The sequence below is a fragment of the Hydractinia symbiolongicarpus genome, chromosome 5 (assembly GCF_029227915.1).
Source record: "Hydractinia symbiolongicarpus strain clone_291-10 chromosome 5, HSymV2.1, whole genome shotgun sequence".
Taxonomy (NCBI): Eukaryota; Metazoa; Cnidaria; class Hydrozoa; order Anthoathecata; family Hydractiniidae; genus Hydractinia; species Hydractinia symbiolongicarpus.
The window spans coordinates 4,111,311-4,173,102 of NC_079879.1; the positions used below are offsets into that span (position 1 = coordinate 4,111,311).

The 61,792-nt window shown below is 33.2% G+C and overlaps 2 protein-coding genes across 2 annotated transcripts; both read right to left on the reverse strand.

The window, feature by feature from the left end:
* Positions 1-508: 508 nt before the first annotated feature.
* LOC130645909 (astacin-like metalloendopeptidase) lies at positions 509-2,278 on the reverse strand. The gene is made up of 3 exons (XM_057452033.1): positions 1,523-2,278; positions 1,175-1,265; positions 509-947 (listed from the first exon to the last, which is right to left on the reverse strand). The coding sequence occupies exons 1-3, from the start codon at positions 1,790-1,792 to the stop codon at positions 652-654; spliced, it is 657 nt and encodes a 218-aa protein (XP_057308016.1). The 5' UTR covers positions 1,793-2,278; the 3' UTR covers positions 509-651.
* A 35,252-nt stretch (positions 2,279-37,530) lies between these two features.
* LOC130645910 (astacin-like metalloendopeptidase) lies at positions 37,531-42,323 on the reverse strand. Its single transcript, XM_057452034.1, has 5 exons — positions 42,289-42,323; positions 42,018-42,091; positions 41,747-41,962; positions 37,760-37,857; positions 37,531-37,587 (listed from the first exon to the last, which is right to left on the reverse strand). The coding sequence occupies exons 1-5, from the start codon at positions 42,321-42,323 to the stop codon at positions 37,531-37,533; spliced, it is 480 nt and encodes a 159-aa protein (XP_057308017.1).
* Positions 42,324-61,792: the final 19,469 nt, after the last annotated feature.

Consider the following 61,792-nt stretch of genomic DNA (forward strand, 5'->3'; position numbering starts at 1 on the left):
CTACCACCTTTGTTTTCTTGCACATTTAAGCGAATATCGAAACAAATTTGTGTATTCATTATATCCTTCTTGTATAAAATTTTACAGAATTGCACACTAGTTGCCATTATTAATTGTACGTTATCGCTTGCAATATCTGCCAGCAGTGAGAACTACATTAACGCTTATTCACGCAGTAGAAGTTATGAGCAAATAGAGTGACGTGTGTTTTAAAGAATTATACCGACCTCGAACTGTTCCATCTGTTCGACAGGGTCTTGATTGCCTACTAGAACCCCAGCACCTCTTTTTTTTTGGACAATTACGTGTTCTATGTTGGGAGATGAATATTCTTTCAGGCAATGCGTCGCACTTAGACCAGGTTGACCATCTATTCCAGGTTGCTAGATCTTCAGTCTTTTGATCACAACTCTTTCTTTCTGTTTCAACCCTCTTCCAAATATGTTCCCAGCATTCACTGACATCTTCATGTGAACAAAATCGCTGACGTATTCGATGATAAGTGTGATCTGCGTATTCCAGACATGGGCCCCATTTTGTCCATGCGCTAATTGGAGTGTTGTTGCTTTCTGTAAGACGTATGATATTTAGAAAAATTCGTAACATATTAGTGCAATGATAAAAAATTGTTGAATTATGGAGTTTCTTTTATTAAGTAGCATTTTCCTTTTTATTTATTATTTTGAATAACAAGTATGACACGTAATAAGATGCAAATAAAAAACTCATACTGCAGTCATATAAGAGATTCAACTTGAAATAATCCATCTCTGTAGGTTTATCTCCGTAACCAATCGATGTGTATGACATTGTAGGATCGGTTGGGAGAATTGTCGGCTTGTCGCTGCTATTTGAAAATGCATACGCAGAATAATGCATCAGAGAATTGTATTCGTATGCAACATCAAATGTTTCAGCATTATTTAACGATATTCTTTCAAATTGTTCTAAAAGAAACACAGTTTATGAAACTTGGTTCTTATCTGTCGATAAAGAAGGAAGTCATCGAAATACAAAGAAGTTGTAGGGTAGAAGCTATCATTCATTTCAAACTCTAGATCAAACATTTTGAGTTTTTATTAATAGGTTTTTTATGTTTTTGTTGGGTATGAAGAAACATACCTTAAAGTAACTAAATTTGGAGAAAGTTAATTTTACGTTTAGTTTATTTTACGCGAAATGCAAAAGTTTTGTGATTCCTGATTCTTTACCCGATTTTTCAACCGATTCTTCAGAGCCAAAAATTTAATAGTGCAACTTCTCAACTTTGTAAATATGTTTGTGTAAAGTCCTCTCGGGCAAGTGTTTTATTATGTAAACATTGGCAAGTAAATTCTTTTCATGTTGCATTTTCAACTACCATGCAAAAAATAGTGTATTGTTCAATACTTTAGGAGTTAATTGCTTTCTAAGGGGTGTTATATACTTATTTGGAAAGGATAAGATAAAATTAAGTATGGATATTGACCTTTTCTTAAAATTGGTTTTATGTGGGTGAGGTAACAGTTTATTATCCAAAAACGAAGTAATGATATCGGTAGTAAATCGATAACGTACCTTCCTTTTCTTTATCACTAATATTCTCCCATATAATATTCACGTATCTGTCACGATCCGGTCTGACGAATTCATGTTCGAATCCCAATACATGAAACAACTCATGTGCAATGGTACCCGGATACAAACATGCATCTCTTTGTAAGGAAACCTTCTGAAACATGCTATGAAATGGCGATCCTCGACCGACATGGTCTGAGGAGCAACTAAAAAGTGTTTTTATTGTTAATAACATCCAGCCAAATGAGATAGTGCATGCAGTTATTTGATAAAATTAGAGGACCACATCGAAACTTAAAAATAAAGCATTTAATAAAAAGTAGCTACGATTGTAAAGCTTTAAGCTTCGATTAAGCGCCTCCCTAAAAAAAACGCCCACTCGAACAAGAGCCCACCCTAGACCTGAAATTATGAAGTAAGCCCCCTCGAATAAGCGCTCACTCCTTGATCTTCATAAATGGGCGCTTATTCGAATTTTTGACAAAATAGACCGGAAGGCTCGTTTAGGGATTAAAAGAAACTTTTTTTAGTTTTCTTTACATCTATTTCTTCTTGAATTTCATGATGAATGATGACAAGAAGGATGACGAGGAAGTAGATTTAGAAATAGGTATTCTTTAAAAGAAAAAGAAGTCTTTCAACTATTGTAATTTTTGGTTTTATGTTTTCCCAAATCCTCTTTTTTTGTAATAAGCGACCCCCTCAATTAAGCGCCCCCTTGAGTGAGCGCCCACCCTAGAGGCTCAAAAATTTTATAAGCGTCCGAGCGCTTAATCGAAGCTTTACGGTAACTATTAATTTTATGTCACGATTGGTAATTCAACCCAAACAAGACCGAGATTTTCTGGTCAAGTGTAACAGTGCAGGTGAAGAAAAAAGTGGTCGCAGCCATAGAGTCGGAACTACTTGTTGCTCAGGTAATAAAATTCTGCATACTATGAAGAAATCCAATACACGCATTTAAAAAAAATTATTTGAAGAGTTCATTATGATCAAAAATGACGACACACATGCCTAAGGCTGATCTAACAAATTATAAATATCTTTGCATTTATTAACGCTACGGTCTTAAATCTTGGTACACTTAAACGGAATAAAAAAACTGATTTAATACAATTAAATGTATTGTATTTTTGTGAAATCATAAGGACTGAAACGATAATGGTAGCACGATCCGTTTTTCCCGAAATATTGAAATATATCACTAGGCAAGCGAGGCTTCAGTTTTTTAATGGCTTTGTTTAAACATTGATTTCACAGCTTATAGCTGTGCAGCTATCTTGCTGTTGTTTGTTATCGTGTTTTTCTTGACAAATAAGAAATATTTTGGTTAAAAAGCATTACCATTTTGTACTTGGGTTTCATTAAAGCGCTCATAATTTTACCTTCAAAAAATTCCTCTTGGATTTTGTTGTTATGGCGGCAGCAGCCGGGAAAACTCTAGCAAATACTTGAATCGCAGTTATTTTGGTTTGTATTTATAAAATATAAGTTAAAACGAATCTAATCGGGTAACCCTTACAAAAGTAGCTCAATGTCTTCTTGGGAGTTCGAACCTCTTGCTGCGGTTTGTCGAGTGCTGCACTTTGCAACATCATTTTTGTTACCAGATCAAGTCTTTACTAGGCTTGTTAAAAATGGCATATTGCTAGCCACGTGATTACTTTTATTTAAATTAAAACACACGTAACTAAGGTGCACTGTTTTTGAAATATAACACCTATTTTTAACAATATACCAAAAAATATTTTTTGTGTTTAGTTCCCCTTTAATATTCTTTCATTATCTCCAACATTTTCGTTATGCAAAACGGATTTGTCCGTTTTAGCGGGAGGGAATTTAGGCTAATCCGTTTAGTGTTGTCCAGTATGAAAAAGACCGTCTAACAAATAACACGTGCACGTTCAGGAAAGAATATTTTGTCAAAATTATTTTTTTTAAACATCTGCAAAATTAAATTAATGGCAAAATTGTCTTTTTTTGTTGTCCAAAAAATTATAATTCTGCCAAAAGTACTTATTTTTGCTCTTTGCTATACTCAATTTCTTAAATTTTACTTTCCACAAACTTCTGCCAAAAATTTTATGATGATTTGTTACAGTATATTTATATATAGAGAATATTTTCTATAAGCAAAATTGTAAAATTGAGTGTTATTCATTCTTAACATATCCATGATGATCATGTAATCTTAAAATTTTAAAAAAATTACACCTTGCTGATTCCTACGAAAATAATTCTTACAAAAAAATTCATGCTAACGTGTGCCCACCTTATTTCTCTCTATCTCCTTAACCAAGGTAAACCGATCGACATTGTATTTTGATGATAAATGTCAGATCTAGGGTTGGACAGCCTGGGCATTTGCCTAAGCCTAATTTTGTGACCTAGAAAAAATAGAAAAATTTCATAGATAGAAAAATCTAGAAAAAACAGAAATATTTATGGAAACTGGTTTTGGCATCCGCCGATTTCGACTGCATGAAAATGCGACGTTTTATTATTTTTTTCAATAATATTTTTCTTAAATAGCAAGCGAACCCGTGTGATCTTAGGCAAAATGTCGATTCGGCTAAAACATCCGCTAGTTTGAAAGTTCCGATTGAATGAAAGTCACAGATCGAAGGAAAATCGTCTAAAATGTCCGCGCGTTTTCAAGTTTTCATAAATGAAATTCTGAAATGAGAAGCAAAAACGGCGAATACGTCCGTGGGATTTTAAGTTAAACGCCTAAATCGACCATGGGTATAGTTACATGGACGACATTGATATTGATATTGGGACCTCTGCTATTTGTCCTTCTTATAAACGACCTTCCGATCCAGCTAAATTACTGCAACGTATTAATGTATGCTGATGACACAGTGATTTATTTTTCGCACAAATCGCTAACTGAGATCGAAAAATGTATAAACTCAGATGCTGAAAAAGTGTTCAGATGGATGCAAGATAACTGTCTTATCCTAAACCCAAAAAAAGGAAAAACAGAATTTGTAACATTTACATCTCGATCACGTAACACCCAGATCAATATAACAATCAATAACAATGAAATCCACCAGCCTGCGTTCTACGAATATCTTGGTGTAATCATGGATAGCCATCTAAACATGAGCTCTCACCTTCAACGAATGTACAGGCGGGTTAGTTCAAGGCTCAAAATGCTCAAGAAAGTAAGACATAACATTTCACCAATTGTTGCTGAGAAGATATTCACGTCAATGATTCAACCTCTAATTTTCTACTGCTACCCTGTTTATGGTGGCATGAGCGATACATGGCGATTTAAATTCGAATCGTTATTTCTGAAAGCAAAATTCATTGTCAAAAATCGTAAAAAATGGCCAACTTTCACAATACGACTGAAAAGAAAAATTGTTATTGACGTCTTCAAATCGTTACATTTCGAAACTGATGGGAAATATGTTATGATCAACCACTCGATAAACACTCGAGGAAAGAACTGTTCACTTCGGCTCCCATCAATTAAATCTGAAGCTGGGAGGAAATTATCATATTATCAGGGAGCAGTTATTTTTAACTCCCTACCTGTTAGTATTAGGAAAGAAACTAATTTTAATTTATTTAAAAAACTAGTAAACAATTATGATTTTTAAACTTTTCTGGTTCATCCACGATGTAGGAAGGAACGGTTGACGCCAACGACACAAACAACACAATTTCCACGTCCTCTCACTGCCTATGTATGGATTGTGTGATGACGTCATCCGTCGTTTCTTACATCGTGTTTCTTGATATACTTGAAAATTTTCCGCAAAAGTCTTTCAGAATATTTTTAATTTTCTCATATATGGTTCGCAATGTTCATTCTCTTAAATTTTTCAATATCCGCGAATTTTTTATTTCTCTCCGTTCAAATCTTACTTCGAAAATTTTATATTTTGTTATTTTTTGTTTTACACAGGTCTCTCATTGATAACAGTAACATTTACATATATCTTGTATATATTATACTGACGTAGATAAACCTGTATAAAGATGAATAGTAATAATAATAATAATAATAATAATAAATGAGTGGTTTTTTTTTCAACATCGTTTACCAGGGTCAGATCCAAGTTGGCAAACCTTCCAGATATTGAAAGATTTGGAAATGCTGGAGGGCAGTATTATCGCCATACATGTGTGTCATGCTGTTGTCTCAAATGAAACCTTTATTCTGACTCTGCAAGAGAGAATAAATTTTCCTTTTAAAGTAGCTACGTAATACGATTTTATAAGTTTTGTTTACATGCCCATAAACAGCATATCCTCAAATAAATAGATTAAACAGCTTCATAACGTACTGTATTGCAATAAAACAAGACTGAGAAAATGCATTATGGAAAGTGGGATCTTATCAATTTTACGTTAAAGAAAATGGAGAGAGCATTTCGTACTTATGTATTCATTATATTGGAAAACAATGGTAAGCCATATAGTTTTTTTAAATCTTATACATATTAATCTTATTCATATCAGCAACTCTTTTTATTGAAACTGGTGTAACATCAATAGAATTTGTCGGGAACAAAGCTGCTTTTCAATTGTATTAGCCGGATTTAGTTTAGCTTGTTTTGTATGTTTACTTTGTTTATGGTAACGCAATTTCGGGGAGCGCGATCAGTATTATGTATCAGTATTATTAGTATTGTTTGCCAACTAGCGTATTTTTTTCCACACTTACTTTCCCTGCGCTGCGGCAATGTCGCACGCATGCACAGAAGTAATTTTTACATTGGCGTAAGATTTTTACCAAAATGGATGATAAGGAATCTGTGATTTTTTTTACTTAAAAAAAGGAGAGGCGAACTGCTCTGCGGCACGGCTGCTGAATAGAAGTTCATGATAAGCGTTGATTTTAAAAACCAGACTGACTGGCTTGGTCGTGTGCTCCAAAACAAAGTCCCCACAATAAATCAATTTTGTTTACGTCTTTGTGAGTGCTGAATTATTTATAATTGATTTTTTTACACATTTGCCAAACGTGTAATTAAATAAAAAAACAATAGAATATATTTCTCTTTATTGTACTGATCACGGTCCAATGTACACAAAGAAATTAGATGAAGTTCAAGAGTAAAATAGCAGGAATGTTGTGAAGAACATGTGAAACACATTATTTTCATCATTTTATACTACTGAACTTACTATAAAAAATTGGTAGAGATAAAGAAAGTAAACATTCAAGGAATAAAGATGAAATCACAATATTGAGCGTTGGATTTGATTCTTCCTAAGTTTTATTTACCTTTATTTTCCAAAAAAATTGTTTGGAATAAGTGTCGCCATGGCAACACCTTTTTAAGCTTTACTAAAAAACGTTTTTGTATGTTTATACAGTTTTATGTGACTTCTTAGTCTATATTACATTATTTTGTGTTTCTATTATTATTGTTACTAAATTCATCGATAACTGGACAACACTTGTGGTAAATATCAAGTGCCACAGACAACAATTGTAGAAGTTAGATATGGGTCAAATCAGCCCCCAGCATTGAAGAGCCCCTGAATGCCTAGCAGGAATAGGGTTAAAGGTATATAAAAACTGTGAAGTCCCGTTCGTTGTTGGATCTTTTTTTCTCTTTGAATACGTCGCCTACAAGTACATCTAGAGTAGCGTACAAGGTCAAAAGATCCGTCGCCTTGTTATGTAATAAGATATGAAAAAAGACAAGCGCATATCGTCACTAAGGAGAACGCCAAAAAACATAGTAAAGTCTGCTATACTCCAAAACACTTTCAGCTTGGACCAAAAAACATCACATTACTAGCTGCGGAAACAAAGTTGTCTACTCCGGCTTCGACACGTTCGTGGTCAAATGAGGATAGATTATCTTCATTTTACCTGACAAGAAAGATCAACTCGTTATTCCGACAACGACAGAGTTTTTTTAGCCATTTACAAGTTTTAAACGCATGAATTTTCGGATTCTGACAACGAACGATGAGTTTTAGGGAGCATTATAAAATAAATGTCATATCGTGCAAAAGAAAATTATGGATTGATTTTTTTAGCTGCACAGGGTAAATACGGGCTATTCGCTGTGTTCTCATTTAAATCGAAGTTGCAATAAATTCTGTTTGGAAAAGAGTATTCCCCCCTATACTGTCTCTTAAGTTGGTATCTTACTCGAATTGAAACATACTGCATACCTATACTTAATGCCTGTCACAGTTTGCGGAATATGTGTCATATTAAGGCTCTACAGGGCGTTCCATGGCAAATCACACGGTTAATTGTGGCTTAATCGGCGATTGATAAGCCGGGTGGCCCGGCTAGTATATAATATTCCAACATCACGCATATCTTTTATGCATCATATATGTTATCAAATAATCGCATATATATAAGTCGTTGAATATTGCAACATATACGTGATGATATATTAAAACTTTGGATTTTTAAGATTTGAAAAAGATGCAGTAAATCCTTATCAGAGCGCTATTGTTAAAGCTTAGTATTTTTGTTGAACATATTAGGACAACTAATAATTATAACTACCTGTCATTACACGATATATGGTACAATATTGTAATACGAAAAAAAACGTACCCGTTATCTGAGACAATTCGAACATGATAAGTAGAATCATCGTCTCTTTGTAGTTCCTGAAATTTCACGCAAGAGTTCTTTGAAATAGAATTCATTATGTCTTTAACCATCACTTTTTCTTTTTCCTCTAAAATAAATTTATTTTATTCACGCTATTGTGCGATGCTTGTAATTTTACGACCTTCGACTGTTTATTTTCGACAATATTTTTTTCTAATTGAGGTATACGCGAGACATTTCATGACATTTCCTATGCAGGTGAAGTGGAAAATTTTATTTCCACTAGTTAATCAAAATTTGGATATAAACTGGTTGTAACAACTTTGAAACATTTGAAAAAAAACTAAATTTTTATAATCCATAATCTTGTGGGAACGAAATTTACCACCGCTCTCAGTAAAACAGTGCTGTAAACTCTTTTTTAGTGCTTTATCACCTTTGGTAAAGGAAATTAATATATATCCATCAAGTTCCCGTAAAATCAAGTCAGAGAAAACACATTTAGACAATTCTAACAATTGCAACGCATTAGTATACTTTTACAACTAGCTGTGAACTTACAATCATAAAGCCTCTTGTTTTTTCTTTGTAACTGAAATATGGTTAATATTTTCTTCAAAAATAATACGCCGTATATACAATCGCTGAAAGAGGCAATGCTGGTAAAAACATAATTGTCCATAATACATTTTATTATATCTCTATGTTAAAGCTCATTTATATTTTGCTAAAGGGACCGTGTAGTAACCTCAATATAAAGATTATGCTCATATTTTAACATTTTTAACATTTTTTTGTATTTCTACTTTCATATTGTTTTAATAAACTATTTAATCTTTCATATCTTGCAGTGCTTTCTCAATGTTGACTTTTATCATTTAAGTAACATAAACTAGCACTTATCCGGCTTTTTTTGAAATTTTTTTGAGGTCTTTATTTTATTGTAAAAACTGAAGGATATAGATAAAAAAATTTCTATCCTGAAAATTTTGTTGAAAAATAAAAATCGGAATATGTTTAATCGTTTTTTCTGAATAGAGTGGAATAAGAAGGAAGTGATCTCAAATTGAAAACAAAATTGACAAGTAAGTTTATACAGATCAAGGGAAACAATGAGGGAAACATTGAGGGAGACCAGCAGAATGCAAAAATGTTTAGCTGTCTTTTTATTGTAATGCTTTTTTTTTAAACCTATCAACAAAGCTCAGACTATAAAAAAATCGACCAAAATTTCTGGGCTTTTCTATGTGAATTAAGCGATTAAGCTAACCTTATAAATAGTAAAATAAATAAAACTTACTCAAATCAGGCTTCTTTGCAACACTCATCGACCTCGATGGGTTTTATCGACTTATCGATAAATATTGAATGATATAGATATTTATATTTTAGGGTACGTTTCGACAGCTACAGTTGTCATCGACGGAAAATGATCGTAATCATCTTTCGCTGTTTATTAGTTGATATTTGTCACACGAACTCAAGTTGGTGTGACAAATATTTATTTGAAAAAACAGACGATGTTATAGAGACTGTGTGAAACATAATCTTCTTTGCATGTCGCAGACAGGCAGATGGAGACATGCTAGTTTTAGTCGCAAAGGTACCGCCATAAATGCGGGCATGGCTGCTGATTGAAAATTAAATGATACCTGAATTAACCTGAAAGACCGGATACGCTGGTCTGAACTGCTCCGTATAATCTTGAAAATTGTTTGTTTCTCTAATATTTAGTAAGCATGAGATCAAACAAGTGCTTCAATTGGATAAACACACTTCAACTAAGGCAAGATGTTATTAAGGTGTGTCTATATAAATATTCTCAATCTTTCAATTGAATCTAGCGTTGTTACAACTGCCTGGAAAACAACACAGATAACTCAAGTTTATAAATCCGACTTTCGTTCATCATTTGATAATTATCGACTAATTTCAATTTTATTAACAGTGTAAAAGTTTGGAAGAATCTTTGATACTAAACTGACTGTATTTCGCGAGGATAACAAGTCACTGTACAGATGTGAAATTGGTTTCCGGAAATATTTATCTTTGGAACAAGCTGTTACTTTGTCCCTTGACAATATTCGATTTGATGACGCAAAAAGGACTAATGGTTAGCTCTTGTTTCATAGACTTACCGCAAGCCTTCGCCATGAATAGTCATTTCTAACTACTATCCAAGTTATCCAGCTATAATTTGTGGTCGGAAATTTGACTTATGTACAGATTATACACAGCCAGACACATTCAACATACTTTCAGAATATAACAAGGATCGATTTCAGGTTCTCTGTTGCTCCTACTAATATTTAACGACCTTGCGAAAGTAATAGTTATGAACCTCAAGTAATGGAAAACAGATTATACACAGCCAGATACATTCAACATACTTTCAGATTTTAACAAGGATCGATTTCAGGTTTCTTTGTTGCTCCTACTAATATTTAACGACCTTGTGGAAGTAATAGTTATGAACCTCAAGTAATGAAAAACTGAAGCACTTCTTTTTGGAACAGGTAACGCAGAAGGTGACGACGTTTTGCAACCTTCTTAACGTTTTTAGATAGTGAAAGATTTTAGAAAGTGGGTGATGTGAAAAATAGAGAGATAAACGTCATTGACAGCTACAGGTACCACGGTGTTATTCTAGATAGCTCTTAAAAACCTTAATTCCTAATTCGACAAGTATTATAGACAAGCATTGTCAAGATTGAGCCTCCTCTATAAACTGAAAACGGATTTAAAGTCTGTACTGTTATTTCTTTCTAAATATTTGGCATCAACGTCTTTCAGAAGAATATATCTTTATTTTCTGCCGTAGCATTGCTTAACATATGTCAAAGTTTTCAGTTAAAATCACATTTTTAATACGACGAGCTTACCGGGGATCGATACAGTGACAAATTAAAAAGCTTTTAGCGGCTTTGATTATAACTTCTAGCCAAATATACTCAATTTTGTCACTTTCTTGATCGTATGTCCAAAGCATATTGTGTCCGAAACATACCTGCTAACGTCTTTATCCTGTACTATGAAGGGGACTCAAAAATGTATAACCTGGGATATTAAAAATTCGGTTTGCATACCTTCTGTTAAGTGCGTGTCCGTGATTGCATACACGTCAATGTTAGGATAAATGTTCAGTAAACTTGTTACGTGTAATAAATTTGTAAACAGATTTATACATTCTGATATAGTAATTTAGTACCAGGTAGACTCAAAAGTTCGCTTAGTGATTGAAGCCAAGAGCTTGATTTGATGTTGCCACAAACCAATAAAATAACACAAGTACTACTTGGTTTTCTCGATCGAATAAGAAATTCATTTTTTCTTGATCTTTTTTAACCCATAAACTTGAGATTGTGAAACTTTTTTTCCAGTTCCAGCTTCTCCCGCAGTGCTGAGATATTAGTAACAAATGATGTAAATTATAACCCTTGCAAAACGTGACTGCTCTGTACGACTCCATACTAACATCTGGTTTTATGATTTTAGACATATATTAAAGGGGTGATTAAAGCCATTTATTTAAAAAAAGGCGAATTTTGCGTAACAATTTTTTAAAACAACCGAACGCAAATTATACAACATGTGTTTATAGGAGTTTGTTTCAAAATACCATTTTTTCTTTCAACCATGAATGCTGAGTTGTTTTATAGCTTAGCATTTTAACGCATTTGAAAAACTGATGGTTATATTCAAAAACAATATTAGATCTTTCTCGGCGTAATGATAGTCACGCGCTGGTGATCACACTGTTTTATCACAAAATAATAAACAAGACAAAAGTTGAAGATCAAAATAGCGAAAATGCTATCAGTTGAATAACACGACCAAAATATTTTTATTTTATTACTCAACTAATTCATGAATAAGTATAAAGAAAATAGAGATTTGTAAACAAAGCTGAGACCGTTGCAGATTTGATCTGTTGTTGGAATTTTCCGGTCTTTTAATTATTGCATTTGGCTCCATCTTGTCACAACAAACTTCATCGTTCGAAGCTGGAAGTATGTTATGGAAAAACAAACCATAATTCAAAAAAATATTACTATTAGCGGTAACAGATGTTTAAAAAGTTCTAAGAGGTATTAACGAGGTTATAAAATGCTGGAAATACGATTGTATGTATAATATTGTGGATAATTGGCAGTTCGAGATATAAACTTTGCATAATGCTTAATGATAATATAATTCTTAATTTTATGTTTATTGGTAAGTACATCTTGAAGTTACTTTTTTTTTGCCACATTAAAACTTGGTAAAATATTGCTTGTAAGGAATATTGATATTTAAAAATGAAATATAGTTATTCGCGTGCCTGTCCAATAAGATATACAATAGATTTTCTCACACTATGCTTATCGGTTTACAAATGACACAGTTAAATAAGTGTTGAATTTCCCTGTTCCTTTTAAAATTTTTGGAAAGTGAATATGTAAAAAAAACGTACTGAACACAGGATCAAATGTGTAGGGAATTGTTTTGGTATGCCATATAAAGTCTACAAGTCCTCCTCTTGACCTTATTGCCAGTCTCTTTTGCAACCCGCTTTCTTCGATGTTTGTCGTCGTATCTACAAAAATGATAAAATTAATACACATTTTAAGAGTTGAATTTAAAATTGTGCAGGAGGTAAGTTTTTAAAGTCAACCGAGAGTACTGTTGGCGCACGTTGGAAAATATTTTTTTCTCATTGTTTGAGAAGGTATGCGACATAATAAGTACAGTGGCCTATCAAATAACCAACAGTATAGGTGTAAGAAGTGGCTGTTGTTTCGAAAGTTGATACATTTAAGCTTTATCTCCGGACAATATAAAATTTGTGTCGGCTAAGACTTGTTGATTATTTTTCAACGCCATCCAGAAATGCCCCTTTGGGCAATTCGAGAACAAATATAACAATACTAGTTGTTGTCAAAATAAAGCATTTAATAGCATGGAATTAAATATGAACCTTTCTATTTCAGGTAAACAATATCTTCTTTAAAAAATCATGTAATTGAAATAAAAAGTTATTCAGAAAAATAACATAGAAATTTAAGGGCTATTTTTTCAGACCTATTAATTTTGATTTTGAATAAGTAGCTTCAGTAGCCATACTTCTCAAACGAAATGAAGCATTAGTGGCGGTGGTCCTAATTATTCCACTGAGAAATATTAATTCTTTTTAGAAAACTATATATAATTATATGCAACCTAGCTAGCTGGATATAGCTTCAAGTATGCATTCTAGTTGTGGGGGTAGAACTAACTACTAAATGCATACAACTGCTTAAAAACAATAATATTTAGTTAATTTTCTCCTATTTTTTAAAGGATGAGGGTATACACCTTAATTAACACAAACTAATGTCATGATTGGCTCGAAATAGGAGTTTTTTATGATTTTGTGCCTTTATCAATTTAACATCGGTTCCTCAGCTTGAAAACGTGAGAGACAGTGAATTTTAACCTTACTTGCATTGAACTGCAACTTGATTACACGAACACGAACACAACATTGATCAAGAAAAGTAGTTTGTCTATAGAGTACGTGTTTTCATACTCATCAGTATATAGCAGAATGTCCTTGATAATATACAATGTGTTCTTTATCGGCAAATTTGCGTACAGTGAAGTAATATTAAATGATATCATACACTTTCGTCCTCAATCCGTACGTTCCTGAAAACTTTTTTGAGTTTTTACAATGTTCACTCTTTCAAACAGCACATCTAGGCGCATTTCATGAACATATTAATAATTTACACCAAAAAATCAAATTACAATTGAATACGAGGAGAACAGTACGCTTCCTTTCTAAGACACTCTAGTGTCCCGCTACGGCGATGATATATCCGTATCACTATACCGCAAAGTAACTCAAACTGAACTACACAACTAATCACAAAAGGTCCTGCAAAAAAATATAGTTTCGTTATTACTTGGTAAAGCAATCAATGTAGTCGGTGAAGAAAATAACCGAAAGAAACCACTAGTTGCTTAAAAACAGGCACTCGAGACAAACCAATAAACAAGTTGAAAGGAAAATCAGGGACAGAACAGTAAAGAACAATGATGGGAGAATTTAGATAATGAACCAGTAGATAAAATGTGCATGCCAAAGAAGCCAGAGACAAATAACATACTTCGTATTATTAAAAAGATCACAAGACAAACCCATTATTTCGATCCAAAAAACGTTATGTAGATATTATACTGTTGCATCCGAAAGATAAAATAAAGTAAAGAATCAATGTAATTTGACTAAAAAATCCCGTATAAGAATGCTGTGATGCTGTTTATATCGGTGAAACAAAACGATTGTTCAAAAACAGGTGCAGGAGCACAAAAAACCATGCGTAACCCAGATGAGACAAAAATGAGATCGCGGGCCATAGCTGAAAGAATTTTCATATTATTGATTGGAACAATTAGACAATTTATTTTGTTCTTATATCAAAAAAATAATTTTGTAAAAAAAATGGCCTATGAGAAATAATGAATATGGAGAATATGTGTCTGAACCATTACAATACCCTTAATTCCTTTTTGTTATCAAATATTCTCAGACTTGAAGGGGTGGATGTACCAACAAATTATTTTTTTTTATTAGCGTCATCATTTTTTATGAGAGCATAAGTTTTACGTGCTAAATGATTCCTATGTTATTACTCTTTATAATATAACCTTCAAAACAATGTATTCCTGAGTACAAGTGAGTAAAGAAGATGAATTACAAATCAACTGTTGGCAAAAAATTCTTTCGTAAAATGTTTCCAATATTGGAATAATAATAAAAAGCATCAGCTGCGAGCTCTATTGAATCAGTATTTCATTAGGATTGAGTTTGTTAATGTCTTTATTTGTTTTTTACTTTGCCTAAAACTCAATTATGAATTGTATATTTCTCAGCGAAAACTAACATTCAGGACTTTTTGGGCTTGTTCAAAGATTTTGGCTACCAGGATTTGCACTAATATTTGCATAAGAACATATAGCATTTGTAAATCGGTATATTGTCATTGAAAATGTTGCGTGCGCTTTTATTTGTTAGCCATTATTTGAAAATTACCATAATCAGGATTTGCAATGAGACTTCAAGAGAATTAAGATCATCCCGTGTTCATCTTTTTTAAAAAAGTAAAACATTCAAGACATTTTTATTTAAAATGTTTTAACCCGTTAGAAAAAGCAAAACTCTCCGATGTGGTCGTGTCTCAAGATTCGATTGGCTGAATACTTTCAAAATAGAAATTATGCGTGACGTCAAAATAATTTAAAGTTGTGGGTGCTCTATTGAAAGAAACTATTTTTCTGGAATGGGACAGACCATATGTTTTTAACGTTAACTTTATTGATCAGCAAAGCAACACTTGTAACAATGATGTAACGACTTTGTTGTGTATACCTTTTAGACGGAAAAAGAAATACTTCTAAGCAAGTGTACTTCAAATACATCACCTGAGTGCAGAATTTTCCTCTTGCCTCCATTCTGGGAAAAGTCAAGTCGAGTTTAACTTTTCATTTGTTTTCTTTGTGGAAGCAACAGGTAGAAATATAGTTAGCTAAACAAATTATTTTATTTTGCGTGAGAATTGCGCAGTCTTTGCTTTCTGTATTGAATTTTATGCAACAATATAAAGTGAAAATTGCCCGCAGAAAAATTTATTTAAGGTGAAAACAACCTTTAAGTGTAATTATGTTCATATACTACGGAATTGATTCGACATAATGTGTTGAAAAAGAAACATGGCAATATTAAACACGTGATCAGACATAAGAAATGAGGGTTCCGATTTTCCCTAGTTTTTAATGGTTGTTTTATCTGTTAACTAAGTTTCTTTTGCTTTCTAAATAGATTCTTTCCAACTTTCAGGTTTCTTGAATTTTTTGCGTGATAAGTTTCTATTTTATCTTACGTTGTTAATTTCTAACACATTTGAGCTTGAGGCAATGCTATTTTTGTGACATTTTTACAGAAAAACGCTTTATAATTTTTAATTTCTGTAAAGTATTTCAACAATTATTTATGTTCTGACAAATATTTTTTTAGAAAGCTGTGGCACACCAATGAACGAAAATTAAAAAGTGCTTATTGAGTTAACGCTTAAAGATGCAATGGCATTAAGGTTGAAAGTTGAACATCATAGAAGTTCGATTTTTATATGTCTTGTTTTGAAAGTCGATATGCTGGTTCTGTTATTTAACCTTGTTTGCGTATGAATTCATTGTATTCTTTTTTATTGCAGTCACAATCTTTATAAATTTGAAAGGTTTCAACAAAGCTAAGAACTTACATTTTTCTGTAGCAGGAAAAGACAGCCCAAACTGGAAGAAACAAGCCATATAATACAAGCAAACGATATATGAATACATCTTGCTCATAATTATCGCCTTTTTAATCAAAAACACTATAGATATGATTTACTTTCCGGAAGCAAAAGACACTCCACATACCGTGTAAGCACTGAAAGTTACATTGCGTTCATGCGCAAAGTTTACTTTGAGCTACAACCGCTTTACACACTTTTGCTTCTGCATTTCTGTTTAAAGGGCGTTCACCAAGTTTAATATAAGAAATTGTTTAGCTTTGTACTGTTCTTTCAGATAATCTAATGATAACAGCAAGATACCCACTGTTTGACTAAGCATTTTTGAGCAATTATCCCATACTTTAACCCACAATAAATAGGTGCCAGTTGTTGAACTATACATTACACCGTCACTATATATAACTGAATAAGCAGTACTATTTCTTCACCTTTTATGCTTGAGTGTAACAAGATATTTTTAAGATATAGTTCATAAAAAAATTAACTAAATTGATAAAAATGTGTTTGGGGTAGCACTTTACGCGAAGATAAACGATCGATTTAAACGAATCAGTGCAAACTGACAGTTTTTTTCTTCCATCTAAAGGAATGGACGTTTTCTTTAAGCAATCGTTTAAACTATCAGCCACGTCACCAGGGTTTTTTGCCTTTTCGACATCGAGGCGGACGGCGAGTTTTTTAATGTGATTAGCTTACATACGACATAGATAATTTATTCGTGCGTCATAATATATGCAACAATTTACTTTAAAGATCACGGATTTTGTTACAAAAACATTGAAATTATGAGGAAAAAGAGTGACTACAAAAGGGTGAGCCAAACAGTAAATATTTATATGAAAGAAGTTATTTTGGCAGATTTCCATTGTTCACGTTTTGAGTGATAATAAGGTTCTTCTTTAAGCTTAGTGAAATATTGGACTTTGGCAATTTAACTGGATGAGAAATGGAGCTAGCTAGCTAATCTTGCTAATATGTACATAGGCAGGCATAATAAGCCATTACTAAATAATGAAAAATATTATTTTTTATTCATTCATTTATAAAAAAAAGCAAGTGCTCTTCCAAACGTATAGCTTTAGTCAGACTAGCTAAATGCGTCTTCCAATTGTTATAAACAACTGATGCGACTGCTTAAAAAGTTTAAAATTTTGTTAGTCTGTCGTGTATAGCTAGCTAGCAGAAACGTCAAACCAGTCATAGGTAGAAAATGTCACGTTTCGAAACAAAATTTGTTTCTAAACACACCAAAAAAAGGATTTACAGCTGAAAACACCCGAACCAATGAAAAAAATTATAAAGCTAGAGGTGTCATTCAATAATTATTTAATCGCTGAGGGGTGGGGGTATGATCATATTTGTTACGCACTGTTACGAAAATTTAGTTTTTAATGTATGTCAGATATTTTTAGATATTTTAGTGTACGATCTACATCTTGACTTTTTTTTTTTGCCTCTTAACTTCACCATAGTGCCGAAACTTATGTGCTTAATATATTGCCCTTTCATAAGAGTACTAGTTTGCCTTATGAGATAAATATGAGAATGAATAGACAAGGTCTTAAAATTTAAAATATTACCTAAAAAGAGGGATGTGTGGTACTAGATTTGTTACGATGGGTTACTAGAGGTCGAGAGTCGTAAAAAAGCACTAATTTTGGTGCTACGTAATTATTAAATGGCTAATGCTATACAATATATAACAAATTTAAGTGATAGGATATTAAGCATTAAATTGCTAAGGCCTTTCTGTAAGTTTCTTAGTTAATTGTTTTTGGCACCTAGCACCTTTATTTGCACCACAGTTCGGGAATTGTGAACCAGACCTTGAACTTTAACGCGGTATATATTGCTTCTAGGAAACCATAGTTCAACTGACAAGGTTGATAGCTGAGGGAAGGGAAGGGTTCAAATTGAAGCATAGATAAAAGAACTAAAGGTAGTTAAGCATTATGTTAATTTTGATCCCAATTTAAGCCTAATATTTTCAACTGGGTTGCTTATAAAAAAATTATTCAGCTAACATTTATAAGACATTGAAAACATATTTTATATTTAGCTAGCCAGCTATCTAAGCTAGCTTTAGTTTCGTTTCTTATTGAACATAAGGACTTTTACTAGCGGAAGAAACTGTAACAGCGAGACAAATAATTTTTTAATTTTAGTAACCAACATACTGTTGGTTCGTTCTTGTTTAGCCGTCAAGTAAGCGCTAGCGGCTTTGACATGAGGATGTTCAAACTATTAGAAAACCATGAGTTTGCATTTATTTTTAACATGGATAACATTGTTTAATTAGAATAGAAAGAAACAGAAAAGAAAATTTATCTGCGTAAAATGACGTAAAAAATTATGTTGTACAATCACATATTGTTAAGTCTACACAAAGAAGAAGATTCTTTCAAGTGCGATCGGTTGTTTGGAATGCATTTGATAAACTACTGTGTCTGATAACGCATTCGATGACAAAAACAGCAGTATTTCGAGATTTTTTGCATGCTAGAGTAAAATCAGCCTTGTCATTTCTTTCCTTAGATAATAAGGCTTTAACTTCTTACGAAGCCATTTTAAAATTGGCACGAACTGCTTTCTTTACTTTTTTGGTAAATAAATTTCTTTTCGTGTAAAATTGCTTGGGAACTTATACGCAAGTGTAAAAGCAAAGAAATATAACATTTCAATCTATATTTTAATTTGCTTAAACTCGTTTAAATTGATACTGAGCTGGTGACGTCAGCTGTTTTTTACTGCACAGTTAACTAGTGATCGCCGGGGTCCAAGTATTAGTCTAATTTCTAAAAGCCTATTACAAGTAACATATTTTTTATTAACTTTGATGCGACGGGCGACTTCCTGTTGGAATTTCCACAGACTAAGAACTAGCTTTGAATTTTGATAACTTCTATTACGATTAAGACACTTGCTTAGCCATTACTCCTGTTTTGTGTAGGTCTTGTTGAATTTCTCTACATAAAGCTTATGATTATGTACATTTGACCAACCTTTAAAAAGATGTTGCCAATTAGATGGGTTTTGAATATGTCGCTGCTAACATCTACAAATTCCCTTTCATGGGTTTCCCCAATCGTGATTCCAGGTGGTAGCTTGTAACCAAAGCTGGTTATTTCCATCTATTTCCAAGTTTTTAACCTTGAACTTGTAGCTGCAGTGCACATTGCGTAGACATCTTTTATTGATTAAAGCATTGTTATTTAAAAAATTTTCGTCCGATCGCAAAAAAACCACCTTGATGTAGTCGTGTTCCAGGATTCAAAAGGGCTAGAAACATTTGAAATAAAAGTTATGCGTGGCGTTAGAATAATTAAAAGTGTTGTGCCAATTGAAAGAAACTCTTTCTTCTAAAGTAAACAAGCTAATGAAAGTAGAAATAATCTCGACTTAAATACGACAGTTCTGAATGTTGCCCTTTCAAAATATAAAATAATAAGTATTTAAAACCCCAAAATTGTTGCAATTTATCCCTCTTTATAAACGTTGATTATTCGCTTGCTATTTTATTTACAAAAATAACAACATTCGAATTCGAAATCATTCTACGAACAGAGGTGCTGATATTAGACAGGAATTTTATTATCTTGATTTTATGAAATAAAGTGTAATAAAGCTACTTAATCGCTAATAATAGTACATCAATCATTGCACCGACCTTGGACGATAAGTTGCAGTACAACCCGGGGTAATTGGTTATTATATATTTTAGGCAAATACTCAAACTTGAGTGCATATTTGGAAAGGCCAATTTTTGTCCCGTAAAAAATGGCACCTGGTACAGTAGGTATGCGGTATTATAGAAAACATTCTTGCCAAGCAAATTTATTTTAATTCGAAAAACATCAAAACAAGGAGATTCCAAATATGTTATTTTGTACCAAATATTCAGTTGCAAAACAGGCCGTTTAATTACACGCGACGAATGACTTTGTTGCTTTTAAAAATGCTATTAACATCAGACCGTTTAGTTGTATTGATAGGCAAGCAATACGACGAGTTTGTATTGTTTTTATATAATATTTCTATGATATTTCTATGACCAACGGTCATAGAAATATTGAGATTATACGAGTTTTTGAAGAAATCCTCCTGTATTATTTGGGATTAGCAGGCTACTCAGCCCGGTGTAACAATTAATTATGTTACTTTACACGTGAACTTATTCTGCACAAAAAATATTGCCTGAAAACCTTTTCTATGATGGGTTAACAACATAATTCGCAAGAAAGATTTTTTGTGTAAAAATATGTTATACCTAACACACTATAATGCCGTGTGCGCTTCACTCGAGTTATGACTAACTGTTATACCTGGATGCAACTTTTACATAAAAATAAACCAAAAAAAATTATACGATGCAAGCTTGTTGTGCTAACTTTTTATGACATAATACAAACTATTTTTACGCATAATCCAAGTTTGTGATGAAGAATTTTTATATTGAAATAAAGTATTGATCGAAATATCCCCTCATTAGGATTTTTTTTACCCCTTTTGAATGCTTTGATATGCTATAAGCTTTACTTAGTTGTTTCACCCCAACACGTACAAATCGGTGCTATTTAAATCTTATACGAATAAATTCTATCAACTATTTTAACTTAATAGACGCTATGTCACAATAGAACCGAGAGTAACTATCGGGCGCTGCAGTTTCTTAAAGACACGGTCCTACATTGGTCAGGGTAAAGGAAAAGAGTATACCGTGCTCTATTTCCGTACAAACATGATTTATGCATACATTTCTTTTTAAAAAAACTACTCCCGATTGTAAAACTTCTTTGCTAATTGTTGGGAAAATGCTCCAATAAAAACCCTAAGGTTAAACTTTTAACAGAAACTATGAAACAGTTGAGGCTAGATCTAAGTCTAACAGAAAAGTCTATTAACATTAAACTCGTATTCTCACTACAATAACACAAGTAAAAGAGTATGAGAAGAAAGCCTGATTAACTTTGGTGATTTTTTAACAGTGAAGATGAACAGTCAAGTAGATTTAACAGGTTATTCTTTTGACGTATCCTTTTGCCTTTGCATCATTCATTAATGTTAGATTAAGGACCTTCAGTTTTTATCGATACAGCGAATATCCCGAAAATCCATCTTTTCATCCGTTTGGTCTTGAAGTCGAAAATCAAAATCTAAAAAATGCTTTGCTCTTTTTATGTAACAGTTTCACGCTCATCTTATGTAAACAAAACGAAAAAATATCAATTTGGTAATTTTGGTAATTTTGGTAATTTTTTTCACAGAGAGCGGAATAAAATCGACAACAGTAAATAAAAGAAAAAAGAGCCCAATTCTCTCCTACTGAAAATATCTTGTCTGTTTTTCAATTTTTTAAATTTTAATAAAAAAACGTGTTCATTATCAATACATTCAATTTTTTTTAACATAAAATCGAATGTTAAATTGAAGTAATAGTCGTTAGTTATATTTACACAAGCCGTGTTCCACTCACATAAATGGAAAGTTTAATTACAAACGATGCTTATAAGATTGAGGTATTTCCGGCAGCTTTTCTACTCTCTACGCAATGGTCTGTTTCTTGAATATTTTGCACGATAACCATCCAAGAAGAAAATATCGTCTACTGCAATGTTCGAAAATTTATCTCCGCCATTACTTGCGATGAAGGACACCTAAATAAGAATTTTTTAGTTAGCCTTTGTAACTAATTTTACATTTTTACCAAAAATAACAAACAATGAAGAAATTTCGAGTAAAAAATAATAACAGGGATAAACTCAACAGGAAAATGCAAAAGTATACTTTTGGACTTGTTTCCGAGTGTCGACAAAGAAATGATATAGCTTTTAGTAAGTATTGCATTCGGAAAGTTTATCTAAGAAAATATAGTTGGTGAGTTTGCATGTTTATATTTTTGGTGAAGAAATTTAAAGAATTTGCTTATCTTCATATTTTAATAAGATATGAGACCACACTGGACTTCATTTGGAGACTTGTGCAGTAAAGGCTGGACAGAAAATACTTACGATAGATTGGAAGAGGTGCAAAAATGGCTAGTATGTTTCGTGCGTATTTGAACACAATAACAAGGGAACACATTAAAGTCCTAGGCTTTTAGGTACTGATACGAAATTCTTCTCGCTGTTTCCCTTATCAACTTTTTTCAACATTTGCTACTGCCTTATAAAAAATTTATTCCTAAGCTTTTTATGACCTACCCACATTGCTGGATTTATTCTGTGTGGTCTTACTGTGCTCGATATATGAACATTGATGCGTCCAAAAAATATTTAAAGTATTTCAATCATTCCTTCGGAAATTTTCGGAAATTTAATCCTTTTCGGTCCGGAGGGGGTTGCCATCCATCCTCGTGGTTTTTTTTAATGACTCCTTAAAATGACTCTATTATACACCTGTATAACTACTTAGGTCCAATACCTTTCAGAGGTCTGATATTGGCTTTTACTTGAAACTATCCTTAAAAATCCCTGTGAAGAACTTATAATAGTGAAAATATAATAACTTTTGTTAGAATTGTCCTTAAAACCTTGAAACTTACAGCGCAACTTTATTTTATTAAAAGGAATTATTTTACATGTTTTCGACATGTGATTATTCCTAAAAACGGATTTTCAGGTAATTTTTCGCAACTTTTTATACGACCTTTGTAAAAACTAGAAAATATGTTAAATAAATTGTATTTAGCTTTTGGAAATATGAAACAGAATGTTAAAATTCGCTCTAGAACTAAAGTAATTGAATTTTAAGCAGTTGGTGGCATTTTGAACAAATTTCAAGCTTTTGATAACGTCACGGAAAATGTGCTAACGCAAGCACAAATTTATTGCTGCCATTTTGCTCTTTTTGTGACGTACTGGAGGTGTGCCAAGTTTGATTTAATTTGGACAAATCTATGAAGAGTTATTGAGGGGAGGGGGCGGAATCCGCCCTCCCCGGTGAAAGTATGTTTTAAAACCCCGGACCTCTCGCTCTTATTGTTCTAGTATAAAGTTTTGTTAACACAAGATGAAAAAGTTTTTTTGTGCAATGTTTTGTATACCAGCTTCAATGTACTGAAATCATTGCGTCCACGTATGAGTAGCCATTTTAGATTTTTTATTAGGACAACAAGTTTGCAGTATTTAGATAATACAAATGAGGCTGTTGGTTCCGTATTATTTGTAATCGTGTTCACTAATACACAGGTGCGTTTTGAAAAAGCGTGTTGCAGTAGTTTAGTTCGCTTAGAGCTTCAGTTATATAAAAACTTGATTTCACGAACGCCTAAAAAGATATAAGAGTTTTAAAAATTTGCGGACATCGGCAAAGACCGGCAGAAATACAAAAATTTCAGAAATTTGTATACCTGCTACCTGTATCGTATAGATCATAAAAAGCTGATACAAATTGTATAGAATCATGTACTTTTGACGACGTCATTAACCTATCCACTTCGAAACGGGCTCGAGAACCAAACTTTAAGAAACTTGGTCCCTAGGGACCCAAGCAGTGAAGAAAAACTGACGTCTCAAGTTATTTGGCCCCAAAGCTTTAAGCGCATTGTGATGGCTTTATTAATTTAAATCAAGTTATTGACGTTTAATTGGCTACGTTTATTTTGCCGCTCGGCATTTAAGACATGCATTTTTCAGCGACATCATAGAAAGATTAACACAGCCACTTCGCCTTTTACAGACAGACACACTCAATCTCCGTATTATTATATAGACTATTCGATAAAGCCCGTAAAATGAAAAAGAAGTGACATTAGAATTTTGATGACGTCAGCAACACATCCAAAAAAAATAAAAACCTTTTTTTACATTGCCTCTATTGTGTAGAGCTCAACCCTATTCGTGCTCTTAAACTTTTTTTAATAACATTCTATGTGTTTTTGTGACTTCTTAAGTTTTATTTAGCTTCCTTTTCCAAAAAAGATTTTGGAATTATGCCGAAGTGTTGCCATGAAAATGTTTTGACATGTTTTTAAAAGCTTTATGTGACTTCGTAGTTTATATTGTTATGTTATTTTGTGTTTCTATTACTATTAGTAACTAGTCGATAACGCCCGTGGGAAAATCCACTAAAGGTAGGATAAAAAAGAGAAAAAAGTGTCATTTGAATTTTGATAATGTCAGCAACCTATCCACACACAAAAACGAAACCTCTTGTTTTCACGTTGCCTCTATTGTGTAGAGCTTACACTGCTGATCAAGAAAATGTTTATAATTATGTGCTTTTGATGAACGGTTAATGCGATATAAGGGTTAAAAAATTTTGCTGACATCAGCAATGACACTTCAAAACTCAAAAATAAATTATAATTTACCTGTTGCCTTAATCGTATAGATCTTGAAACGGTGATAAAGAAAAAGTATAGGATCGTGTATTTTTGACAAACGGTTACGGAGATATTGTGTTTTAAAGGTTTTTTGATGATCGTGCATTCCGAAACGGATTCGGGAACTCAAGTTTGGGAAACTCACCCAAATTGGTTACCCACGATACTTGGTTACCCACGCAGTAACCATTTGACCACCATTTGAGTTATTTGACATCAAAATATAAAGTGCACTGTAATGGATTTATTAATTTAATATAAGATATTGACCCTAAAGTAGTGTTATTGACGTCGTGCCGTAACGTCAGAAAATTTAACATTTAAGACATAACTTTTTCGGCAATTTTAAAGAAAAGGAAGACCTTGTTTTCAAGTAATTAGGCCTCAAAGTTTAAGTGCACTGTGATGCCTGCATTATTTTGTGCAATTTTTTTTATCTTTCGTTGTTTTTTTGTGTGTCGAGGGTAACCATTTTCTATAAGTTAGTTGTTAAATTTGTTTCAGCAAATCAAATTGAGTCGTTTTTATCAAGTGACGTAAACAAAGTAAGCCCATTGACAAAATAGACATACTTTTTTCGGCGACTTCAAAAAAAATTTCCCCACGATCACAGGAAAATGAGCGCATCCACTTTGCCTGTTAGAGACACACAGAGTCTCCGTATTTTATGGAGATGTTACGTTCCAACAATGAAGCTGATATTTATTTGCTTATCTAGTATGTTATGTGTTCTTCTAAAAATTTAGGTAAAATGGCTAAAGAAATTTAAAACAACAATGCCATACTTAGTTAATGATATTTCATCCTTTTATACACTCAGCACCGCGCCCATGATAAACACTAATCGTGTTTACATCCCACAGGGGTGAAATAACAACACCATTTAGACAAAACTTAACTTTGAACAAGATTACATGAGTTAGTTAGGCAGTTGCAACTAGCTTGGTTTAGCATAGTTTTTATGTCAGAGTTATATTAAATTAGCATTTTTGTTCATAATTTTAAAAATTAATTTATCACAGATTACTTTGGCACACTCGGGCAACTTACGGACAGTCTCCAATTATTTCGGGTAAAACACGGGTATACCGCGTTTTATCATAATCGTCTACCGCGTTTTGCTATCTGACGTGCTTTTTGTCGTTTCAAGTTTGTGAAGAAGACAAGAAGGTGCCGCCATTTTTGTGTTTTTGTGTTGACAGAAATGGTTGGTTGTGATCCGACCCGTGTTATCCGTTGCCCCAAATTGACCGAGGTTTTGAATAATCGAGAATGGTCAAAACGGGTCGGCTTCTACCACCGCGGGTCGGGTCAGGCACTTCTTTTCGTCCTGCTTTTCTGCGAAAGCAGTTATCGCTAGCCAGCCATGCCACGATGCAAGTAGTATCCGTTAGTTTTGTGTTGTCTTGTTATTTGTGCAGTTTTTTTTAAGGTAGTTTTTTCAGCAGCGATTTATTGTTCCACCTATCTGATTGGCTAACGTTGTATTTTTGTCTGTAGCTAGCTAGCTAGCTTAGCTCTAGCTAGTGACTTATTTTACTAGAGTACTTATAAGCTTGCTACAGACAGATTTCTTTGTTTACATTTTAACTAAGGGCTCTTCTAACATGTGTCTGGCATGTAAAAAAGATGCTAGTGAGCTAAAACTTTCAAATGCCCTTTCCCATGGATTTCTTCAAACAATAGTCAGTGAGGTTTTAAACTTATCGAGAGTGTGGCTGGATTGCAACAATGGTTATCAAATGGATCTTGAATTCACTCATAATGTCACATGGTCCAACTTTCAGTTGAGGAAATACACGGACGTTTAACGGTCAAACTCTCACAGAAGAAGCTTTTATCAAACAAGAAACTACAAGTATCTGAATTAAAGTAAGGCTAAATTAGCAAAAACTCACCTAAAACTACACAGTATGACAGGTTTGAAGTTAAAAAACAAAGATTCTACGAAAAATTCAGCCCCTATTTGTAAAAAAGTGACTGCGTAAACAGCGTGTTTTCCCTCAAATCATAATGGCTACCCTGAAAAATACGGACATGTAATTGGTTAAAAAGTATCACGTCATATTTTCTGACCAGGAGAATAGATTTTTGCTTATTAAAGCTATAGTTTAAGCTTTTTTAAATCATTTCTAGCCCAAAACAATCTGCCCAGGGTAAAATCAGAAATATATAAGACATAATCCTAAATATTTTGAGCCTTAAATGTTTTTTAACTTTCCTTGGTTAAGTTTAACAGGTATATTTATATAAAAATTTCTAAAATGGTTGCAACAGAACTTGTCCATATGTCAAGATGTATTAGCTCTATGTACCTAAAGACAGAAAAACTCCTGTTACTTTAGTACCCATCTGGTTTGTACACAATAAAAATTATTTTTGATGTACATATAGAAAGAACTTCACTGTCATGAATTATCGAAAACCAGCTAAAATAATAATAATAATAATGTATATTTATAGTGGCAGTACCCAGAATAATCTTTCAGCGTTTAGACAGCTTTCAGATTTTTTCCACTGGGGGCCACTTTTGAGAATTATTATATATCAGAATTATTTAATTGTGTTAAAAGAAAAGAAAAAGGTTAAAATATTTTATTGAGAATGTAAGCTTACATTACATTCATTCTTTTAGACAACATAAGGTTAAAAGAATATTTTAAAAAAAGTCTTTTATTCATCTTTTACTTATACTTTACTTATGTTGTTAGTATATATAAATAATAAGAAAGAAATTGTTCATTTGCATGTGCAATGATGTAGTGACTCAGCTAGACAAACTTGCTTCAGAACTAGCAGAGCAAATAATGCCTCAGCTATTATCTCATTGCCCAGAAATGGGCATGTTTGCATGCACAGGAGTTTTCACATGCTTCTTATGGATAGGCCTGTTTTAATGCATAAGGCTGGAATACTATTCAGTGCTGGTGTTTTGTTTTCTTGAAGAGCTCAGAACTTTATAAAGTGTTTATGATCCAGCTTTTAGTTGGTATTCTGTTAATTCGAAGACACGAATATACAGGTGCAAATCCTGTCTGGATCTTCTATTTAGTTTTATCACACCAGTGTTTATTTAAGAATACCAAGGGCAATAACATGTTTTTAATTGTAGTTACTTTTATATGTTAAAAGACGCAGCGACAAAGTTTTGCCATGTTTCTCTATAGGGCAACCTTTATTGCTGACCCAAATTGACCAAATCCTTTCTGGTCACTATGGGGCAACTTCTGTTGTTGACCCAAGTTGACCAAATCCTTTCTAGTCACTATGGGGCAACTTTGTTGTTGACCCAAGTTGACCAAATCCTTTCTAGTCACTGGGGCAACTTCTGTTGTTGACCCAAGTTGACCAAATCCTTTCTAGTCACTGGGGCAACTTCTGTTGTTGATCCAAGTTGACCAAATCCTTTCTAGTCACTATGGGGCAACTTCTGTTGTTGACCCAAGTTGACCAAATCCTTTCTAGTCACTATGGGGCAACTTTGTTGTTGACCCAAGTTGACCAAATCCTTTCTAGTCACTGGGGCAACTTCTGTTGTTGACCCAAGTTGACCAAATCCTTTCTAGTCACTATGGGGCAACTTTTGTTGTTGACCCAAGTTGACCAAATCCTTTCTAGTCACTGGGGCAACTTCTGTTGTTGACCCAAGTTGACCAAATCCTTTCTAGTCACTGGGGCAACTTCTGTTGTTGACCCAAGTTGACCAAATCCTTTCTAGTCACTATGGGGCAACTTTTGTTGTTGACCCAAGTTGACCAAATCCTTTCTAGTCACTGGGGCAACTTCTGTTGTTGACCCAAGTTGACCAAATCCTTTCTAGTCACTGGGGCAACTTCTGTTGTTGATCCAAGTTGACCAAATCCTTTCTAGTCACTATGGGGCAACTTTTGTTGTTGACCCAAGTTGACCGAACACCCTTTAGTCAACTTGGTCAGCAATAAAAGTTTCTATACAGTGTTTGGTCAACTTGGGTCAGCAATAAATGTTGTCCCATAGTGACTAGAGGGTGTTTGGTCAACTTGGGTCAACAATAAATGTTGCCCCATAGTGACTAGAGGGTGTTTGGTCAACTTGGGTCAGCAATAAATGTTGCCCCATAGTGACTAGAGGGTGTTTGGTCAACTTGGGTCTTTATTTACTGCTGATATTTTATGCTATTATATTTGCAACTTGAAAAATACAGAGGAATGTAGTTTATTTGCACTTTGAAGTTGGTTTTTTAATGTGCTTTGTAAAGCGTCTGCAGAAAAATATTAGTTTGCTAACTCTGTCAATACGGGTCAACTTCCGTCAAAACGGGTCGGGTCCAAAATTCGGTCAATACGGGGCAAGAGGTCAATACGGGTCGGAACAGGTTGTACCATACATTTGGCTGTTAAGGTATTTGTGATCACGCAGTAAAAACAAGGTTTGTAATATTATTTATTCTATATATTTGAAATTTTCTATATTCTATTTGCCTATAGCTACCTGTCAAAATTATATATATAGTAGCTATAGCAAAAGCTAGCTATATATTTCTGGAAGTGTTTACCTAAACTTTGTAACTGTCAGAGCTATACATAGCCTTTCTGGCTGTTATATACATAGATATATACATAGATAGATATATACAATATAAAAACAGTTAGTCAAGAAATTAAACTGTTTATGTAGTTCTTAGATCACTGCAGATTACTTAGCTAAATAGTTGTGGGTGCAAATCCTACCTCTGTACGAAAGAGTAGCTTAATTAGAAAAGCAGTTTAGCTAGTATTCTCTTGATTTAGGGTGCAGATATATAACCCACATAATGGATTGTAAAAATGGACCTTTTTAAGACTGTTAGCTAGCTAGCTATTTCTTCTAAGTTTTGCACAATACAAGATTATTGCGTATTAAGCCCGTCAAAGCAACAACAAATACTTTGATATCTTTTTAAAGGTATTAATTTCCTTCTCGTGTTGTTCTTGTTTTTTCGTTTGTGCAAAATGATGATCCACAATAATATAAAAATACATTTCCCATACGAAACGTATCAGAAAAAAAGTTTTGTATATATATATATATCAAATGTTTTTATTTTAGCTAGCTCTGGCTAATTTGTTGAAAAATATGCTTCTTAAAATTTAAAAGCGCATATTGATCCTTTTGCTGAAAAACTAAATATTTGTCCATTGTTCAAGAATTTTTTTGGCGTGGTAATTTAATTTATATTTCTCCATGTAAATTTTATTTGATTTAAGCTCTTCTGTATTCGGCATCTTAAAATTTTTTGCTATGAAGTCTTTTTCCCAATCTTTCGTAGCTTTTTCTGCTTCATGCTGAACAGCCATCACTTTTTCACGAAAATGAATGATAAATGCTCTACATTTATTTTTTCAAATGTAGGGGGCATAGGAACCGACACTCCACTTCCATCTGTAAAAAATGAAATGTTCTCAATATCTCTCTTTCTGAACAAGGAATGTTAAGTTGATTGTACAAACGCTACGATATATACATCCTCTTTTTGTATAATACATATTTCTAAAAGTATTGTGAAGATGCAATGTGTTTTAGGTAAACATTGTTCTACACACAGAAATCTACTGTAACACTTGAAAGAATTTAAGAATCTTTTGCTATAAATTATACAGATTTGATGACAAGACACAATGTTGGAAGCGTACATTATATATCAATTCTTCTTTTTTTTAGGTACTCACCTGGAAACTTTTCATATTTTCGACGATATTTGCATGGGTTAACAAAATTGTTTGCAAATTTTGATAAATCAACACCGTTATCTTCGAGAAATTCCTTAACAACTGTATTTCCAGTAGTTCCAGGTATATGATATTTTCGGGCCAAGTCAGAGTAATTTATCTGCAAGAGGAAATAAATCGATGTGTCACACAAGTTATTTTTTTGTTCAAAATTGGACAATGATATAAATGGCAATGTGTTCAACACAAATGTTAACAGATACATGAAGATATACCTTACTACCAACATCCATTCCTAACACTTCTTCAAGTAGAGCATGACGATCGAAATTTAATTTGTTTGGATCTGGACTATGTCGTTTTTTCTTGATTGGTGTGTCATCTACGTCTTGATTTTGTTGTAATTTTGTCCGCCCTATGGTTAGAAACAACTCCTTAATATATTTTGTTTAAAATAATTTTTACAGTTTTTAGTTTAGTCAATAATGATTTGCGAGACTGAATTCTACGAACCTAAGGTTTTATTTATTTTTGCTATTTTTTTTGCATTTATTCACACAGCAACTTATTTTCATAACATAGTTTTAATTATTTCTGCGTGTTAATTTCGTGGGGTTATATACTTCATCATGATATATGTTGATTGCTTATTTTTTCATTTTAATATTTGTTTATATATATATATATGCGTGTATATAATTATTTATAAATTTATATTCAAAAAATGCAACAATAAAATAATACCATTCAAGAAAAACCAGTGCCTGTAGGTGAATGGAGATACAGTACAGGTGAAAGATTAAAATTAAAAAATATATATAGCTATACCTATCATTCTTTTAATTGAATTTTCTTTACTTTCAAAGTATTGAATCGATCTTGATTTTTTGTAGGAAGCTTTTGATTGTCTGATGCCAAAGATTGTGTCTGTTGCTTTATTTTCACCAAAACATTTTTTTTCCAAGGATTTTTTTATTATTTTATTCCGTTCTCTAAGCTCTTTCTTTTTATCAGACTTGGACTTCACTTGAGCAATATTAGCTGATTTGACCTTTGTGAGAACCTTTGTGAATGGAGTGTCATATATACTGTCCCATTTTGAGTTGATACTATTAAGTACAGATTCTGCCGTTGTTTTCATATATGACATGTCAGTCTTTGTTTGAGGAATTGTCAAATTTATGGTGATTGGATGAACTGGTGTTGTGTTGATACTGTTTGGAGTAGTAATCGTTGATATGTTGTTATATGTTACATTTACAGGTGTGGACGTATTATTTGTTGTAGTTGGAGTTTTATTATTCGTACTATTTACAGTGTTTGATATATCTGTTAATGGTTTTTTAACATTGTTGATTTTTTTTGTTCTGTGTGATGTTGAAACAGGAAATGTATTTTTATTTTTTTCTAATAAACTGCATGCTTGACATGCATGTATAGTATGCCTAATCTTCTCATTATCTTTGAGTTTCTTCCAATTGTCTTGAGAAAAATCATCTAGGTATTTTTCCCTTACTTTACCGTTCCACTTTTTTTTTCTCACAAACGCAGTAAGTTCCTTGGACTTTCTGTCAAAATGATTTTTCGTTATGGATACATCAGGAAACATCGCCATAAAATTTGAAAAACGCAAGTCACAGTGATGATGACTTATATTTTTCATCCCATTCAATACTTCAGCACGCATAAAAGCGCATTCAAAAACGTTTGCCATGATATTCGTTATTCGTTCTTACTTTATTCCACAAAAAAAATTTCCCGCTGAAGCTACCATATTTATGTTTTTCTTTTCCCGCAGTTTTTGCGCGTCTTTTAATATAACGGGAAAAAAATCCGACACCGTAGTAAAAATGACGTCAAAGTACTGAAAATGACGAAAAATCAAAGAAAACGTCGTGTTTTACAGTTCGCACCACTTAGGGGTATGTGGCGTCATCGGATATTTTTTTAATCCACAGATAATATGTCGACGACTTAAAAAAAAGCCGTTTATAGTTGATCGCGTATTTATTTATATGGGTTTTACCGAATTAAAAAGGTGAATAAAATCACGAAAGCGAGGCTATATCGACTTAAATACAACTAAAAAATTTTAAACAGCTTTTTTTCAAAAATCGATCCTTCACCTGAACGAATAAAAAAAACCAGGATGTTTTATTATCAGTCAGGTTGGTGCGCTTAGTAAAACCACGTTTTGGAGACTGTCCGTAAGTTGCCCGAGCAATATGATACAAATGATAGTCCCAATCACGCAAGTGTTGATCATTAGACATACTTAGATAAAATTAAAAGTAATTATTTTATAAAAATATATTTATTTAATATTTATGGTTAATTCCTATTGCCGACTCCAATAAAACTGTCTCGTGTTGTGTTTTCTCTTAAAAAAAAAGATTTAATGTAACGTATTTAAATCAGCTGTATGCAGTGGTAATACTGTCAAATACTTCATCTGTTTTCGATAAGTAGTTTCAAAAAAATACGGCACATCAAGAAAAAATCTGAGCATTGTCTAGTAAAGGGTCAGTTACACACGTAGCAAAAAACTTTTTTACAAGTACAAGTTCTGGCTGTGCATAATTATTGATCCGAAACAGGGACCGACATCTGCAATTGAGATTTATGTTTAATAAAATTTATCACATAAATGTAATAAAACATTAAAAACGAAATAAACATATAATGCTGAAGAGGGAGTCAATAACAAAACTTATGTTACAGATACATAACTACAAACATTTTTGAAGTGAGCACGCATACCCAGGCTTTTACTTAAAAGTTTAAAAAAATTGCAGGTACTTGAATGCTACTTGATATTCCAAATTTGCTACGTGTAACGGAACGTTAATAATAAAATTACCTGGTACGGAGCATCACCACAATTATGGTTTATTTGAGCTGGAATCCACCAATCCTCTCCAGAACTAGTAGTTGTTGTTAGTTCCAATTTTTTTTTACAGCCTTCGATTATTGTTCCATCTAACGCGCCAATTTCCACAATCAGTGCATGATTTTCTGATCCTGTCATGTAGTACCAGAATGTCAAACAAGTGTCGTGAGGATTTGATAGAATCACCATTGTTAAGATTGCTTCATCCTCCCCTCTTGCATTGTTTAAGTTCACCGCTTTCAAGAAATACCCTGAATCTAAGAAGAGTACGAGGAACTGTTTATGTTCAGTCATATCTGCATTACTTTGCAGTAGAGTTAAAATTTTTATGCGTACGGGAAACCTTCTGGGTGCGCACTAGTCAATTGCTAAACACGCACTAGCAACACACGTACTGCGGTATAAAAAAGAGTACTAGTGCACACTAGACGATAATCTTGTTCGTATTTGTGAATTGCTTTGCGCGTACTAGCAAAAGACGTGGTGTGCACTGACAATCATGATTGCAATAAGATTATAGTTTTATCACAAACAATACAAGATAAAGTAATAAAGTTACTTAGACAAATTTTCTGTCACTTTTTTGCCGCATAGTAGAAACTAGTCGGTTGCCTGTAGACTGACTAGTTTCTGTGGTCGCCAGAACGTTTCTATCCAGCAATATATAATGTGAAACAACCCTTGATTCGTTATGAGAACGTAACATTACTCCAAAAAGAAATGACAGCATCGTTCTGGAACATCTTTTGCTATGTTGTATTGATCAATTCAAAATTAAACAAAATCTATATTACTAGTTAAATCGATGCAGTATGTATTTATGAGTCAATTTCTTGAGCTACAGTTTGCAGAAAGATTTCTTCGTTACTCAATATCGAATCACAACTAACCTTGGAGGAATAAATTATTTCCTTAAAGTACTAACGATTAGCTTTGTAAGATTTTAGTTCCTTTTAAAAAGCTCAGTCATTTTATTTTGTTTGCTCACTTTTTTCTGACTAGCTAGCTCTCTTATAGCTAACTACCGAATCACTAAAAACTTTGTAATAGTTTTGTTTGTTATTTATTCTCCCTTTTGCTAGCCATATATAAACCCTAAATAAACCATTTTTTAATATTTTGGCCACAAACGTAGGTTTTCAAGGAGTATCCTAAAACCTGCTTTATTTATTACGTTTTATTCAGTTTGACTTACGTGATTTTTATGTTAACCAAAATTTAGTTTCGTGTTATTTTCACCAATCTAATTTTTACTCAGGTACACCTTGGAGTTGTAGCTACTTTTAACTATCTTTGGTTAAAACGTGAAAGTAGGCAAAACAGTTGGCTGCAGTAGATTTTCCGCACAATGTCAATGTCATAAATTCAGTTAGGTACATCTCGTGTTTACTGTGCTATAAATTTAACAAAAAATCGCAAGTTTGTTGATGACACACCAGTTTTCCAAATTTTACAAAGAAGTATTCCACTATAAAAAATTGCTGAGTGATCAAAATAACAAATGTTGGCCGATTGGTAATTGTTAAATAGTGTTTTTATTTCCACTAAAGTTGCACTTTTCTTAGATTTTAGATTTAATTTAAAGCACTAATAATAACCGTTGTGTGCGCTCCAATCAACTTACGTTATACAATAGACTCTCTATATCCCAGACCTGCAAATGAATAAAAAATTAGCTAGAAAAAGAAAAAATTCTAGATAGAGAAAATTCTCATAAAATTGTAATGGCGGTTGCGTGTCGTCTTGTGGTTATGGAGTTCGCTTCGCAATCACAAAGTCCGTGGTTCGGTCCACAGCGCGGGCATGTTTAGCAACTGTCTTTGCCACAGCTACGGGTTAACCCATACCATGTGAGAGAATAAGGGTAGGCAATGCCGGTGTATACCTAATGTGTATATTCAGAAAACAGGACCACGTTGATAACAGTGTTCCAAACACTGCAGTGCTTATATCCTGTATAAACATTCGGAATAATAATATTAACAACGTTTTTTGACAAAGCATAAGGGCTTTCCTGCAAGGCTTAAAACAATTTTTGATTATTCTTCATCTAAGGAAAAATTGTGTTTTTTGGAACACCGAATATCTTGTTAGACATACTATTTTATTTTTGCGAATTATGTCGCACTTTTAAACTAGAGTTTTATTTCTAAGTTTCTCTTAAGGGCTGACGTTTTGACAATTCAGCAAGACAAGGCATACTGTTTTCCTAGCTTGTATCCAAATTTTAGATTTCGAGCGTTTTAGGCGCGTTTAAATTTTCATTCTAAAGTTTTTTTGTGTTTCGCTGTGTAGATGAACACTTAGACACGAAAAAAGTCGAGATAATAAGAGACAAAGTCGCAATGGACCGAGAGTTGTGTACTCAAACACACTGTTATAATTGCACCTGTAATAATTAGTGAGGCTTGTGCAATTACATTCTTTAGCATTCTATTTCACGTTATAGTATACCACGGTCTGTAAGTATCGGTAAATCAAAGGTAATTAATACCCCTAAAAGGGCAAGTTCTTGCCTGGACGGGTTAATGTGGTTTTCGCTAAAAATTTAGGAAGATAAATCTAGCCAGGTATGTCAAAAGTTTGAACGTCATTTCATCAAAAAATAACAGCACAGCAAAAGCAGGGTCGCCTGTCCTTAAAACATTGCATTTTCTTCTGCCGTAGCACGACGTATACAGCTATTATTAAAATGTTACAGTAAAGAAAGGTGCCTAAAAATATGATCAAGTAAACCAACTGTGAAAGTTTTTCTCCTTTTTCCTTACCTCCCATGGTTGTATGATCAAATAGAGGTCCGTCTCTCATAACTTCGCCTTTACCAATTTTACTTTTCCATTGATATCTTTTACTCGGACTTTGTTCATGCCATCGACAAATATCTCTTTCAAATGTACAGTCATTTTCACCTAAAAAACACCAGTTATTTTTAATAAAACTAAGCTATGAAGAATTACCTACGTTAAACCATTATCAAATTACGCCGACCTCGTACTTTTCCATCTTTTCTACAAGATCTTGATTGAGTATCAGGACCCCTGCACCTTTCTCCGTTACATATACGAGTTCTTTGTTGGTGGGGAAAAATTCGTTCGTCTGGTATGTCGCAATAAGACCAGGTTTCCCATAACTCCCATAACCCTAATCTTGGGCCTAAAATATAAACATTTTTTTCAAGTTTTAGTTATTAGCAACCAGATAATTGCATATTAATAAATTTTTTCCAGGAAAACGTAAGAAAATACAAATGCCAGAATCCTACCTACAGAACAATTACCCTCTACGGTTTGAATCCGGTTATTGCCTGGCCAGCATACGGAGATATTTTTATGTGAACAGAATCTCTGACGAATTCTTGTGAAGTTTCCGTCAAGTTGTCTAGTACATGGACCCCAAACTGACCATGGGCTTGCTGGCGAGTCCTTGTGTTCTGTAAAACATATGATATTTGACATTTCAAGTGAATTTGGCACTCATGGTTGCCAGTCTTTTTTGTATAAAATTGACATACTGATAACTTAATACAATGTCTTAGCATTCTTTTGACCAAGCAACATAAATTATACAGAAATGCGAAATTATAAGTCAAATATTAAAGTAAGGGGAAAATTACCATAAAGTAAAGCATCTATTTACCAAATTGGTGTTTATAACTTTACCTTTAATAATTAATCTACTTTAAAGAAATATAAAATCAGCGAAATTAGTGGTGGATCACAAAATAGGTAATTGAAGAGAAAGAGTTTTATGTTTTTTTCTTAGAGGGCGAAAATGGTTGTACAGTATGCTGCCAGCGGCAGGGATCCTTTAATAAAAAAATAATAAAAATAGTCACATGATCTGAGGACAGCGTTAAAAATTTAAAAAATTGCAGAATATTGTAAAAAGAAGTAGGACTGCGAGAATAAAAGCATAATAAATATAAACATGATATATTTTTTATAAATATAAAAGCTTAATTTTAAACTTTGACGGTTTTATGAATAAATTATTTGTAAACTAAAAACTGCACCAATGACTGGTTTTGAGTAAAAAATTACTGTATTCTCTTATGTTTTAACATAAGAAGAATTGTTGTTGTGGTAAACACGCATTGTTTAATAGAAAAGGTTACGAAAATCTCCTAGAAAAAATAACTGAATCATTCTTGTTGTCCATTTTTTAAATCACACATAATTTTTAAGAAAAGTGTGTAAATTTTAATGTTGCTGATGATAAACAATATTATCAGTTGCTAGTGAATTAAACCATACACACTTAATACATAAAAAAATAGAAACAATGGTGTTAATTGGAGTCATTGCTTGCGCTAAGGGACTTACCCAATTTGCTTTGGGGTATTTTAAACATAACTCACCGACCACCACCCCTTCTCTTTCTTTTGATAGCCATTTTTACATGGAATTATGCTCAGCACACTTATAGTACGTCATGAAACAGACGAAATGATGGCAATAATTTCTTGCTTATGTTAGCACTTTTCTGTGACGTCATCGACAACTTTAAGTTGTCCAAAATACCAATATCTACTTAAAATTCAATAACTTTAATTTTCGAAAGAAGTTTCCGGATATCCGAATAAGAGTCATTCGAAAATTTCCGGTTTTGTAAAACTTAACCAAAGAATGTTATAAGTTGCCCGAGAACTCGATTTCCATTTTTTAGGACCTAAAAAAACTAAGAAATTGGGCTAAGCAGATGTTCAAACTTGCCAAATGATTCCAATTAAAAAATAGGTTTTGTGAGTTTCTAATTGTAAGGATAATCAGCGGCCCAAGTTCACTTATAGACGTCTTAATGTTATCTAAATCGTGCCAAACCATGTAAAAATACCTTTTACGTATCTACGCGAATAGACTCTCGTCCCCAAGGATTCTTTGCGTCTTAAAAAAATGACCCAAGGTGTTTGTGTCACAGCATTTTAAAATACATTCACAAACTATCTGTTTGAAGACGTTTGAAAACAAACTTTTAAAGGAGCAGTAATTTAACTAAAAATGGCATTAACATGGAGGCCATAAATCTGAAAAAAGTACACTTAGGTGATTAAACTTAGCATATTTGAAGATATGTAGAAAGCATTAATACAAACTTATACCAGTTAAACCTATTATACCTGAGCACTTTTTGCCCCTAAAATTGTGGGGGAAGGGTCACAAAGCGCCGCAGATCATAAACCCTATACCAGTTGTGTTTGAATAATGGAACTCTGCACAGTGGTAAAATGTCACCGAGATCTTTGTTAAAAGTTAGGGAAAGTCACCAAATTTCTACATTCAATGTCTTATAATAGTCATCTCTATAATAAACAGTTCCGTGTGTCTGTGTGGCAAATTTGACATTGTCATTTTCCTTTGATGTCGCCAAAAAAAAATCTTTGAAGTGGCCGAAAAATTATGTCCATTTTGCTAGCGGGTTCACTTTGTTTACATCACGTGATGAAAATAACTCAATTGATTTGCTGAGATAAATTTAACGGTTAACTTTCGAAAAAAACCCACAAAAGAACAATCTTGAAAAAAGTAAAATAAGTGGTTCAAAAAAGCATATTTAAAAAGAAAAAAGTCCAAGTGAAGAAGTAGAAAAGTGAAGTTGGAAGTAAAAGTGGAGCTACGTGAAGCTAGAAGTAAAGTAAATTTAGAAGTAAATAATAAAGGCCACCAAAAAAATCACAGAAAAACGATCCCTTTACCTTGAAAAAAAAGGGGAAAAAGTGGTTTAAAAAAGCATAGATATGTTTTTAAAAAGAAAAGAGACCAAGTGAAGAGGTAAAAAAGTAAAGTGAGAAGTGGAGCTAGATGTAAAGTTAGAAGTAGAAAACAAAGGCTAGAGTTTAAAGTGGATTTGAAATCACAAATAGTAAGAACTTTGATGTTTTCAGACATCTACATTTTCAGTGCTAAAGCTTTCGCATTTGTGTGGCAGGGAAAAAGATTGGGTTGCTAGGTGAAGCAAAGTAATTATCAGTTAATTTTTTCAAACGAGGCATTCTTAATGAATTCAAATAAATCAGAAGCCATCAACTTACACTGGATAATTGTTTATAAACTCAACGGTGTCCCCATTAGAAAAAAATCCACAGTAAAAGACCTTTCTTCACCAAATCCTAGCATCTTTTTTCCTGCCACCCAAAAGCCAGGGCCAAGGAGCTTACCGCTAAAAAGTAAACAAATGACGTCACGATGATTACATGTGCACTTTACAAGGGAGATCACATGCAATATGACAAGTGGAACGAATTTTATAGAATTTAAAGTGTGTGATTTAAGTTATTTATTATTGTTTTGTTTCTGATTTTGTAATCTAATGGTCGATGACTGTATGGACTGAAATGACCAATTTTTCTAAATTTTGATGTGTTTTATAACCTTTTTTGTGGCAGATTGATGGGTAATGGCAAAATACGACATGGTAAATGAAATTATTTTTGTTGATTTAAATGTGTTTTTCAAAAACCCATCTTTTTTACATGTTGTGTAAACTTTGTTTAGGAACCGTACATATACAATGTAATAAAAATAATGATCTTTTTTTAAGTTTATTCTCTGCTTATTAATTTTTTGACATTTAGGTTTAGAATTGTTGGTAAAGCGCAGTCCGGATCATCAAAGAAAAATTTTTGTGTTCTTAACTGGTTAATTTTTACATTTTGTGTAAATTTTTGAGGGAGAGAATGGTATGTATATAACTGAAATGACTGATGTTTGCAGATTTACATTTAATGTTTTCTTAACTATGGCTTTTTCATATTTTTGTAAAAGCTTTTAAGCGAAAGACAATATTTATAATGCGTAAAGAACTTATTTTTGTTGATTTGAGCTAACTCTTGCAGGCTAACTTTTTGACATTTCAGAATAAAATAATGAGGGTTTTCAACATAATTACTTACATATTTGAGATGCGTTATTTCTGACATTCTTATTATCCGTGTTGTGACTGTCTGTGTTCTTACTGCCGGTTTTGTGATTATTGGTTTTGTGAGTGTCGATGAGTGTCGATGTTGTGAGTGTCGTTGTTGTAACTTTTTATCAACTAGATTTTGCACCTTGCAAGCTGTTCTTTTTTTTTATTTTGTGTAAAATTTGACATTTGACATTTTGTGTAAGATTTTAAGAACATTTTTTTTGTATATGCATTGCTTACGTCAGCAAAACTTCTAAAGCAACTTAATTTTTAATGGCCTTTTGCCTAAGTAGATTTTTCCACGGGCCTTATATAAAAATACGGCAGTTTCGTGTCTCTGTGACAGGCAAAGTGGATATCGTCATTTTACTTTGATGTCGCCGAAAAACTCATGTCTAATATGTTAAATTTTCTGACGTTACGGCACGACGTCAATAATACTACCTTAACGTCAATATCCTATATTAAATTAATGAAGCCATTATAGTGCACTTAAAACTTTGAGGCCAAATAACTTGGAAGCGAGGTGGTGACATCAATGATTTTTCACCGCGTAGGTAACTAGGGACCACCTGGGACCAATTTTGGCAAGTTTTCCAAACTTGGCTCCCAAAATCCGTTTCGGTATGCACGGGTTGATGATGTCATCAAAAAACCTTTAAACCCTAATATCTTTGCAACCGTTTGTCAAAAGTGCATGATCCTATATATTTTCTTGTTCATCGTTTCAAGATCTATACGATGAAGGTGAGAGGGGTATAAATTTCTGAATAAAAAATTTCGCGTTTTAACGGGCCATTGCTGACATCAGCAAAATTTTTAAACCCTTATATCTCATTAACCGCTCATCAAAAGCACATGATCATATACATTTTCTTGATCAGCGTATTAAGCTCTACACAGTCAACGTAAAAACCAGGTTCTAATTTTTTTTGCAGATGGCTTGCTGACGTCATCAAAATTCAAATGACGCTTTCTCTTTACTTTTATCTTACCTCCGTGGATTTTTCCACGGGCCTTATCGACTAGTTAGACATTAAACATGCATCTTTCTCTCTTGCTTTTTGTGAATGATGGTAAATTTAAACAGGAGCAAATAAATTGACGTGCTCTAAAATTTGTTTTGTCTGGGTTTTTTTGTTGTTTTTTTGCGGATTTTTTTTGTTTCGATCCTTTTTTTTTAAAGTCATTACCATAGTAGAAGTTAGAATAGGTAAAAAAAAAATCAATTCATGACTTTATCTGCATTATACTTATTTTCTAAAACTCCACTTGTGAAAGCCTTGTCAAATGTCAAAAAGAATCAAATTAATTGTGTAACTCCCCTCTATTTTGTAAATATGGATATGGTAGTATATATATAAAGAAACGAAATGAAAATGAAGTTACTTAAACTGTTTCTCTTTTATCTTTAATCACAAGTACTTATATTTCCTGGTTTTGCTCCTTACATGTAGAGACTGACCAACAAAGTAATGATATTTGAGAAAAAAAAGAAAAAAAAAATCTTACTGCACTCATATAAAGCATTTAACTTGAAATAATCACTGTCGGTTGGTTTTTCTCGTTGTCCGATACTTGTGTATGACCTAGTAGGATCAGTTGGAATGATCGTCGGTTTGTCGCTGCTTTTTGTAAATGCGTACGCATCATAATGCATAATAGAATTATAATCATAATCGAAACCAAACGTTACTGACTCATCCTCATCATTTATGGTAAATTGACCTAAAGTAATTTAGAAAGATATATTTATAAAGGTTTATAAAAATCGAATTTTTACCTACCGATAATGAGCGATAGTAGACGAAATATTCAGGTGACAATATTTTTCCTAAACGCAAATACTTTTTAATTCTTTAAGGAATTACAACGAAATTGTGGTATTAATAAATATCCAAGCAATTACTTGTAATTAAATAATGTCAGTCAGAGCAACATCCTTAACCTCCTCACTCAGAGAACATAGATTTATAATATTTAGAGAGTTATTTCACATACGACTACCACACAGTTGTATTCAAATGGTTGGCGAAAGTCTTTTCGAGGTGTACCTGCCTGCACCGTAACGCAAAAAGCAAATTGTCATAAAAGAGTAAATAATGCATTTTATAACAATTATAATACATTTTGCAAGAAGTGAAAAGTTTTTTGAAAACAAATAAATTAAAAGTAGCACAAGTATGGAAAGTATAGCTGCTGCATATCTAAAAATCGACTAGATGGGTGTTTTTAAATTAATGGTGCGGTAGTATATATATGCACAGTGTCAATGCTATTGATAATTACTTTGGTAAAATTCATTTAGTTAAGCGAAAATATGTCATGCTACGGGAAGAATATCAGGCAACTGATGCAATCAGAATTGAGACAAATACACGTGAGCTTGTTCACGTGTATTTGTAAAGAACCGGAATTATCTGCCTCATTGCGCAACAAACTTGGAAACAATAGACAAAAAAATGGCTAACAACTGTGGCAAAAAATACAGTGAAGGTTTGTGTACCACAGCATTATTTGAAAGTGAAAGTAAAGTATGAACAATAACATGAACCGGAAAATTGTACTTTTTAGGTTGTTGTTCGGAATAATGGATTAGCAATAGATGAAAAAAATTATGTGTTGGGAGCTACACCAGATGGAAAAGTTAAATGGGATGAATTTTATGGCATACCTGAGTAGCAATGCAGTCATTTGTATGAAAACACAGGATACTCTGTTTTTTGGCAAAAAATCCTCGCATTTTTTATGACAGCAATACAGAATAAATAAAGGTCATACTTAATACAATCAGAAAAATATCTTGTCATTGACAGAGACAAGGAATACTAGCAAAATAACCAGCAGTTTACAGCTTTACTTAACATGTATTCAACAACAAATTATAGAAAAAGACCAGGAAAAAAATAAAAAGCAAATTGTGTATTGCCTCAAGAATTTTAATACTCATAACCATTTCGTCAAAATTTGTTTTCATTCAGTATACCTGAGTCACCCATGTTACTTTTCAAATTCATAATTTGTAAACCACTATCCAAAAAAGGTCTATTCTAAAGTTGTGCCGGTAGCCAACCTCCAACGATGTTGGGCGATAGTAAATCTAAATAATAGCTGGAAGATGAGCGTGAAGTATTAGCTGCGATTTGGACTATGCTAGATAGGCTAGATGACAAACGAAAACCTCAAAAACACTAGCTTGCTTGTTTGTATGATTTATATTTTATATGGTATCGCTGTAATGATAACAGACATGCCTTCTTCTTATATTTTTTGATAAGAATGATTAAGATCAGATTTCAAACGTGACAGGTAAAGTTTGCATGGATCCAAGTAGATATTTTTAAGTAGCTTTGAAATTTCTTAATGGTTGTTTTAAACATGTGTGAAAGAAGTGGGGCTCAAAAAGTGTGATCAAAAAATCTGATAAGCATGATAAAATTATTAAGAATTCACCATATTTCGACTTTCATTTGTGTTTTTGTTACACCGCAACGTTAAAAACTTCTGCTGCTGGTAACTATCGTTTTTTATCAGTCAGCATGAAACAACACTTATTTTTTGTGGAGATCAAAGAGCTTTAGGAAATGCTACTTGTTACATCCATTTCATAGAGCAGAAACATTCTGAAACAATTCTAGGGAATAACAGGCAGTGCTGCTACATGTCTTTCAGTCCAATTCCTGTGGTAGTAGTTAAAATATTTTAAAGAATAAATTTTATTATATCTTCTTTTCCTTTTGATAATTTATTTCATAACCTACTTAACTCATGTTCCTGAACATTCTCTTCCATAATATTCACGTATCTATCACGATCCGGTCTGGTGAATTCATGTTCAAATCCCAATGCATGAAAAAGTTCATGTGCAATAGACATCCGATTTAAACACAAATTTTTTTGTAACGAAAGATACATAAAATTTCTTTTGATTTGTGTATCTGGGTCCAAATAGGTCCCCATCTTGCCACTACCCTCTGTGTAGCAACTAAAAAAAAGAGATTTCATCATTTGTTGTTGTTACCAACGCCCGACCTTTTAACTAAATACACACAGCTAATGGTAACTGTCAGCTTATAGCCAGATAACATTCAGTGTCAGAAATAATCTGTTAATTAATGTCTTGGAAGAGAATGTGACAAAGTCAACACACTCAAAATCAGTCCAACGTTAAACATTTTCGTCCCCCGGAGAGCATTGAAATAAAACTAGAATGTTGTTTTGGATTTGTAAATACCTAACTGTAGGGTATTTTGGTAATTCCATTATCTTATACTTTATTTGCAAATAAAAACTTTTTAGATAAAACTTATCTTTATATTTTTTGTAATTGGGTTTATAATTGAATGTAACTTGAAGAAGGAGACCTGACAGTGTGAAAAAAACAATACCCATCTCCTGCGATAATTTTAACATGAAAAGTCGTATCATCGTCTGCTAGTATTTCCTCAAACTTGACGCAAGCCTGTGTGGAAATAGAATCCATAACGTTTCTAACCATGCTTTTATCTTTTGTATCTAAACAGAAATTTAATTATTTAAGACCATTAGTTGAACAAGCGGAAGAATCTTCTTTTTATAAAACGTGTTGTATTTCTTATCATACCACAATCTGTTGTTCCTATCGTTAAAAAAAACAATGGGCGTTTATGAAGAATGCTAGGTGGCAAATTTAAGCCGTGGACGGCAAATTTCTGTGTTTATAAGCTACCAACTCCTTTTTTATCTGAAATTGGCACATTTTTGAAAATAAGTAATTTACATGTTTTGCTGTCCTGGTGGCGTCATGTAATGCAACGGTCATACGTATGACTGGAAAAAATTTTGTGACCTGATGATGTTTTGATTTCTATTCAAACTACATTTTAATGTGATATTAACTTATTTTTACGTGTTGTTTTTAATTTACATTCTTTGATTACGGTAGTCGACTATAAAAAGAGAGCAAACGAAGCCTTCTCCCTAACTTATTTGATCACGATAGGATGACTTAGGACGCATAAAGTTAAGATGTCATTCCTACTTACAATTAGTAAGTAATGGAACGTCCAGGTAACTTTCCTTATCGTGGATAGATGAAGAACAGGTGCAACGTTGAATTCGGTACAAAGGTTTATTTGGATGAAAGCAGAACTTCTCACAGACTCAATTGTTGCAAATTTGTGAAACTTACACGTTAAAGTTCAGTCCTCAAAAAATTGCCATGTAATGTTAAATAAAAGTGTTTTAAATTTAAGAGCAAAGTTAGAACATTGTCAACCTAAATAACTCCTGGCACTAAAGCCAAATTTACGGTTTCTTGCAAAAAATGTTCACCTTTTGCAAATGTCATGACGGAGATTCTTTTTCGTTAATTTTTCTGAGAAATATTTTTCTTTATTGCTCTTTTTGCTGATAAAAAATATTTTCTTTTTGGTAAAAGAAACTTTTTAACCGCCTCCATATAACTTTACTTTTGATTTTTAATTTGCGAAGAGGAATAAATTACGCAAATGAAAGAGGGTCTTAAAGCATAAAAATATAAATATGAATGCGCGCGTCTACTGTTGTCTATGTTATTCCCATTTTTCTTAAAAAATTATCCAATTGGTACAATGTTTCCTGCTTTAAGGAAATAAACAATACACATTTTGATAAAATTAATAATGCAATTATGCTTTATTTTGTATTTTGGTTATTTATTTATTTTTTTATTTTTTTATTTTTAACCCTAATTGGTATGGGCTTTTTTGACCCTGTAAGTATGGGGGGAGGGCATAAAGTGCCCGCGGGCTGTAACTTTTGTTCAGTTTGGTTTTAAGTGACGAAACTTGGCACAATGAAGCATCGATATGTTCTGACTTAATTAGAAACAAAACATTTAGGTTGACATGTCATTGCAGGAAGTGATGATGTCATAATGAGACAATGGTTAAAGAAAATATGCCTTTCTTGGAAATTCTCATCTTTTCTGAAATTATTTACTGCACTAGTCATTGAAAAAGTAATATGGGAATGTAAGATATTATTAGAAACATTAACAGGTGGTATAAAAACAAAGGATTACTCTAAGGAGAAAATGAAAATCGATCAGAATTTAAATCTTCGAGTAATTTCTTTAAAAAATCTATATTTGAGAACCGTAGTGTAAGTAGCTGTCATGGAATAAAACTTGGCATATCTATTAGGACATATGTCAGTAGCTACTCAATAAAGACAATTTGGATTGACATGGGACAAAGTGACATTGACAGAACCATTTATGGAAAATTTATTTTTATTTGTCGAAAGTCCAATAAAAGTTAGGAAAAGTCACAAAATTTCAAGTAATGTTATCCATTATTTAAAAAAAAGACTTTGAAAATGCCGCGGGCACTTTTTGCCCCCCCCCCCTCCCATACCAAATAGGGTTAAGTCTATGCAAGTTATTATAATTTTGACAGTTTCTATAGTTGATGTATCGTAATACAGGAAACACCATCTTAAGCTTTACAACTACCTTTGTGTGTGTAAGTTGTGCAATGTTGATTATGTATTTTTATTTTTTCTTACCGCAGACTATGAAGCAACGTCAACAAAACTATGCAATAACTTGGAAACTAGTGGAACAACTGACGTCATCTCTTATGTGAATAATTAAAAAAAGCATGTAAGCCTGTCGAAAGTCCAAATAGGTCAATGTGCAAAAGAAAAGTATGCACAAAATACACAAGAATATTTTTCATAAAATTATTTCACACGTTGCTTCTATTGTGTACAGCGAGAAACGCTGATCATACTAATATATAGGTTCATATGTTTTCGACGAACTTCTAAGGAAATACAACAGTTAATAGAAGTTGCTGTCGTCAGCAAGGACACGCCAAGAACAATATTTTTCAATACTTCCGCATTCCGTTGTGGCTATTGTTTAAAACTTTAATCCGAAACGGGTAGGTAGAGCCAACTTTGAAACATTGTCTTTATTTTTGTCCCCAGTTGGTTAGTCCTGTTCTGCCCGCATAACAAACGCTGCCCTGATTAAGTACGACAGCTTGCCCCGGTTAAGAACAGGGCAGAAAATACATAATCAGGGCAACATAATCAGGATGGGCCGGGTTATTACTCAAAAAATATTATTTGGCACTTATGAAAGGAACATAGTCAGGGTAGGCCAGTTTATATACGGCAGTCAAATATTATTTCTCACTTATCATAGAACGAACGTAATCGGGGCAGGCCGACTTATGTATGACAGTCAAATATTATTCGTAAAGAACGAACGTAATCGGGGCCGACAGGCATATGTATGACATTTTTATATTATTTCTCACTTATTATAGAACGCGCATAATCATAGAAGGCCGGCTTATGTATGACAGTCAAATATAATTCGAGACTTATAAATAGAATCGGGGCTGACTGCTTTTATATCATTTGTTTGACAAGCAAATAGCCCTGGTGGCAAAGTTGTTGTTCTCAAATCAAACGAAATTTCGTGGCAAAGACTAAATTTTGGGATTCACAAGTTTAATAATCTTTTGCCAAACTTAATTCCTGCAAAAAGAATAATTTAGGTTCCATGAAATTTAGTTACTTCAATGTATATTATGTTAAAATGTATTTACGACAAGAGTAATTTATACTAAGAATTACTTTGACACTTTTTTCTTTCGCCATGTCTAGTTTTTAGGAGTGTTCTATCTTCCAGAGAATGTTTAATTTACAAAAGTTTGAAGACAATGCCAATCACAGCCTGCCTGCCAGCCATTTATATCATCATTAATAATCCGGTCATCACGACATAACCAGTGCAAAAAAAAACATAATCGGACCATGCGTACATAATCCGGCCATCCGGTTTATAAACAGGCTGCTTTCGCAATCTGGGAAGAGCAGTCCCCACTTACCCACGTGCAGTTGATGAAGGCCTGCAAATAACCTTCAAATCGCAATATCTCTGTAACTGTTTTTGAAAGTTATGTATATAGTCCAGCCAATTTTTTTTTTGGCAGCGTTTTCAGCTCTAGGCGACAAAAGCAACAAGTTAAATTTGAAACATTCTTTTTAAAAATGCGCTACTTACATCAGCAAAATATCTAAAACTTTCTGCCCAACTTTTTTTTTCTCCTAAGTGGAGGTAGAATAAGATCAGCAAAGCTATTACGTTTTAGGTTTAAAGCTAAATAACTTGAAAACAGGTGGATATAATTGACGTCATTTCATGCTTGGCTATCTAGTCCCTGATTGTGTAATTACTCCCGTGGCACCAAATTTAAAAAAACTTAAAAGTTTTAAATCTGAAATTAAGTTTTAAGTATTAAGTTTTAAAGACCAATTTCATAAAGTTGTGTTTCCCAACCCGTTTCAGATAAGACGGATTAATGAGGTCATCAAAACCCTTTAAATTGCTACGTTTTTTTTAACTGTTTGTCAAAAATACACCCTCCTAGACAGTCGTTCAGTCAAAATGTGAAGCTCTACACAGTACAGGAAACGGCTGAAAGGAGTTGAAAAAAAATCTTTGTGCATTGATGTGTCATTGCGAAATTTATAAAAATTCAACTGACAGATCTTATTTGTTAATTTTTTTTCGAGCGGATTATTCCACAGATCTGATCGAGTAGCTTATATCATAACACGAAATTTTCGTTGTGTCTGTCTGTGTCTTTTTTAAAGGAGATGTTTTATGTCTCATTTTTTGACAGACAAATGAGCTTGTAGTTGTTATTACATTTCCTTCGTAGTTGTTTCCTACATGAGTTTAAAGAATTACAGTTAAGAGGTAAACATACATTTTCTTCATAGTCTTGATGGGCAAAGGTATCGCCAAGTAATCGAAAGTACTATTTTTAAATGACACATTGAATCCAAATAATCGCTGAATACATTATATCGAAAGTTTGAAAAATAAACATGTAAAAACCTGTAAACCGACAATTACGTAGTAGCACCTAATTTTACAATTCAACTTACTAAAGACTGGATCGAATCTGTAGTATATTATTCTGGTAGGCCAGAGTCTCTCGTAGATTCCTGGATGTGTTATATTTTCATAACCTAGTACTATCAATCTCTTTGACAACACGCTTATGCTTGCAGTCGTTTTGTCTAGAAAAGAGCAAGAAAATTAATACAAAAAAGTGCACGGGACACAATCAAGAAATAGAGTAATTTGCAATTACATTCCTTATCCCAAAAATGATAAATGAACTTAAAGGGGAGGCGAACTCCGCACGGCACGGCTGCGGAATAAAATTTTATGATGACTGTGTTGATTTTAAAGACCAAAGCGACTGGAATAGTCAGCTCTATAATAAATCAATTTATGTTTCACCTATTCCAACAAAAAACGTCCTATATTGTTTTATATTGAAAATATTCGTAGGGTTATAAAAATTTGATTTTTTTACATAAAAACGGTAAATTTTCACCTACAAATTTGCAGAACGAGAAAATATAAAACAGTCTGTTTTTAACAGACTGTTTTATATTTAATTAGTTTTGTCTTTGTGAGTGCTGAATTTTTGTACTTCAGTATTTTTACACATTTGGCGCAAAACAAATTTCATCGTTCGAAGCTTGTAGTATTTAGTGGTTAAGAGACTCAAAACATGAAAAAAAATATTCTTGTTGGTCATGATAGATATTTCTTAAGTTCAGAGAAGTTTAAACGAAGGTTTTGAAATACTTTTATTATTATAGTACGTAAAATGTTCTTGGTTACCTTAAACTGAAAATCTTATTTTTGATGTTGAATGGTAAGTACATCCAAAACCTACTTATTTCATCCCATACAGCCATGAAAATTCTGTACAAATGTTGTTAGGAAGATATATAGATACTTTGTTATGAATTTGTTATTATAGTAGTTACCTTAGTAGATTTTAGGATTTATAAATCTATAAATTTTTTTCTCTCGCTTAAAAATTTTTTTCTGGATGCCACAAAATAGTTTTTTATTCGCCTCTCCTTTAAGGTGAGTCCTTTTAAAGTCGTAGAGAAGTGTCGCTAATACAAGATGGACATAGATTATCCACTTCTGCCTACAAACTTTTTACAAACGATTACTCTTTCACGTATAACTATCTATGTGAACATAAAGAGAACTAACAATTACATCATTCAACACGATCAAACAACTTTTGTTTGTCTCATTGAGTTAAACTTGCATTAGCTGAGGTGTTGGCCAATACGGCGTTCATTTATAAATAAACAAAAATAAGAATCGCTCCACAGATGTCATCATGCCTTAATGAGTAGTTATCATTTTGCTAATTGCAAGGGAAGTGACAATGGTTATATTGATTACCGAGTAGTTGTTGTATGTTGTTATTTCCTATTTCCCTAAATTTATCACCCGCCCGATCATGCAATATTACACCATAAGATCATAATAATTTTTGTAATGTTTTCTTTTCTAAATTTTTGTGTCTTGCAATGTTATTAAAGCTCCAAAATGTACAGAATGAACAATTAATTCCGAGATATATCACACCCAGATCTTGGTGTAGGTCACAGGAGCTAAAGCAAAACATGTGAAGACGAAGAGAAAGGCAATGGCACGAATATTTTAAAATTTACGAACAGGACACTTTTATTGCACTGAATTTTGCTGCACGCGCAAAGGTTTTACACATTTGTTACTTATACAAAAATATCACTGGGCAAGAAAAGGGCAACTTCGACTTTGTTTGATGTTGTTCTTAAACAGGGAGCTTAGCTAACCGACAGGTACATTTAGGATCAAGCTATTATTTTTTAGTTCTAGGTAAAATGAGTCAAGTTTAACCTTATTTATACCGGCAGTGTGCACAATGTACACGGACCAAATCTATTTAGCCGCCATTTCCGAAATTTTCACCGTAGCGTGTTGAAAATTTATGACTTTTTTTGGCGTACCGCGCGATCACATCGGTCAGTCTGTCGGTCGAGCGTAATTCGATGTTTTTTTGTTTGAAACAGATCAGATTATATACTTCATAAAATCACATTTAGCAGTACATAAACTAACTAATAAATTATTATACTATTCCTATTGTTGATGACACGTATTCTGAAATGAACATTTAGAACGACATTTTTATATTTTTTAGTACAAAGTTTCATATAAGTAAAAAAGGCAGAGAATTTCTGCGGAGGATGCAATTACAGTTTGTAGCAGATGATGATGATGATGGTAAACTTGACTTTCAAGAATTATATGCAGATGAAGAGCTTGAAAAAAATGATATGGAAATAAAAGGTTTGACTACATTTATGTTTACTTTTTCCTGCCATTGCGACAGTGTTTCTTTTATCATTTTGTTGAAAGTATTTCAATATTTTGCCCAATTTATTTTATTTAGGTGAAGACCCCGAAGGTAATATAGCATAAACAGAACAAGAGGAAGGAGAAAATGAAGGAGAGGTAGAAGAAAAGCATAGTGAAGATGACAACATGGATGACATTGTACGAATTACTCGTGTTTGAGACATCGTCAACTAACAAACCAAAGATTAGTTCATAGTATCGATACTGCCCTTGACTTGGAGAATTATGATGTATTTGAGCTTTCTGTGGAACTCAAAAGCATTGAAGGAATATCAAAAGTGGACAGAAATAGAAACAATAACATACATTACAAATTCGATAACCGCCCAACTAACGTAAATACAAGGCGAAACAATCGAGCGAATGTTATAAGAGGTCAGCAAGGTGTTGCTCTGCTAGCCAAGGGTACCAAAGATAACAGGGAATCTTTTGAACATTTTATCACTCATGATATGATTCACAAAATTGTTAATTATACAAACATGAAAATTAAAAAGGTTAGCGCGTAACATCCGGATGATTTCGACAATAAGAAATACCCGTTTATAAAACCTACCGTTCCATCTGAACTTAGTGCACTTGTGCGGCTGTTTTTATATAGAGGGCTTTATACGCTCAATACAATTAGTATTGATAAATTGTTTTTTAACGACTATGGTCCACCAAAATTTAGTGCAACTATGTCACGTAATCGTTTTGCATTTCTTTTGTCAAACCTTCAATTTGGCGACCAAACAACTCGGGATGACAGATGGAAGAAAGATTGTTTTCTGCCATACGAGAACTTTTCGAGGACTTCAATTATCGTTGCTTGCAATTTCTTATACCGGGTGATTATCTTTCTTTAGATGAAACATTGTACCCAATGGGGACATAGATAGGTTTCAAACAGAACAACCCAAACAAGCCAGCTTAATATGCCATACTATTCATGTCCATAAATGCAGACCGATTGAAGAAGATGGTGGATATTTCGTACAAGGTACAGAAGAAATTGCGAAATATTAGATTGGAAGATTGGAAAGCATGACGGTACTAGCTGGACAAAATATCTCATTTGACCGTTTATACACGTCAATGTCGTTATCACTCTGATTGTACGGTAAACACATTACAAGTATCGGAACGATGCAATTAACAGAATAGGAATTCCACCAGTAATAAAATGTATGTAAGACCTACAACCATTATCATCAGATTTTTATTGGAAACAAGATGGACCACTTTGCCTTTCGTCGTACGTAGTGAAGACAGCGACAACAAAGAAAAATGTTCTGCTCTTGTCGACACTTTCCCCGCTATTGGGAATTTTAAAAGTATGATAACCGCAATAAATTAGCCCAGTACAAACTCTATGATTTTAAAAAGGGGGCACTGATATTATCGACCAGAGAATGAGTTTCAACACATGTAAGCCAAAATCAAGGAAAAGACCCATCGTTGTATTCTCCTATATCATTGATATAGCACGTGTAAATAGTGCAACGATTCACGCACTCAATCAAAACAAAGATCCCTGCAAAGCCATTTTGCAACGCCCTGTTTCTAGTCTGATAAAAATCAATCGTGATGAGTGCAACCAGACTTTTCCTTATTGTGTGTGTGTTCTGTTTGTTTCTGTTTGTTTGTCTAATTTGCTATATTACATTAGCTTATTTAATGATATTTGTATTACTGTTTCAATTAAACCTCTGTTTTGTCAAAAATACAAGTATGAAGTAAATTTGTTTACAGAGTTTATTATAAATAAAACTTGTGCTTTCACTAGAAAAAACCTCACGAGAAATACGTTTGCAACATGTAGAATTAAAAAGATAAAAGATTAATTCAAATTTATCGCTTAGAAAATGTTTAGGTTTGAAACAAATGTGTCGTACACAGAGGGTCATAAATTCGTTTTTGTCCCATAGTCATAAATAAGCTATGCAGCAACTTCTTTTTTGTTTTCTTTGTTTATACAACTCTCGGTTTTACAGGTGAAACCTCAATTAAATTTCAATGGAGAGTAAGAACATTGAACGTCTTACAACTATGATAGATCACCAAAACTTCATCATTACATTCATTACATTATCAAAAGTTCACAGAATAATTTCAAATTGATTAGTTTCCTGCGGCCAGTCAAAAAGTTAAACATGTCCGAGGTTTGGGGCCAAATGCTTCCAGCCCAAAAAATTATAGAATGTACTTCCAAAGCAGATTTTGAAATAATCAATCTGACTTTTATGCTGTATATATACAAATTTTGAGAAAGGCATTTTTTGAGTTTCACCTGTATCTGCAACACGATTTACCTGCACTACACGTTCAACCTCTGGTGTCGCTGACGATTAATTTTTATACATCCATGGTAAATTATTCTGGAAAGTAAGAAATACACAACCCTATTTAATTTTAAGGAGTGACAATAGGTTTCATATAACTGTTAGGAACATTAGCTTTTGAAAAATAAACTACACCTTTCTTGTTATAAGTGCTCTACTGCATTTTTGACAAAATGTATACCCGGGTTAAGTACTTAACCTGGAGATTTTAGCTATAACAACAATGCATACCTAGCTGCATACTTAGCTACAATCCCGGTCAAAATATATTGGCAGTAAGCTACAAAAAGTGCAGTATAATCCTTTCCTACCCCCTCTCCCCCATTATCAATGTTTGGAAACGTGTTAGCACAGCTTTTGAACATTGATACATGGGGAAAGGGGGCTTTGTACTTATCTTGCTCCTGCTACACGTGTAAAAAGGATTTACTGCCATTATTCTTGACCGGGATTGTAGCTATATACTCAAGTTTTTGCTCTTTTATGGCAAGATTGTAAAAAAATCAAAAGGTTCATATAACTGGCTACCTTCAAAATCCCCTGAAAAATTATGGTAGCTAGCTACATGAACGTAATGTGTACAGTTATTTGTAGGTTCAACCATTATTTAAAAACAAATGTGCCTATGCAGCGCATGGTACTAAGCCAGTCAAAATCTCAAAAACAATATTGTATCAAAATGTGATTATCCACCATTATTTAGGACCTTCAATGTGTCATTTCGCTCTAAGATATTTGTCCAGAATATCGTTTTTATTGGTGTATGGATGTGTATCAAGCATCAGTGCTTGTGTAGTTTATAATAGTGGAAATTCTTCCCTATAACGGTCTTTTTAAACATCTAAGATTTTAATTTGCGCGAACGTCAACATCCGAAAATCTTACTTTAAATGATGTCTGGGTACGTCTAGCATTGTTATGGTTGTTTACTGAGTGGAATAAAGACTTCCTTTGAATTGGCCTGCCAAGGGATTTCATGCTTTACTTTAATGTAAGTTGTTTTTATTATTATATAGTACTTTTTAACAAGGCATCGATGAATCTTGCATTCTCTTCCTTGTTTAATAAGTACAAATCTAAGGCCTTATTTATATAGGTCCCTTTGGTCATTTTTATGTAATTTTACGCCAGGCTAATTATCCAAAAAATCAATTTTGTCGTTGTATAGCTTGGGTATTTAACACCAGTGCTTCCTTAGTGTAAACTATAATCTGGTTGGCATTATTTACGACTTTTACTGTGTTATTTCAAGGAAGATATTTCTTCAAAATATGTTTTTCATTGGTGTATCGATGTGTATTCAACCTCACTGCTTGTTTATTTTATAGTATACCGTCTTCCCTTAGATTGGTGGCTTGCTTTAGGACATTTAATATATCATTTCGCGGGTAGGTATTTGTCTAAAATGTCGTATCTATTCGTGTATCGATGTGTATCCAGGCTTACTTTGATTGGTTTTGTATTGATTTGTCTCACATATGCGTGCTTGTTTACGGAGTAAATCCAACACTTCTCTTTAGTTGGCCTACAAGGGATTTCATATTCAAAAATGCATGGAACGATCTGCTGATCGCCCGTTTATTTATAGAATGGAGGAAATTTTCTGTTTTGACACGCCCACTATTCATCACTTCATTTGGTACGAGAGTTTTTCAATGATACATGGATGTGTGTGACACTCGTCTTAATTTTAAAGTAGAATAAACTCTTTGTTTCGTTTCGCATGTAAGAATAGCTATTATTGTATTTGACGCGACAGCACTTTCTAAATATTATCGAGAAACGACGATAATCGGGATATTTAGAAGGTTTTTGCCTTTTTATTGTGAGTACTAGTTTGTGGCCCGTGGATAATTCCACCGGTTAATCTATCCGATATTTACTGCATTCCGTGTGTCTGGCTACTGCGATTACCATTTTGTGTGACAGACGGACAGACGTATACGGGGATTATAATATAGACTACCCGGGAGGCCCGGCGTCGAAACGCCGGGTTAAGTCACAAGTTACTGTGAACCTGGCGTTAAACACTTATTGGAGTGCTTCATAAAAAAACTGCAAACTGTCAGGTGGAGCGCTTTAGTACAGGCATGCAGTATGCCGTGAATCGAGTGAAGCGCACACAACATTATAGTGTTTGGATTGTAATGTATTTTTTTAAATATAACTCTACTGCAACTTAAGCCGAAATAAAAACATAGTTTACAACCCTTAGTTACCCCGTCATAGCAAAAGCAATGGGTTAATATTATTTTATTTTGCAAAATAAGTTTCAGTAAATTTTAACAAATTAATCGTGACATTGGACTGACCCCTTTGTACAGGTAAACCGTGTTGCATATGCTTTTAGTCTTAACACGCTTTTTAAAAGGCTTTAACACAGCTTTGGTTTTGGTGTGTATGTTGTACGTCGTGTTTCAGGTTAACAAATCCCGGTGCTTAAATGAAATCCATTCTTTAGCCCACAAGTGTCACATGTAAATATCGGAGAAAATTGTCTTTTTGCTGACAAAGCTGCTATGATGTTTTTATGTCAAGAAAGCAGCTGATTATTTGTTACACCACAAGCTTTAACATAACCATTGAAGTGGCTAAAGCCGCGGAAGGTCGTAGAAACTTAATTTTAAATAACTTCCTTGCTCTAAAAGTTGAACTTGCTTGAATATGTAATATGGATCTTTATACGTGACAAATTTTAACAACGTTAAGAACTTACTTTTTTCTGTTGCAGGCAAAGAGACTCCAAACTTAAAGAAACAAGCCATATACCACGAAAAAAAGATATAGGAAGACATCTTGCACGCAGCCATCGTCTTTTTTATCCACACACAATTAAATTATAATTTTTGCACCGAAAGTAAGGCATGCATATACTGTGTGAACACTGAGACTCCTATCGCATTTATACCCAAAGCGTATTCTCCAATTTAACTATAGTTACGTTAAACTATGAACTCTGTACATAGGTAAAAACTCATCAGCCCTGCAGTTAAGTTTGCTATATGCATGCATGCGTGTGAACATTGAAATTTTATTGATTTCATACCCAAAGCGTATTTTTAATTTTAACTATAGTTACCTCTGTGTACCGAGGTGAAACCAAATCTTAATCAGCCGTCTTATTAAGTCTGCTATATGCATGCATGTAAGTAAGCATGTAAACAAAAAAAATTGCAAGTTTATTATAAGAAATTGTTTAGCTTTGTACTCTTTTTCAGATAATCTAATGTAACAGTAAGACACCCACTGTTTAAATTATACTGTAAAGTTTATTCGAATGATAAAATTTTCGACCCATTATTCCATAATTTAACTCACATTAAATGGGTGACAGTTGTATCATGTTAACTTGTGCAACTATACACATAATACATGTATAAATAAATAACCAATACAATTGTTATAACTTTTATGGTTGAGCGTAAATAGAAATATTTGCTTTGGTGTCATCTTTTTATGCAAGAAAACAGGAGATAATTCATAAAAACAAATTAACTGAACCAAGCTTGCCATCTTTTTCATAGTACAAATATATTACCTGCGTGTATTGTAATTGTGTATGTTGACATATTCGATGTTTGGCGCCCAGGAATAAGTAGTAATTAGTCAATAGTGGGATGTAGTTAGGTGATAACCGCTTGATAGAACAGTTCATATCATATAATATATCAGCTAATGAAAGACTTATTCTCGGACTCTCGGACTACATTAAATGGAAGCAAAAGTAATTTTCTTAAATTTAATCAATAAAAATTTTCTGCGAAATTTTGATTAGCTGTTTCGCGAAGTTAACTTGTAAATCTACTCATAGTGATATTGCCAGTCAGATACATTTCGCCAACATTTTAAAGAAATCGATAAAATTTCTTGATTGGCTATTGGATGTTAAGCAGTATGCCCGAATAAGCGCCTATGTCAATTATTTCAAAGTTAATTTTCCGCCTATCGTGCGTCCTCGGAAGAAAATTGTAATTTAGCTACGAGTTTAAACGAAATAAGCATAATATTATTGAGCTTGCTGCTCAGTTAAAAAATAAGAGGGTTCTAAAATTTTGTCAGCAGCCTGTTTACTTTTATTCTGTAAAGCAATTATCAAAAGCTCATTCTTTATTTAATTATCCTATGAACTTGAAGTAATTTAAAATGCACAGGCTCAAATAGAACCTGTTCTGTGATACAGTATAATATCTAATCTTGTGCGCTGTTTATTATTTTATTTGACCTGAAGTTACATGACTGTTGTTTTTTTATGAATACAGCATTTCCAAAAAGGCTTCACATTAAATGTGTAACAGACGTATCTGTTTCCTCATAGTCAATGTGGTCTATTTTATGTACCGTTTGATCCATCATTGTTTAAAATTAGTTTTGCAAACTTTATAGAGAAACAGATAAATATCAGCATCTTAAGAGTTTCACTGGATGTGCAACAGCACATCTGTGCTAAGTTTTCCATATTGGTTCTGCAACATTGTTTAAATGGACCGAGTAGTCAACTTGACCTGCAATGTTAACCTTTTGTTGCTTAAATGAATTTTTCATCTTCCGTGCTTTAAATTGTTTCCTAGAGTAAGAGAAATTGGTTGCTGGCCTTCGTCCCTCAATAAGCTATAACTCAGATGCAGATCGATAAGTATTAAACCCGGCTTCATTATAACATTGGTTCAAGAGGTGTACAGCTTTGTCTTGTTTAATTTATTATCTGTCTGTCCCAAATCTTATGCTAGAAGTGCCGTGCATGGTTTAAAGTCGATAACTTGACTGAAAAAATTATTTAACATTTAAGGGCGTTCAAAATGGTTGCTATGGGCGTTGCTGTGGACTTAAACTGGCGGAATGTCGTGGAAAGGGAGAAATTAAGGTGTTTTATAAAACACTCTTTTTGTTGAATTCTCTATTCAATTTTATACCCTCTACGAAGTAGAAAAATACTTTTAAAATCTAGAATTTTCTGACGGTGTTTTTTCATTTAACTAGCGAGTATTTTATGTGTTTTCTACTGTAGTCTTAGATAAAAAAAAAATTGAATTAGGTAAAAACGTTAAAAATACCATTTTTGCTAAAAAGGAACTGTCTTTCCTGAAGGTTTTGGTAAAAAGATCACAGAATACGCTATAAAAATTGAACTAAATGTTTTCAATCTGTTTAGTAGGTAGCTAGACAAAGTATAGGTAAATTATAATTTCCCACAGCTCTACGACAACCCAAATGACTGGATAACGTTATATACTTAAAACGCGTTATCTTTAGTTTTTGTTTCTCAAGATTCGCTTGTGTGTGTGATTGAAACTGTGGACCCAATGCAGAATATCTTATTAGGATGGAAATAGCGTAAAGCAAGGCACAATTAAAGGTAAAACTTGTATTCAATTTTTGGGTAGTAATAATACCTGGCAAGACAAAAATTATAAAGAATATGGGTGCTGATCTACTTTTTCTTGGGGTAATTTCCGAAGTTACAAGACGGAAAAAGACTTTCTTTTTAAAATTAATGACTTTGTGAATCGTAAAGAAAGCTCCCTAAACGTAGGGAAAATGGATGCCACGGGCGTTGCTATGCTGTAATTTGACGGTTGGTTGGAAGAAAAGCCGAATTGCACCATCAAAACCAGAATTTATCGTGGCAATTATCCGTTGTCATATTCGCAGGTGAATTTAGCTACTGTCAAAATCAAATGATCATTGAGGTTTGGCTTTTTTTCTAGTTGAACCCTGTCAAACAAGCTTTTTTAAGTTGGTAGATGTATTTTATAAAAACAAAATAAAAACAAAATATTTTGCCAAACTCGGTCCCATTCGTGCATAGGAGCAGGAACTTACTTTAACTTTTCCGAGACTGAAAAGGTGTGAAAAATAAGCACATCCAGCTTTAACTCAAATTTTGGACGTTGTTGCAATTTTAAAACCGTCCGTGTAAAAGAAAGGTTAAAGTATGACTTCATGGTTTCACAGAGGAGTCATTGAGCGTGAAAACCTATGCTAAAGTCAATTCACCTATCAATGGTCTGTCCTAGTTTTAAAACATCAAACTGTTAAAGGATTTGGAATGGTAATCATCAAAGGTATGTATTTCAACAGGATAGTGGAAATGAATAAATAAATAGAGAGATAAATATTTATGTATTTTTATGTATTTAGCCATGTCTAGTTTTCAATGGCGTTCTATCTTGCAGACAATGTTTCATTCACAAAAGTTCAGAGAAAATGCCAATCACAGCCTGCCTATCCAGCCATTTTATCAGTGTTCATAATCCGGTCATCACAACATAATCAATGCAAGAAAAAAATAATCAAGTCATGTGTACATAATCCGGTCATCCTGTTTATATATAGGCCGGTTTTTGCAATCTGGGCAGAACATGTTCAACAAGCTGCAAAGTTTTTTAAAGCAAAAAAAAATATTTGGTTGTGTTATGATAATTATTTAACTGGCCTAAACTTCAATTCTATCAACGTTTAAGATATTCTCCTCATTATGTCTGTTTTCCACACGTTAAGATAAAAATATCATCACTTTTTAGCCATGTATAAATCTGAAACAAACCGATTTCAAGATTTTACCTGCAAACATAGATTTAAAGGCATCATCCTGCTAAAGCCAGCTAGCTGTACAGCCTTATTTATTCTTATTCTTTTAAAGTTTGGTATATTATTTTTTTTTTTTATGTTGGAGTTGTGGCTCACTAGGTAGCTCTAGCTAAATTAAAAGTAGCCAAATGCAATTTGATCATCTACAACAAAATTCTTAATCGATATTTCTTATACTAAATGCAGTTAGTAGGTAACGACACTTTTCATTACTGTCATGAAAACTTACTTCGCAAAATAAAATTGCTGGAGGATTTTTTGAGCTGGACAAGGTAACGACGGGCCATTTCCCTTGTTTTTATATAAACCAAAGTTGCAATAAATTTTTTTTGGAAAAGGGCATTATGCCTATAGCTAGACATGTGCAAGACCGTTAACCTGTACTAAGCGCTCAGCCCGTTGTTAGCGACAGGTTGTTTTCTCTTTTTGTTTAAATTGAAGCTGCGATAAGTTTTTTGGAAAAGAGTATGACACTTTTGTGGATACGCAACATGGTTTACTTGTACGTAGTAAGCGTTTAACCAAGTGTTAACGGATTTTTGTTATGCAAAACGAAGTTGCGACACAGTTTTTGCAACACGGTTGACCTGTACTAAGTGCTTAGTCCCGTCTTAACGACGGGCTGTTTCCGTGTTTCTGTTTAGCCGTAGTTGCGATAAAGTTTCTTTCGAAAAAGAGTATTAAACCTATATGAATGTGCAACATTGTCCACCCGTATTAAGTGCTAAGCCCGAAGTAAAAATTATCCAAAAAATAAAAAAAAAGTTGGCCGACTTTTTTTGCTATGACAGGGTAGCAAAGAGTTGTAAACTGTGTTTTCATTTCAGCTAAAGTTGTGGGAAGTTTTTTTTTTAAAAATATATTACACTTGAAACACCATAATGTTGTGCGCCTATTTTTTGAAATATATATTACTACGGAAGCACCATAATGTTGTGCGTCTCACTCAATTTACCAACCTCGTCCCCAGGACTTCTTGTATCTTTTCTGACCCCGGGACGGCGATACGAACATGGCCCTGGAGGAGACTGGTCCGATGTGAAACCTGATTGGCGCGGATATGTCAAATAATTATTGCGTCTTACAAAACATTTTGGCGAGGCGGCGAGTCTGTGACCAACAGGAGGAAGCTTTTCGTATTAAAATGGTGGAGGAGGTGTATCAGCAGTATCAAGTTTTTTCAAAGTGAAAAATTTAATAAAAAGCATTACTAAGCAATGAGAGTATAAAATAAGACATCATAAAGTAATACTGCTTACATGACAATATTTCAATAGCTGGGAATGTTTAATAAAGCTAGAAAAGTAGCTAGCTAGCACACTATACCTAGCAAACTATCAAGATAAGAACAAAAGAAAAAATTCAACTTGTTTTCAA

Bases quoted from the DNA above. Each gene is read 5' to 3' on its own strand.
- LOC130645910 (XM_057452034.1), bottom strand. From the start codon at position 42,323: ATGACAATTTGCTTTTTGCGTTACGGTGCAGGCAG. The intron at 37,858-41,746 runs GTAAGATTTTTT...AATTTTAAGTAG, and splicing joins AAATGCTTTATATGAGTGCA to ATATTGGTATTTTGGACAAC. The intron at 37,588-37,759 runs GTACTATAAGTG...TTATGTATTAAG, and splicing joins CATTTCGTCTGTTTCATGAC to TGTGTATGGTTTAATTCACT.
- LOC130645909 (XM_057452033.1), bottom strand. From the start codon at position 1,792: ATGTTATTAACAATAAAAACACTTTTTAGTTGCTCCTCAGACCATGTC. The intron at 1,266-1,522 runs GTTTTTGGATAA...ATATTTACAAAG, and splicing joins ACTACCGATATCATTACTTC to TTGAGAAGTTGCACTATTAA. The intron at 948-1,174 runs GTAAAATAAACT...TGTTTCTTTTAG, and splicing joins ACAAAACTTTTGCATTTCGC to AACAATTTGAAAGAATATCG.